The sequence below is a fragment of the Hordeum vulgare genome, chromosome 3H (genome assembly GCF_904849725.1).
Source record: "Hordeum vulgare subsp. vulgare chromosome 3H, MorexV3_pseudomolecules_assembly, whole genome shotgun sequence".
NCBI lineage: Eukaryota > Viridiplantae > Streptophyta > Magnoliopsida > Poales > Poaceae > Hordeum > Hordeum vulgare.
Window position 1 is genome coordinate 20,613,512 of NC_058520.1, and position 72,089 is coordinate 20,685,600.

The 72,089-nt window shown below is 42.7% G+C and overlaps 2 protein-coding genes and 1 non-coding gene across 3 annotated transcripts; 2 read left to right on the top strand and 1 right to left on the bottom strand.

Annotated features, from left to right (window-relative positions):
- Nucleotides 1-21,247: 21,247 nt before the first annotated feature.
- LOC123439314 lies at nt 21,248-21,922 on the bottom strand. The gene has a single exon (XM_045116048.1). The coding sequence runs from the start codon at nt 21,905-21,907 to the stop codon at nt 21,248-21,250; it is 660 nt and encodes a 219-aa protein (XP_044971983.1). The 5' UTR covers nt 21,908-21,922.
- A 27,362-nt stretch (nt 21,923-49,284) lies between these two features.
- LOC123445834 lies at nt 49,285-49,426 on the top strand. The gene has a single exon (XR_006631199.1). It is a non-coding gene; the product is annotated as a small nucleolar RNA Z247 (small nucleolar RNA).
- A 17,977-nt stretch (nt 49,427-67,403) lies between these two features.
- Nucleotides 67,404-69,388, top strand: LOC123439315 (indole-2-monooxygenase-like). The gene is made up of 3 exons (XM_045116049.1): nt 67,404-67,927; nt 68,083-68,514; nt 68,616-69,388. Exons 1-3 carry the CDS (start codon nt 67,445-67,447, stop codon nt 69,237-69,239), a joined length of 1,539 nt encoding a protein of 512 aa, XP_044971984.1. The 5' UTR covers nt 67,404-67,444; the 3' UTR covers nt 69,240-69,388.
- Nucleotides 69,389-72,089: the final 2,701 nt, after the last annotated feature.

Below are 72,089 nucleotides of genomic sequence, written 5' to 3' on the forward strand. Positions count from 1 at the left end.
GAAGGCAAAATGAAAATTTTTGACCCAAAAATGAAAGTATTTCACAAATGGACCGTGTTCGAATATTTTTCACCCATGTGACCCTTTTGTATGACGTCTTTGGCTTAAACGCCACACTACACTATATGGTGCGTGACATTACGTTATGTGGCGTCCAAGACCTAGTGTGGCACCTAAGCCATAGACGCCACACTGCATTGTCTGGCGCTTAAGGCAAAGGTGACATTGTTGGAAATATGCCCTAGAGGCAATAATAAAGTGGTTATTATTATATTTCCTTGTTCATGATAATTGTTTGTTGTTCATGCTATAATTGTATTAACCGGAAACAGTAATACATGTGTGAATATATAGACCACGCCAAGTCCCTAGTGAACCTCTAGTTCACTAGCTCGTTGATCAATAGATGGTCATGGTTTCCTGATCATGGACATTGGATATCATTGGTAACGGGATCACATTATTAGGAGAATGATGTGACGGACAAGACCCAATCCTAAGCATATCACTAGATCGTGTAGTTCGTTTGCTGACGCTTTTCTAATGTCAAGTATCTTTTCCTTAAACCATGAGATTGTGCAACTCCCGAATACGGTAGGAATACTTTGGGTGCATCAAACGTCACAACGTAAATAAGTGATTATAAAGGTGCACTACAGGTATCTCTGAAAGTGTGTGTTTGGTAGGCACGAACCGAGACTCGGATTTGTCACTCCGTATGACGGGTAGGTATGATACGTCTCCAACGTATCTATAATTTTTGATGGTTTCATGCTATTATCTTGTCAAACTTTGGATGTTTTGTATGCCTTTTATATATTTTTTGGGACTAACTTATTAACTCAGTACCAAGTGTCAGTTCCTGTTTTTTCCGTGTTTTTGACCCTTTTCAGAGGAGGATTCTAAACGGAGTCCAAACGGAACGAAACTTCCAAAAAGATTTCTTTCGAAACAGAAGACGATCGGGGAACTTGAGAACCAAGGCATGGGGCCACCAGGGACCCGACAAGCCCCCTAGCCGCGGCCGGGGGGACCCGCGCCTCCCAGGCTTGTGTGCTCCCTGGGCCTCCTCTGCCCTAGGTATTTCGCCTATATATTCCCAAAAATTCCACAAAAAATCAGGAGATCATTGAAATTACTTTTCCGCCGCCGCAAGCTTCTGTCTCTGCAAGATCCCATCTGTGGCACGTTCTGGTGCCCTGCCGGAGGGGGATTCGGATACAGAGGGCTTCTTCATCAATACCATGACCTCTCTGATGATGCGTGAGTAGTTCACCATAGACCTACGGGTCCATAGCTAGTAGCTAGATGGCTTCTTCTCTCTCTTAGATCTTTAATACAAAGTTCTCCATGATCTTCATGGAGATCTATCCGATGTAATCTTCTTTTGCGGTGTGTTTGTCGAGATCTGATGAATTGTGGATTTATGATCAGATTATCTATGAAACTTATTTGGGTTTCTTCTGATCTCTTATATGCATGATTTCATATCCTCGTAATTCTCTTCGAGTTGTTGGTTTTGTTTGGCCAGCTTGATCTATGATTCTTGCAATGGGAGAAGTGCTTGGTTTTGGGTTCATACCGTGCGGTGACCTCACCCAGTGACAGAAGGGGTAGCGAGGCACACATCGTGTTGTTGCCATCAAGGGTAAAAAGATGAGGTTTTCATCATTGGTTTGAGTTTATCCCTCTACATCATGTCATCTTGCTTAAGGCGTTACTCTGTTCGTCATGAACTCAATACACTATATGCATGCTGGATAGCGGTCGATGTGTGGAGTAATAGTAATAGATGCAGAAAGTATCGATCTACTTGTCTCGGACGTGATGCCTATATGTATGATCATTGCCTTAGATATCGTCATGATTTTGCGCGGTTCTATTAATTGCTCGACAGTAATTTGTTCACCCACCGTAATATTTGCTATTTTAAGAGAAGCCTCTAGTGAACACTATGGCCCCCGGGTCTAATTCACACCATATTTTCAGCCTTACTCTTTTACTTCGTTGCACTTTCCGCCTTTAGATCTCACTTTGCAATCAATCTTGAAGGGATTGACAACCCCTTTATAGCGTTGGGTGCAAGCTCTTTTGTGTTTGCGCAGGTACTCTGGACTTGACGAGATTCTCCTACTGGATTGATACCTTGGTTCTCAAACGGAGGGAAATACTTACTGCTCCTGTGCTGCATCACCCTTTCCTCTTCAAGGGAAAAACCAACGCAAGCAAGTCTCCGTCAACGTGTCAATTTCTGGCGCTGTTGTTTGAGGAGTAGCAAGGTATCTCTGGGCCCACTCAGTAATACATCATCCTATTGAGCTCAATGTGACTAAGGAGTTAGTCATGGGATCATGTGTTACGGAACGAGTAAAGAGACTTGCCGATAACGAGATTGAACAAGGCATAGGGATACCGACGATCAGATCTCGGGTAAGCTCATACCGGTATACAAAAGGAGTTGCATACGGGATTGATTGAATCCCCGACATCGTGGTTTATTCGATGAGATCATCGTGGAACATGTGGGAGCCAACATGGGTATGCAGATACCGCTGTTGGTGTGATCAGAGAGGTGTCTCGGTCATGTCTGCATGGTTCCCAAACCCGTATGGTCTACACACTTAAGGTTCGATGACGCTAGGGTTGTTATGGGAATAATATGTGGTTACCGAAGGTTGTTAGGAGTCCCGGATGAGATACCGGATGTCACGAGGAGTTCCGGAATGGTCCGGTGGTAAAGATTCATATATAAAAAGTGAAGATTTGATCACCGGAAATGTTTCGAGGATCATCGGTATTGTACCGGGACCACCGGAAGGGTTCCAGAGGTCCACCGGGAGGGGCCACCAGCCCCGAAGGACCACGTGGGCCAAATGTGGAAGGGAACCAGCCCCTAGATGGGCCGGTGCGTCACCCACCAAGGCCCAAGGCGCACAAGGAGGCAAGGGAGTCCAAACCCTAGGCGTGGGGGCTGCCTTGGGTGGCAAGCCACCCCCTAGGGCGCCGCCCCCACCTCCATCTAGGGCTGCCGCACCTCCTAGGGCTTCCCTAGGGGTGGCGCACCCCCACTCCCTCCCTCCTATATATACCCAAGGGTTGAGGGCTGCAACACACACCAATTTCTCCCTACCTTGGCGGAGCCCGGCTCTTCCTCCTCCTCCTCCTCCGTAGCGCTTGGCGAAGCCCTGCCGGAGTACCACGCAGCTCCACCGTCACCATGCCATCGTGCTGCTGGAGCTCTCCCTCAACTTCTCCTCTCTCCTTGCTGGATCAAGGTGAAGGAGATGTCACCGGGCTGCACGTGTGTTGAACGCGGAGACACCGTTGTTCGCTGCTTAGATCGGAATCTTCCGCAATCTGAATCTTTACCAGTACGACTCCATCAACTGCGTTTATAATAACGCTTCCTCTTAACGATCTTCAAAGGTATGCCCCTTGCTCGTTGCTAGCATCTCGTAGATGATCTTGGTGTGACATAGGAAATTTTTGAAATATTACTACGTTCCCAACAGCCACACAGTATGATGTGGCGCCTCACTGTCGGGCACCACACAAAAAGGTCAGCTGTGAATTTTTTTTAAACGCGGTCCAGTTTAGAAAATACTTTCGTCCATGGATCAAATTCATCAATTTTACCTAGGAAGAACATACAAAACCGATGGAGACTGAAATCTGACCAGACCCAAACAGATATGTTGGAGACCAACGCCTCCACACACGCTCTTGGCACGGCGATCACCAAAGCCGTACGTTTTCCCGTCGTGATATAAATAACTAACTATCCAAAACGATTCTTTTTTACATAGATGTATCCATATATGTTGTGTATTGTACAAGCCGCTGATCACCTTCTTTTTTTTTTATCACATTCTTTGTTATATATACCGTTTGATCTGCGAAAATCCATTTCCGAGCCAAGTCTCATATGCATCTCTCCAGAGTAAAAGAAAATAAAAAATAATACTTTTTTTTAAATCCAATTTTATTTGGATGATATATAATTTGATGCTTGAGGTCGCTCTAATTTTTGTAGAATTTGAACATCTGAACAGCCGTCGGCAAAAAAGACCAATTCGGGGTCTGTAAAAAAAAGGTTTACTGTACATGCACCATTTTGACCTGATTTGTCTTTTTTTCGAGAGCTGCTCGGATTTTGAAATGATACAAAAAATGTAACGGACCTCACGCATCAAATTATCTATCACCTAATTTTTTTTAAATTTTCTAAACCTTTTTTAGTATTTATTTTAATTTTTTTACTAAACGGGTGCATATGGGCCTTGGAGTTTGATTTGTCAAGATCCATTGGTAATCAATTAATACTACATATTTTTCATGCGCTGCGCATCCGAGAGCACCAACAGATTTCAGCCGAGCGACACACATTTTATACCTCACACAAGCTTACACAAAGAGGGCCTCATAAAGATACACTTTGCATCATCGTCATCACTTCTCCCCAAAAAGCATAATTGCCCTACCTAATCTCTGATCAAACGACTCCAACTTCACAAAATATGACATTGACCAAACCGTCCCCATAGAGGCCATGTGGAACACAAGAAGTGTCATGCCGCCCGCATCAAGTGCAACACAAATCCGACTCTAATGAAGGATTAGAAAGGAAAACTATGCAAGGTTGGCAGTGTGAAGGACCACCGAACAGACCACCTGCTGCCTGTCATCATCGCCATAGCCCCCCTCCACCGTAGCTCCGACTTCACCGCAACAAAATAACCCGAGGTAATCCCACAGACACGCCGACAAAGATTCGACTACCTCAACTATTGCCATGTTTCCGACTTTGCCCGCCTTCGCCATTGTTGCCACGGAAGCCTCGACGCGAACACGAACGCATTTCAGCACCACAACCACCACCAGCGAACCAACCCGAAGACGAAGAGGTCGTCACCGTCACCATGGCATCCAACGGGACCTCAACCGCACCTCGCAGAGACCACCACCGGCCAATCACCGACGGTAGCAACCAGATCCATGACGACCGAGAGCAGAGCCACCGGACGAAGCATGACCACCACTCCCTGTTGAGCACCATGGCGGCAATGAACCGAGTTGTGCTATCCGAGGCCGCGAACCACCATGGTTCCCCGTCACAGTCGTACAGCAGACGCGCTTCACGTGTGCTGTTGCGTCCGTCGGGGACCGGCCGTCAGAAATATGCCCTCGAGGCAATAATAAAATAGTTATTATTATATTTCCTATTTCAAGATAATCTTTTATTATCCATGCTAGAATTGTATTGAATGGAAACACAAATACATGTGTGGATACATAGACAAAACACTGTCCCTAGTATGCCTCTAGTTGACTAGCTCGTTGATCAAAGATGGTTATGGTTTCCTAGCCATAGACAAGTGTTGTTACTTGATAACGGGATCACATCATTAGAAGAATGATGCGATGGACAAGACCCAAACTATATATGTAACATGTGATCGTGTTATTTTATTGCTACTTTTTTGCATGTCAAGTATGTATTCCTATGATCATGAGATCATGTAACTCACTGACACCAGAGGAATGCCTTGTATGTATGAAACGTTGAAACGTAACTGGGTGACTGTAAAGGTGCTCTATAGGTATCTCCGAAGGTGACTGTTAATTTAGCATGGATCAAGACTGGGATTTGTCACTCCGTATGAGGGAGAGGTATCTCGGGGCCCACTCGGTAATACAACATCACAAACAAGCCTTGCAAGCAAAGTGACTAAAGGGTGACGTTTCGGTATAGTTGAATTATAGATGTTGGTAACCGAATGTTATTCGGAGTCCCAGATGAGATGCTGGACGTCCCTAGGGTTTTCAAAATGGTCCGGAGACGAAGATTGATATATAAGAATTATCCATTTGGCTTTCGGAAGGTTTTCGGGCATTACCAGGTAAAGTACCGGGAGTGATGAATGTGTTCCGGAGTTCCACTAGGAGGGGCCACCCACCTGAGAGAGAACCAAAGAGGCCCAAGGGTGGCGCACCAGCCCCTGGTGGGCCTGTAGCCAGCCCAAGTGGGCCTATTCGGAAGGAAAGATAGGTGGAGGGCCAAACCGAATTGAGGAAGGGGACTCCTCCAAACCGTATTGGAGGAGGACTCCTCCTCCTCTCTTGCGCCGGCCAAACCCTAGGGCCTTGTCCCTAGGGCGCCACCCCTCCCCTCCCTCCTATATACATAGTGGAGGTGAGAGAGGCTTTTTGTACCTCAAGCCAAGGCGCAACCCTCTCTCCATTCACCACTTCGTGACAACGTGATACATCTCGAACGTATCTATAATTTTTCATTGTTCTATGCTATTATATTATCTATTTTGGATGTTTTATATGCATTAATATGCTATTTTATATTATTTTTGGGACTAACCTATTAATATAGAGCCTAGTGCCAGTTTCTGTTTTTTCCTTGTTTTTGAGTATTGCAGATAAGGAATATTAAACGGAGTCCAAACAGAAGAAAATCCCCGGAATGACTTTTCTTGGACCAGAAGAAACCTGCTAGACTTGGAGAGGTGGGAACAAGAACTGCCGGAAGAAGACAAGCCAACAGGCCGCGCCCTAGGAGGGGCGCTGTGCCCCCTTGGCTTGTGGGCGCCGTGTAGCTCTCCTAACCCTAATCCTTGGCCTATAAATTCCCAAATATTCCTCATTACCAGAACGACAACAAATACTTTTACGCCGCCGGAAGCCTCTGTTTCTGTGAGGTCCAATCTTGCAGCCTTTTCCGGTAATCTGTCGGAGGGGGGATCGATCATGGAGGGCATCTACATCAAGTCCATTGCCCTTCGGATGATGCGTGAGTAGTTCACCACAGACCTACGGGTCCATAGCTAGTAGCTAGATGGCTTCTTCTCTCTCTTTGTTCCTCAATACCATGTTCTTCATGATCTTCATGAAGATCTATCCGATGTAATACTCTTTTGCGGTGTGTTTGTCGAGATCCGATGAATTGTGGGTTTATGCTCAGATTATCTATAAATATTATTTGAATCTCATAAGAATTCTTATATGCATGATTTCGTATCTTCGCAAGTCTCTTTGAATTATTGGTTTGGTTTGGCCAACTAGATTGGTAATTCTTACAATGGGAGAAGTGCTTAGTTTTGGGCTCAATTTTGCGGTGTCCTCACCCAGTGAAAAAGTAGGGGTAGCGAGGCACGTATTGCATTGTTGCCATCAAGGATAAGAAGATGGGGTTTTCATCATATTGCTTGAGTTTATCCCTCTACATCATGTCATCTTACCTAATGCGTTACTCTGTTCTTGATGAACTTAATACTCTAGATGCAGGAAGGAGTCAGTCGATGTGTGGAGTAATAGTAGTAGATGCAAAATCGTTTCGGTCTACTTGACATGGATGTGATGCCTATATGAATAATCATTGCCTTGTATATCTTCATAATTATTCGCTTTTCTACCAATTGCTCGACAGTAATTTGTTCACCCACCGTATTATTTTCCTTCATGAGAGAAGCCTCTAGTGAAACCTATGGCCCCCGGGTCTATTTTCCATATTATACTTTCAGATCTATACACCAAAAATACGAAAAATGCCTTGCTGCAATTTATTTACTTTTGTTTTACCTTTCGTTTCTGCAACCTTTCATTCTATCTCTATCAGATCTGATCCTTGCAAATAACCGTGAAGGGATTGACAACCCCTTTGTAGCGTTGGATGCAAGTGTTTGATTGTTTGTGTAGGTGCTAAGATTGGGTCCTTGCTTGTTCCTCCTACTCGATTGATACCTTGGTTCTCAACAAACTGAGGGAAACACTTATCTACTTTGCTGCATCACCCTTTCCTCTTCAAGGAAAAACCAACGCAAGCTCAAGAAGTAGCACACCCCATAGCTAGTTCGATACGGTACGACGAAGCTCTTCCGAACTAGCTCCACCACCATCACCGCCACGCCGTCGTTGTTGGGGAACGTCGCATGGGAAACAAAATTTTCCTACGCGCACGAAGACCTATCATGGTGATGTCCATCTACGAGAGGGGATGAGTGATCTACGTACCCTTGTAGATCGTACAGCAGAAGCGTTAGTGAACGCGGTTGATGTAGTGGAACGTCCTCACGTCCCTCGATCCGCCCCGCGAACAATCCCGCGATCAGTCCCACGATCTAGTACCGAACGGACGGCACCTCCGCGTTCAGCACACGTACAGCTCGACGATGATCTCGGCCTTCTTGATCCAGCAAGAGAGACGGAGAGGTAGAAGAGTTCTCCGGCAGCGTGACGGCGCTCCGGAGGTTGGTGATGATCTTGTCTCAGCAGGGCTCCGCCCGAGCTCCGCAGAAACGCGATCTAGAGGAAAAACTATGGAGGTATGTGGTCGGGCAGCCGTGAGAAAGTCGTCTCAAATCAGCCCTAAAACCTCGGTATATATAGGTGGGAGGGAGGGGAGGAGGCAGCCTCAAAACCTAAAGGTTTGGCCGAAATTGGAGGTGGAGGAGTCCTACTCCAATCCTACTTGGAGTAGGATTCCACCTTCCCACTTGGAAACTCTTTCCACCTTGTGTTTTTTCCTTCTCAAACCTTATGGGCCTTAGTGGGAACTTATTCCAGCCCACTAGGGGCTGGTTTATCTCTTCCCATAGCCCATGAGACCCCTTGGGGCGTGACACCCCTCCCGATGGTCCCCGACACCCCTCCCGGCACTCCCGGTACACTACCGATGAGCCCGAAACTTTTTCGGTAATGCACGAAAACCTTCCGGTAACCAAATGAGGTCATCCTATATATCAATCTTCGTTTCCGGACCATTCCGGAAACCCTCGTGACGTCCGTGATCTCATCCGGGACTCCGAACAACATTCGGTAACCAACCATATAACTCAAATACGCATAAAACAACGTCGAACCTTAAGTGTGCAGACCCTGCGGGTTCGAGAACTATGTAGACATGACCCGAGAGACTCCTCGGTCAATATCCAATAGCGGGACCTGGATGCCCATATTGGATCCTACATATTCTACGAAGATCTTATCGTTTGAACCTCAGTGCCAAGGATTCATATAATCCCGTATGTCATTCCCTTTGTCCTTCGGTATGTTACTTGCCCGAGATTCGATCGTTAGCATCCGCATACCTATTTCAATCTCGTTTACCGGCAAGTCTCTTTACTCGTTCCGTAATACAAGATCCCGCAACTTACATTAAGTTACATTGCTTGCAAGGCTTGTGTGTGATGTTGTATTACCGAGTGGGCCCCGAGATACCTCTCCGTCACACGGAGTGACAAATCCCAGTCTCGATCCATACTAACTCAACGAACACCTTCGGAGATACCTGTAGAGCATCTTTATAGTCACCCAGTTACGTTGCGACGTTTGATACACACAAAGCATTCCTCCGGTGTCCGTGAGTTATATGATCTCATGGTCATAGGAACAAATACTTGACACGCAGAAAACAGTAGCAACAAAATGACACGATCAACATGCTACGTCTATTAGTTTGGGTCTAGTCCATCACATGATTCTCCTAATGATGTGATCCCGTTATCAAGTGACAACACTTGCCTATGGCCAGGAAACCTTGACCATCTTTGATTAACGAGCTAGTCAACTAGAGGCTTACTAGGGACAGTGTTTTGTCTATGTATCCACACAAGTATTGTGTTTCCAATCAATACAATTATAGCATGGATAATAAACGATTATCATGAACTAAGAAATATAATAATAACTAATTTATTATTGCCTCTAGGGCATATTTCCAACAGTCTCCCACTTGCACTAGAGTCAATAATCTAGTTCACATCACCATGTGATTCCAACGAATCCAACACCCATATAGTTATGGGGTCTGATCATGTCTTGCTTGTGAGAGAGGTTTTAGTCAACGGTTCTGAAACTTTCAGATCCGTGCGTTCTTTACAAATCTTTATGTCATCTTATAGATGCTGCTACTACGTGCTATTCGGAAATGCTCCAAATATCCACTCTACTATATGAATCCATTTCACTACTCATAGTTATTCAGATTAGTGTCAAAGCTTGCATCGACGTTACCCTTTACGACGAACTCTTTAACCACCTCCATAATCGAGAAAAATTCCTTAGTCCATTTGTTACTAAGGATAAATTTTGACCGCTGCTAGTGATTCAAACATGGATCACTCTCTGTACCTCTCAACATACTTTGAGTCAAGGCACACTTCAGGTGCGGTACACAGCATGGCATACTTTAGATTCTACGGCTAAGGCATAGAAGACGACCTTCATCTATTCTCTTTATTCTGCCGTGGTCGGGTTTTGAGTCTTACTCAAATTCACACCTCACAACGCAACCAAGAACTCCTTCTTTGCTGATCTATTTTGAACTCCTTTCAAAAACTTGTCAAGGCATGCATCTTGTTGAAACTTCCATTAAGCGCTTTTCGATCTATCTCCATAGATCTTTGATGCTCAACGTTCAAGTAGCGTAATCCAGGTACTCCTTTGAAAACTTCTTTCAAAACAACCTTGTATGCTTTACAGAAATTCTACATTACTTCTGATCCACAATATGTCAACCACATATACCTATCAGAAATTCTATAGTGCTCCCACTCACTTCTTTGGAAATACAAGTTTCTCATAAACCTTGTACAAACCCAAAATCCTTGATCATCTCATCAAAGTGTATATTCCAACTCCGAGATGCTTGCACCAGTCCTTTGAAGGATCACTGGAGCTTGCATACTTGCTAGTATCTTTAGGATCGACAAAACCTTCTGGTTGTATCACATACAATGTTTGCTCAAGGAAACCGTCGAGGAAACAATGTTTTGACATCCTACGTGCAATATTTCATAAATAATGCATCAACAACTAACATAATTCTAACAGACCTTTAGCATCGCTACGAGTGAGAAAGTCTCATCATAGTCAACTGTTTGATCTTGTCGAAAACATCTTTGCGACAAGTCGAGCTTTTCTTAATAGTGACTTATCACCATCATCGTCTGTCTTCTTTTAAAGATCCATCTTTACTCAATAGTCCTATGACCATCAAGTAATTCTTCCAAAGTCTACACTTTGGTTTCATACATGGATCCTCTCTCGGATTTCATGGCTTCCAGCCATTTGTCGGAATCCGGGCCCACCATCGCTTTCTCCATAACTCGTAGGTTCACTGTTGCTCAACAACATGACCTCCAAGACAGGGTCACCGTACTACTCTGCAGCAGTACGCGACCTTGTCGACCTACGAGGTTTGTAGTAACTTGATTCGAAGCTCAATGATCATCATCATCAGCTTCCACTTCAATTGGTGTAGGCGCCACATGAACAACTTCCTGCGCCCTGCTACACACTGGTTGAAGTGATGGTTCAATAACCTCATCAAGTTCTACTACCCTCCCACTCAATTCTTTCGAGAGAAACCTTTCCTCGAGAAAGGATCCGTTTCTAGAAACAAACACTTTGCTTTCGGATCTGAGATAGGAGATGTACCCAACTGTTTTGGATATCCTATGAAGATGCATTTATCCGCTTTGGGTTCGAGCTTATCAGACTGAAACTTTTTCACATAAGTGTCGAAACCCCAAACTTTCAAGAAACGACAGTTTATATTTCTCTAAACCTCAGTCTATACTGTGTCATCTCAACGGAAATACGCGGTGCCCCATTTAAAGTGAATGTGGTTGTCTCTAATGCATAACCCATAAACGATAGTGGTAATTCGATAAGAGACATCCCAGCATGCACCATACTAAATAGTGCGTGGCTATGACGTTCAGACACATCATCACACTATGATGTTCCAGGTGGCATGAACTGCGAAACAACTTCCACATTGTCTTAACTGCGTACCAAAACTCGTAACTCAGATATTCATTTCTATGATCATACCGTAGACAGTTTATCCTCTTGTTACGACGAACTTCACTCTGAAACAGAATTGAACCTTTCAATATTTCACACTTGTGATTCATTAAGTAAATACTCTAGTATCTACTCAAATCGTCAGTGAAGTAAGAACATAATGATATCCACTGTGTGCCTCAGCACCCATTGGACTGCATACATCAAAATGTATCACTTCCAACAAGTTACTATCTTATTTCATCTCAATGAAAACAAGGCCTTGCTCACGTGGTATGATTTGCATGTCACTAGTGATTCGAAATCAGGTGAGTACAAAGACCCATCAGCATGGAGCCTCTTCATGCAATTTATACTAACATGACTCAAGCGGCAGTTCCACAAGTAAGTGGTACTATCATTATTAACTCGTATCTTTTGGCACCAATGTGTAACACTACAATCGAGATTCAATAAACCATTGAAGGTGATCATTCAAGCAAATAGAGTAACCATTATTCTCTTTGAATGAATAATCGTATTGCAATAAACACGATCCAATCATGTTCACGCTTAACGCAAACACAAAATAACAATTATTTAGGTTCAACACCAATCCCGATGGTAGAGGGAGCGTGCGACGTTTGATTATATCAACCTTGGAAACACTTCCAACACGTATCGTCACCTCGCCTTTAGCTAGTCTCCGTTTATGCCGTAGCTTTCATTTCGCGTTACTAATCACTTAGCAACCGAACCGGTATCCAATACCCTCGTGCTACTAGGAGTACTAGTAAAATACACATCAACATTATGTATATCAAATATACTTCTCTCGACTTTTGCCAGCCTTCTTATCCACCAAGTGTCTAGAGTTGCTCTGCCTCAGTGACTGTTTCCCTTATTACAGAAGCACTTAGTCTCGGGTTTTGGGTTTAATCTTGGGTCTCTTCATTAGTGCAGCAACTGCTTTGCCGTTTCACGAAGTATCCCTTCTAGCCCTTGCCTTTCTTGAAACTTAGTGGTTTTACTAACCATCAACTATTGATGCTCCTTCTTGATTTCTACTTTCGCAGTGTCAAACATCGCGAATCACTCAAAAGATCATAGTATCTATCCTTGATATGTTATAGTTCATCACAAAGCTCTCATAGCTTGGTGGCAGTGACTTTGGAGAACCATCACTATCTCATCTGGAAGATTAACTCCCACTTGATTCAAGCGATTGTAGTACTCAGACAATCTGAGCACATGCTCAACGATTGAGCTTTTCTCCTTTACTTTGTGGACAAAGAGTCTTGTTTGGAGGTCTCGTACCTCTTAACAAGGGCACAAGCATGAAATCACAATTTCATCTCTTCGGAACATCACTTATGTTCCGTGACGTTTTACAACGTTTTCGGCGCCTTGCTTCTAAGCCATCAAGTATCTTGCACTGAACTATCGTGTAGTCATCAGTAACGTGTATGTCGGATGTTCATAGCATCCACAGACGACGCTCGAGGTGCAGCACACCGAGTGGTGCATCAAGGACATAAGCCTTCTGTGTAGCAACGAGGACAATCCTCGGTTTTACAGACTCAGTCTGCAAAGTTTGCTACTATCAATTTTCAACTAAATTTTCTCTAGGAACATATAAAAACAGTAGAGCTATAGCGCAAGCTACATCGTAATTCGCAAAGACCATTAGACTATGTTCATGACAATTAGTTCAATTAATCATATTACTTAAGAACTCCCACTCAAAAAGTACATCTCTCTAGTCATTTGAGTGGTACATGATCCAAATTCGCTATCTCAAGTCCGATCATCACGTGAGTCGAGAATAGTTTCAGTGGTAAGCATCCCTATGCTAATCATATCAACTATACGATTCATGCTCGACCTTTCGGTCTCATGTGTTCCGAGGCCATGTCTGCACATGCTAGGCTCGTCAAGCTTAACCCGAGTGTTCCGCGTGTGCAACTGTTTTGCACCCGTTGTATGTGAACGTTGAGTCTATCACACCCGATCATCACGTGGTGTCTCGAAACGAAGAACTGTCGCAACGGTGCACAGTCGGGGAGAACACAATTTCGTCTTGAAATTTTAGTGAGAGATCACCTCATAATGCTACCGTCGTTCTAAGCAAAATAAGGTGCATAAAAGGATTAACATAACATGCAATTCATAAGTGACATGATATGGCCATCAACACGTGCTTCTTGATCTCCATCACCAAAGCACCGGCACGATCTTCTTGTCACCGGCGCCACACCATGATCATCCATCAACGTGTTGCCATCGGGGTTGTCGTGCTACTTATGCTATTACTACTAAAGCTACATCCTAGCAAAATAGTAAACGCATCTGCAAGCACATATGTTAGTATAAAGACAACCCTATGGCTCCTGCCGGTTGCCGTACCATCGACGTGCAAGTCGATATTTCTATTACAACATGATCATCTCATACATCCAATATATCACATCACATCATTGGCCATATCACATCACAATCATACCCTGCAAAAACAAGTTAGACGTCCTCTAATTTTGTTGTTGCATGTTTTACGTGGTGACCGAGGGTATCTAGTAGGATCGCATCTTACTTACGCAAACACCACAACGGAGATATATGAATTGCTATTTAACCTCATCCAAGGACCTCCTCGGTCAAATCCGATTCAACTAAAGTTGGAGAAACCGTCACTTGCCAGTCATCTTTGAGCAAAGGGGGTTACTCGTAACGATGAAACCAGTCTCTCGTAAGCGTACGAGTAATGTCGGTCCAAGCCGCTTCAATCCAACAATACTGCGGAATCAAGAAAAGACTAAGGAAGGCAGCAAAACGCACATCACCGCCCACAAAACCTTTTGTGTTCTACTCGAGAAGACATCTACGCATGAACCTAGCTCATGATGCCACTGTTGGGGAACGTCGCATGGGAAACAAAATTTTCCTACGCGCACGAAGACCTATCATGGTGATGTCCATCTACGAGAGGGGATGAGTGATCTACGTACCCTTGTAGATCGTACAGCAGAAGTGTTAGTGAACGCGGTTGATGTAGTGGAACGTCCTCACGTCCCTCGATCCGCCCCGCGAACAATCCCGCGATCAGTCCCACGATCTAGTACCGAACGGACGGCACCTCCGCGTTCAGCACACGTACAGCTCGACGATGATCTCGGCCTTCTTGATCCAGCAAGAGAGACGGAGAGGTAGAAGAGTTCTCCGGCAGCGTGACGGCGCTCCGGAGGTTGGTGATGATCTTGTCTCAGCAGGGCTCCGCCCGAGCTCCGCAGAAACGCGATCTAGAGGAAAAACTATGGAGGTATGTGGTCGGGCAGCCGTGAGAAAGTCGTCTCAAATCAGCCCTAAAACCTCCGTATATATAGGTGGGAGGGAGGGGAGGAGGCAGCCTCAAAACCTAAAGGTTTGGCCGAAATTGGAGGTGGAGGAGTCCTACTCCAATCCTACTTGGAGTAGGATTCCACCTTCCCACTTGGAAACTCTTTCCACCTTGTGTTTTTTCCTTCTCAAACCTTATGGGCCTTAGTGGGGACTTATTCCAGCCCACTAGGGGCTGGTTTATCTCTTCCCATAGCCCATGAGACCCCTTGGGGCGTGACACCCCTCCCGATGGTCCCCGGCACCCCTCCCGGCACTCCCGGTACACTACCGATGAGCCCGAAACTTTTTCGGTAATGCACGAAAACCTTCCGGTAACCAAATGAGGTCATCCTATATATCAATCTTCGTTTTCGGACCATTCCGGAAACCCTCGTGACGTCCGTGATCTCATCCGGGACTCCGAACAACATTCGGTAACCAACCATATAACTCAAATACGCATAAAACAACGTCGAACCTTAAGTGTGCAGACCCTGCGGGTTCGAGAACTATGTAGACATGACCCGAGAGACTCCTCGGTCAATATCCAATAGCGGGACCTGGATGCCCATATTGGATCCTACATATTCTACGAAGATCTTATCGTTTGAACCTCAGTGCCAAGGATTCATATAATCCCGTATGTCATTCCCTTTGTCCTTCGGTATGTTACTTGCCCGAGATTCGATCGTTAGCATCCGCATACCTATTTCAATCTCGTTTACCGGCAAGTCTCTTTACTCGTTCCGTAATACAAGATCCCGCAACTTACATTAAGTTACATTGCTTGCAAGGCTTGTGTGTGATGTTGTATTACCGAGTGGGCCCCGAGATACCTCTCCGTCACACGGAGTGACAAATCCCAGTCTCGATCCATACTAACTCAACGAACACCTTCGGAGATACCTGTAGAGCATCTTTATAGTCACCCAGTTACGTTGCGACGTTTGATACACACAAAGCATTCCTCCGGTGTCCGTGAGTTATATGATCTCATGGTCATAGGAACAAATACTTGACACGCAGAAAACAGTAGCAACAAAATGACACGATCAACATGCTACGTCTATTAGTTTGGGTCTAGTCCATCACATGATTCTCCTAATGATGTGATCCCGTTATCAAGTGACAATACTTGCCTATGGCCAGGAAACCTTGACCATCTTTGATTAACGAGCTAGTCAACTAGAGGCTTACTAGGGACAGTGTTTTGTCTATGTATCCACACAAGTATTGTGTTTCCAATCAATACAATTATAGCATGGATAATAAACGATTATCATGAACTAAGAAATATAATAATAACTAATTTATTATTGCCTCTAGGGCATATTTCCAACAGTCGTGCTGCCGGAGAATTCAGCTACCTCTTCGTCTCTCTTGCTGGATCAAGAAGGCGGAGATCGTCATCAAGCTGCAGTGTCCTGAACGTGGAGGTTCCATCCGTTCGGTGGCTAGATCGGGACGGAATTCATGGGACGGCTTGCGATTTGGTTTGCGAAGACATTCGACTACATGAACCGCGTTTCTTAACGCTTCCCGCTTATCGATCTACAAGGGTATGTGGATCCGATCTCCCCTCTCGTAGATGATCATCACCATGGATAGGTCTTGTGTGTGCGTAGGAAATTTTTTGTTTCACATGCAACGTTCCCCAACACCGGATCGACCACACCTGCACGACGAAGCCGCCCCTCCGCACCACCACGACCTTCGACCCGTACTAGCCGCGTTGCCTGGCCCCTCCATGCGCACACGCCACGCACTTTAGCAGAACCGCGACGGCTTCATCCCAGGCCTCCTCGTGACGCCATTGGAGACATCGTCGCGAGGCTAGCTCCGCACATCACACACACCCGCCGTGCCCCTCGAGTCCAAGTCGCCACCCCCCGCTTCGTTGACGCGCACTCAAGACGGACAAAGTTGTCTCTACCCGCACCATACCAGAAGCCCGATCTGGCCACCCGAGGCCGCACGCAGGCCGGCGCCGCCGCGCATCCCAGGGTCTCCACGTGGACTCGTGTGTCTCAGTGCCAGCGCAGGTCTCCGCTCCCCAGTGCCAGCCCGGAGCACCACCCCTCGAGCATGTATTCCCTCATCGTGGTGCACATGTATCCGACGACCTCCTTGATGTTGTTGTTGAATCCCAACGACCCAGCTGGCGCCTCGAGGTTCCTCTTTCCATCAACGCCAAAACCGAAGCAGAGGAGCACGGCCTCGCCACGGCTAGCACCGCGCGGGCTTTGCCCGACGACACCCTCCGGCGGAGGCAAGGGGAGTTGAAGGGAAGGTGAGGCCCCCGATGGCTGGATTTGGCGCCATGGTGCGGCCGTTGAGCCGCAAGGGAGCGAGTTTGAAAATTGAGTGCCAGTTCGCGATCTATGTATAGTCGAATGAGTGCATATTGGCGAGTGGACAAGCTGCATTCAAATCCAAATTGAAATCCATCTAGCGAGCTGATACTTGTGATCTGCGTTGGGTTTTTCGTGAAGAGGAACAAATCATGCAACGCAATATGGATAAGTATTTTCCTCAGTGAAAAGTGAAAACCAAAGTTATCGAACCAATAGGAGTAATACGCAAGCCCCGTATCCAGCGACTCCACACAAAGAATCAAACACGTGCACCCAACGTGGGCAAGAGGGTTGTCAATCCCCTTGGACTCCTTATTTGCAAGAAAATGAAGTATGTATATGATAGTTGATAGTTGTAAATTATAAAATAAATTAAATACAAATAATGGCAGTAAAGTATTGAAAGATTTTGTAAATATATATGTGGATAGACATGGGGGACTATAGTTTTTCCTAATGACATGTGTCATGTAGTAGGCATATGGAGGGTAAACAAATTATTGTTGAGAAATTGTTAGAAAATCACATTGTCCTGCGATATTTATTCACAATAATGATCTTGTATATATAAGCATCACGTCCATAAGAAAATAGGCCGACTCCTGGGTGCACCTATTATTATTACTCCATCCACCGATTGCTATCTAGCATGCATCTAGAGTATTATGTAAAACATAATAATGCTTCAAGAACAATGACATGATGTAGACTTAGAGAACTCAATTAATATGAATTACACCCATCGTTTTATCCTTAGTGGCAACAATACAAAGACGTGTCATGTCCCCTTCTGTCACTAGGATATAGAGTACCTCCAAATTGAACCCACTAAAACACACCCCTCTCATTGAAGAAATATCAATCTAGTTGGCCAAACTATATTAATAGATTGAAGAGATTATGCATCTATAATAATCATGGAAACAAGAATCATAAAAAAATTAAATAAGACTCAAATATTTTATCATGAATAATCTGAACATAAACCCATAATTCATCGGATCCCAACAAACGCACCGCACAAAAGAATTACATCGGATAGATTAAAGCGAAGATGTGATGATCATTGTATTGAAGATCAAGAGAGAGAGAGAAAGAGAGATATCCATCTAGGTACTAATCACAGACCCGTAGGTCTGTGATGAGCTACTCACACATCACCATGGGAGCAGTAAGGTTGATGTAGAGGCCCTCCTTGATCGATCCTCCCTCCGACAGGGCACCGGAATAGGGCTCCAAATGGCCACACGACGGAACAGAGACTTGCGGTATCATAAAAAGTGTTTCGGGATGCTCTCTAGGGTTTTGGGGATATATTTGAATTTATAGGTCAGAGAGGGACGTAGAGAGACACCCGAGGGGGAAACACACATCAGGGCGGGGCCACACCCCTCGACATGCCCTATTGTATTGTTGTTCCCTCGTGGGGCCTCCGATCTCCTCCAAAAACTTTCAGGTCTTCTTTTGATCCAGAAAAATCATAAAAAAGTATCGGGCCAATAGAACTTTGTTTGATATTCTAAACCTGAAAAACTAAAAACATGCAAAAACGACGACACACACTGGGCACTAGATTAATAGGTTATTTTTCAAAAATAGTATTAATTGATAAATAAACACCCAAAAAGTATTTTAGAATGATGATATTATGACATGGAAGAATAAAAAATTATGGATACGTTGGAGACGTATCACAAACGCACGTGTGCATGATGTTACAAATGGATAGAATTACGCAACGCAGAACAAACAACTCCTATAGAGAGGGTTTGCAACAAAAAAGAAGGCCGACGCTAGGCGCCGATCGACGGACCCAAATTTTGGACGGTCACTTCACGTGCATTGGATATGTTTGCTTCCACACGGTTTGATTTGGTCCACGCTTGGTTCTTTCTCCCTTCGCCCACCTCGTCCATCGACCATACCAACTAGCAGCAAACTCTATTTGCGTGTGTGAGGGCTTGACCGTTGATCCTTCAATGCGTCGGGTGATCACCGTCATCCTCCTCTATGGACGCCGTCACATACAATTGTCAGAAGGCTCGCGTGCGTCGCGTGGTCCCTGCATGAAGCACCATAACACCTCCCCCATCCCCGCCCATGCATCTCCCGCCACTGATCGAAGCCCTCGGCCATCGCCTGTTGTAGCGCTGCTATGAAGTGGTTGCAACTTCAATGTCTCGATCGCGCACAACTGGCAATAGGATGCAGCTTCACCCATGAGGGTTGCAGCCTTTGCCGTTGTAACCTTGCCCGTGGCTGGTCCCAACATTGCTTGGCATTGGTGGTGGCTCGACGGTTGGCTTCATGGTGCTCATCGGAGGAGAAGACCATGACCGAGAGAGGAGGACAAGATCGCTTGGACAGAACACATAAAGAATAATTGGACGAGTGGCTGAGAACGATTGGGGGAGAAGATAATGCACGGGGCGAGCGCTTGTCGGGTGCATAAAAAGTAAAAAAAGATGTGTGTAGTTCTTGCCTAGTTGTACGATCTGTTGTCGGGCCGATCGACCGTTTAGAAAGGTTTTCAGAAAAAGGAAGAAAGGGGAGAGATGTAGAGATGGGGAGTCCCTAGTCAGCGCCTTTAGCGCCGATTAGGAGAAGCGGCATTCACCATAGCACTAACTGGGCCGGCCCACGAAGGGGCACCACAAAAATGCGCGAAAAGAATAAAAAAAAACTATGCTGTCGCGGAGAATGGAACTCGCGACCTGTAGTACCTACTCCTTCTGTATCATAATATTTATTGTTGGAAAGAACTAGATCAGTCCTTTCCAACAACAAATACTCCCTCCGTCCGGAAATACTTGTCCTAAAAATGGATATAATGGATGTATCTATAATCAAAATAAGTCTAGATACATTCATCTATAGGACAAGTATTTCCGGACGGAGGTAGTATTATGATACAGAGGGAGTACATATCTTCACCTAACCACTACGACATTGTGTTGATTTAGCGCTAAATCTTTAAAATCTATCATAGCCGCTGATACATGATTTTTTTTAAAGAAACTTCATAGATTCCGGAATAATTTTATAAACATGCAAAACAAAACTTGCCCCTATTTTTGAAATTTTCAATGATTTAAAAAAATTTGATCAATTTAAAAAATAGTTCGCAAACTATTCAACATTGTTAATCAAAATTTTGAAAAAGTCCACCATTTTGCAAAAAGTTCACAAATTGATAAAAGTTCATCAATTTTGGAAAAATGTTCAAGTAATTTTAAAAAGAAGTTCATTCTATTTGAAAAGGTTCATTAAACTTTTAAAAAGTTCATCAAACATATAAAAGTTCATCCAATTTTCAAAAAGTTCATTGAAATTCAATAAAGTGCATGGATTTTAAAAAAAAGTTCAAATTTGAAAAACAAAGTTCACATGTTTGCGGACAACATATCGGGAAAGGAAAAGAGAAGGAAAAAAAAGGGAAAAAAGAACATATGAAAGAGATATAGGTTAATTAAAAGGGTAGCACGGTCTATCTATATTCACACAACAATAACGATTGCGAGCGAGCAAGCATTTGCCGGCGACTTGAATCCAAGACTCATAAACCCAGAACACACCATTGCATAGCTGTTACAGGTTTGACATGCATCATCTTAATCTTATTACTCCCTCCGTCCCAAAATAAGTGTCTCAACTTTGTACTAGCTCTAATACAAAATTGTATTAAACTTGAGACAGTTATTTTGGGACGGAGGGAGTATTTAGGAAGGGAAGAGCGGGTCAATGAATGGATTTGGTCCATTGGTCAGCCGCTGCACCCTATCGACGACGGCGTGCACTACGAGTGCCATCATGAAGAACTCGTTGTTCTCCTTTGGAAGCGCCACGCCCAGGTCGGCGGCCAAGCTGGTGCACTCGTGTACGACGCCCCTATACGCCGCCTCTAGCACGTCCGGAACGCCGCCGTATCGCCCCGCAGCGACCGACCGCGCCGCCCACCGGAGCCGCGGGACGGCGCCGACGTAGACCTGCAGGCACGACCGCATGACCTTCCTGGCCTTGGCGTCCTTGGCGTGGGCGAGCGCGGACTCGACGCTGGCCTTGGTTGCCGTGGCGTTGGCCACCGTCAGCTTGGTGGCGAGCACCGCGAGCTCCGGCAAGCCGCGCGCGGAGCGGCAGGAGGGGTCGATGCAGAGCGCGGACACGCAGAGATCCGGAGTGACGTACCAGCCGCCGAGGGCGAAGCAGAGGTCGTTCAGCGGGGAACTTGGCGCGACGCTCGAGCTTGACCCGCCGTGAACATCAGTGGCCGAGGAGAGGATGATGAAGAGAAGGAGAGCGCCGCCGAGCATCGAAGAGGATGTGCCCATGGCCATGGTGGTAGCGTATTGTCTCTCAGTCTCTCCCTTCCTGTGTCCCATTTGGCTCTTTTTATTAAGTTCAACCTCAACGGACGGTGTATCATACAATAAATAAAAGAAAATAAATCAATCAAATTGGATCGAATCATAATCGTTTGAGATATGTTCCATAAATCCATACCTACGAAGCGTATATCTCAAACTTTTATATATGCAATCACACTTCATAGGAAGCGGATCACGGAAGATCTCATGATTATACACCCTAGGTCTTGCAATATAATTTAATGCACATATACACTTGTTAAAAGGTGTAAGACTTGGCTTTCTAGCTGAGTGTTTTGTTTCATTTTCGATGCCCTAGTTACTTGTGTATCGGTGTTGTGTTTCATATTGAGTGTTCCTGATATGTTCGGCTTTGTTATGGGAATTTCCTTGATTTTCATTTTGGGATAAAACTCTTTCAGGAAGGCCCAACATTGTTATTATATTTGTCCAATATAATAACACTAATAATTAATTCGATGCATAGGGGATTAGCGTTACCCAAGGTACATTTTTAAACATAATAAGGGGGTCAGTGCTGGTGCTGGTCCAAACTAGAGCACCGTACGGGCTACCTGGGGCAACTCGGGACGTTAGTTACTCTACCCTTAGCTTCTATTGAGATCGTCTGCATGTGAGACGGTCTTGCTGGACTTATTTATCTTTGTCGAACGTCTTGTGCGGGGGATTCCGAGCAGATTACGGGGTTTTCATGGTTGAGGTTATTCCACGCAGCTTGTGATAGTTTGTGATGGACTAGTTGAAGCATCCCTGCAGGGTTAAATCTTTCTCAAAACCGTGCCCGCGGTTATGTGGCAATTTGAAAACTTTGTTTAACACCCAGTCATAGCAATATTGAAGTAAACTCAATTAAAATATGTAAACTGTGTGCGTAATCGTGACTATTTCTACTTGTGAGTTCTGCACCCGAGAGAGGACACTATGATGTTATGTTTGACTCGTATGTATTGGTGTTTGAAGATCATTTCTTAATCATTATTAGTTCACGACCATTTATGCGTAGATCACCACTCTTATTCTTGTACTCGTAAGTTAGTCACTCAAATAAATGCTTAGTTGTTTGGTGCAGCCTCATCACTTAACCTCATCCATTAAGCTTTGCTAGTCTTGATACCTTTGAAAATAAGATTGCCGAGTCCCTGTGTCTCACATATTACTACAACAACAGGTGCATGTACAGGTAAAGCAATATTTTGACATGGTCGCAATGATTGTTTTATTTGGAGTTTCTTCTCCTTCTTTTAATCGATCATAGGATGGGTTCCAGGCCGGTAGTCTGCGATAGCAAGGATGGACGTCGTTTTTTTATCGTTTGACTTTGTCCGTAGTTGGACCTGCTCTTCTGTGTGGTGACTAAATGTATGTTTGTATTGAGATGAAGATGATTAGCTTATGACGAGTGTAAGCTAATTTCATATACTCATCTCTTCTTTACATATACTTGTAACGACATCTATTCGTGTGAAACGATGAGATGCACTTCTATTACTGTCGAGGTCCTCGTGCCAATATAATGATAGGATCGCATCTTTGACGTTACACTAACGACGAGCAGTCGTGTGCATGCGCCTCAAGACATGTACACTAATGCTATTTTAAGAGTGCCAAGTAGGACACATGCTAATATGGAGGAGAGAAAATCTCAAGCCTTGTTTTCTCTTATTTAAGAGATGATCTCTTAACACAATATGTTTTTAGGAATACTTAGTTTTGAAGATATGACCAAAAAATTATTCAATCGTAGACATGATTATACAAAACTTAAAATAAAACTGTTTTATCAACTATTGTATCTGTGGAAAGGAGTCGGTCGTGGCTTGTTTGAGACCATTAAACACGTTGACGTTGACGTAGACGTAGACGTATGTATGTACTGCAGGCGGTCCTTCCGGTCGAGCAACCACCGACCATTGCCCAATGCAGTCTATCTATATTCACACAACAATAACCAAAGGGAGCAAGCAGCTGCCGACTAGTTGAATCTAAGACTCATAAACCTACAATACAGCATTTCGAAGTTACAGGTTGGACAGCGTTTTATTTATCTTATAAAAGAGGGGAAGAGCGGGTTAATAACTGAACTCGGTGACCGGTTCATTGTTTGGTCAGCCGATACTACGCTGCACCCAATCGACGACGGCCTCCGCGACGTAGGCCATCATGAAGAACTCGTCGTTCTCCTTGGGAAGCACCACCAGGCCGGCCAAGCTGGTGCACTCAGATGAGACCATCCTGGCCGCCTCCAGCGCCTCCGGAACGCCGCCATACCGCCCCGCAGCGACCAACTACGAAGCACCGATACGGCGACACTGATACGGCGATACGGGATACGGCAATTTCTAAAAACAGCAATTCGGCGATACGGCAAGCATATATAAATAATGATAAAATAACATGCAATAAAAATTAACATAATAAACGTATGAGATGATAACAAAATACCGATCCACTGGTTGCCTAATTACTTTCATACCTTATTGTTTCTCATTCTAAAATCTCGCTATCATCAATGAATAATACGACCAATCGGTCATAGATTGTCACAATACGATTTAGACTGTAATATCTATTAACATGACAATATAAAATTAATAAATCTTTTAAAATTAAAAACTTGAGATTGTCAAATGACAAACATATATAAAGAGCAACTTTGAATTGCACGAGTGGGCCAAATAATGAATTGCACAAGTAACATCCTTAACAAAGCACTTTTATCCAACTAGTACATTAGTACAGTCCACGTGCACTACCTATATGAACAGATCAACGATACATCAAGACATGGACAATACACAACGGCGATACTTTGAGAATACACGTATCACCATTTCTTTTAAATTGAAAATGACGATACTTCGGGGATACCCGTATCGAAGGCGTATCTGAAGTATCGGAGTATCGGTGAAGTACTGAACGGCGATACACAAATTTCTGAAGTATCGGTGCTTCGTAGGCGACCAACCGCGCCGCCCACTGCAGCCACGGAACATTTTAAAAACTGGAAATTCAAAAAGACCCACGTGTATGCATGCGGTATGGGCGTTAGCTGTTTTTCCCACACACACAGACGTATGAGCTGTTTTTCTTACACATCATACATGATGTTTGAGTAACGCCCCTTAACGCCCACACGTATGGGTGTTATCAGGACCTTAAATAAAAGAAAATAAATCCATCCGATTTGATCGAATCATTTGACATATGCTTCATAAATCCATACTTCGGAAGCGTATATCTCAAACTTCGATGAGGGTGCTTGGATACGTTTTAGTCCCATGACTAAAAGTAATGAGACTAAAACTTGTTAGCATCATTCATACTTGGATCCAAATACTAAAGAGACTAAAATCAAGTTAATGAACATTTATTATCCTTCAAATCCTCCAATCCAGAACTTGTCTGAGGAATTAAATGAGGAGAGAGAGGACTAATGCACATTTTAGTAGGGGTACCCCTGACTCAAAGATTTTAGCCTCAAGACTAGTTTTAGCCTCTCTTTAGTCAGGGTTGCTTGGAACTTTAGCCTCTTAAAGAGACTAGTTTTAGTCAGACTAGTTTTAGTCTCTTGGATCCAAGCACCCTCGATATATGCAACCATACTTCGGCTACTCATAGTGTGAAGTATCATATAATAGTATCATGCATATGATACTATGATATGATACAACCTTTATAATGCATAGCATCATAAAATAGTATCATAAATGATCTTATTTATTAACATGCATGACACGTAATAGCATTGTATTTAACATGATACGGTATATATCTACTTCCTCCGCCCCAGCGTATAAGACATTTTAGGTTGTGCATCGTGACTAAGAAAAAGAGGAAAACGAGGGAAATCAATGCTAATTTGCTAATTAATACCGGTGCATGCAATGAATTAACCACTACATGTCATGCTATTTAGTATCAAGTCATTAAAAACATACACACCCCACGTCTCTTATTGGTCGATTCCTTTATTCATGTCAAAAAGAAGAAATAATGTAAAAGTTAATGCACCGCGCCTAAGTGTTTTGAGATTATTTGATTTCCGTAAGATGACTTATACACCAGGACGGAGGGAGTCTGTTATTATAACCCTCTCTCTCTTCTTTAACTATTTATCATGTCAACATGTTTGTTAGTCATAAGTGCATGACACTAGTTAAGATACTTCCATTATGGTCAGTCTTCATAGGATACTAATAATCGCGAAAGATCATAGGATTATACGCCATATCATGAGTGGTTTTTTTATGTAATGGACACTTTTCTTTCACCTCGTCTGATTAACAATTGGTTTCATCTCTATGTATGTTTTTATCATGTTTTTCTCCTCACTAGTAGAAAACGGGGCTATAGCCCCGGTTGGTAAGGGTCTATTCCCAGTTCTTCAATGGAGACTATTAACTTGGGACTAAAGCCCTCCCTCCTTTAGTCCCGGTTTGCCACAAACCTGGACTAATACCATGCGTTGGGCGGCCAGGACATTGAGTCCCTGTTGGTAACACCAAGCGGGACTAAAGAAATGGCGCGAAAGTTAGGGGCGAAAGCGAGGCGGGAAAGAAATGACGGGAAAAAATTAAAGAAAAATTTTCTATTTTTTTTCTTCTGATTTTTGAATATTTGAATTATTTGAAAAATTAATCTCTAATCACCCCTACTCACTACTCCAGCTTGGATATCTCATTCAAATCGTCTAATTTCCCGATCAATCACCCACTAACCCATTTCACTCATTTCAAATCGTCTAACTTGATCACCCATCCTCTCACTACTCTAGCCCAAGCACGCTTAACTTTCGCGATCTATCTGCAATACTTTCAAAGTGTGCACTTGGTGTTTTCTTGACAATAGTAAGCTATCAATTCTATTAACACTTACGTATTGATGTCACCTGATTTAATTTTTTAAATTCAAAAAAATTATTAAAATAAACAACAATGATTAACAAACAACAATAATTAATTTAAAAACTACAAAAAACTTCAAAAAAGGCAACACTTTCAAAAAAACTTAAATAATTCTCAAAAAGCATAAAAAACAAAATAAGTAATAATAATATTGAATTTTAATGAAAATAAAATAAGTAATAATATTATTTTATTGATTGTTTACCATTTATTCATTTAATATGGCATAATTAATATATTTAAATTTATAAATCGAAATTCAACAAATAATATCCATTATTATCAGAAAAATGTGAGGAATACAAAGTGAATGCACAAAAAGTCTGGAGTTGAAATAAGTTTAAAAAAATGAAATACGTTTGTCATAGATGATTTTTCGTCTTAAACCCTCATATTTCGAAGGAGATGGTTCAGTTTGTACACAGACTGCATCTAGTTTTTTCCGTATCCCTCCCAAGTTTTTATCACATGCTATGTAAGTGAAAAGATGACAGCATGCCAAGTGTTAGCCTTTTCAGAGTTCATTTGTAGCGTTTTTCAATTTCAGGGTCATTTAGCTAAAAAAATCATTAAATGCATGAAAAGTAGCAAATCAAGTTAGAAAGGGTTGAAATTTGAAGATGTGGCTTAGAATGGTGCATAGTGAATGCACAAAAAGTCTCTACTTTAAATAAGTTAAAAAATGAAATGCCTATGTAATATATGATTTTTCGTCTTAATAAACCCTCATACTTCGAAGGAGATGATCCAGTTTGTACACGAACTGCATCCATTTTTTTCCGTAACCCTCCCAGTTTTTTTCACATGCTGTGTAAGTGAAATGATGATACCATGCCAAGTTTCAGCCTTTTCAGAGTTCATTTATAGCGTTTTTCAATTTCAGGGTCATTTAACTAAAAAAAATCATTAAATGCATGAAAAGTAGCAAATGAAGTTAGAAAGGGTTGAAATTTGAATATGTGGCTTAAAATGGTGCATAGTGAATGCACAAAAAGTCTCGAGTTGAAATAAGTTAAAAAAATAAAATGCCTTTGTAACAGATGAGTTTTCGTTTGAAACCCTCATACTTTGAAGGAGATGGTCGAGTTTGTACACGAACTGTATCCAGTTTTTGCCGTAACCCTCCCAACCTTTTTCCACATGCTATGTCAGTAAAATGATGACAACTTGCCAAATTTCAGCCTTTTCAGAGTTCATTTTTAGCACTTTTTAATTTCAGGGTCATTTAGCTCAAAAAAATCATTAAATGCATGAAAAATAGCAAAGAAGTTAGAAAGGGTTGAAATTTGAAGATGTGGCTTAGAATTGTGCATAATGAATGCACAAAAAGACTGGATTTGAAATAAGTTAAAAAATAAAATGCCTTTGTAACACATGAGTTTTCGTTTGAAACCCTCATACTTCGAAGGAGATGGTCCTGTTTGTACACGAAGTGCATCTAGTTTTTGTCGTAACCCTCCCAACTTTTTATCACATGCTATGTGAGTGAAATGATGATACCATGCCAAGTTTCAGCCTTTTCAGAGTTCATTTGTAGCGCTTTTCAGTTTCAGAGTCATTTAGCTAAAAAAATCATTAAATGTATAAAAGTAGCAAATGAAGTTAGAAAGGGTTGAAATTTGAAGAAGTGGCTTAGAATGGTGCATAGTGAATGCACAAAAAGTCTGTAGTTGAAATAAGTTAAAAAAAATAAAATGCATTTGTAACACATGAGTTTTTGTGTGAAACGTCCCTCGTACTTCGAAGGAGATGGTCTACTTTGTACACGATGTGCATCCAGTTTTTGTTGTAACCCTCTCAACTTTTTATCACATGCTATGTGAGTGAAATGATGATATACCATGCCAAGTTTCAGCCTTTTCAAAGTTCATTTGTAGCGTTTTTCAATTTCAGGGTCATTTAGTTTGTGCACGAAGTTAAGATGGTTACAAAAAATGAAGCGTGCTATATATGTGGTCGAAATGCATGATACCATAAAAAGTAGCAAATGAAGTGAGAAAGGGTTAAACCACTCAAATTTGAAAACTAATGGCACAAACAGAAACTAGACATAAATTGGTCCAAGTAGTACATAATAATAGCTAGCATATATATATATATATATATATATATACATAGCCATTTTCCTATATATATATATATACATACATATACATATATATATATATATAAGTGTTCGCCGTTGTGAACACTACTCGTCTGAATCAGAATATCCCCAAACTGGTGGTGGTGGTGGTGGTGCGAGCTGAAGATGGTCATAGTTCATGATTCGAATCTTGCGGTACAACTTGTATGCAACTATGCATCTTTTGCTGCATACTCAATGTTGATACCGTCAAGTGGGGTCGTCTCCCACTTTTTATGTTGATACGAGGGAAATTTGGTCTTCATATCAGTGTACTCCTCATCGATCAGGGCGACAACCATATGAGCCATCAAAGTCCTCGTATGTTCAAGCCTGAATTTGTCTTGGATATCAATGTGGCAGTCAGCTGGTATCTCAATATTGAAGTTGTGCCTCATCTTGAGCTTGTCGTTCCTTATATCAACACTAGCAAAACGTATGCCGCTGCGAAGGAAGTCCATGATTACTGGGCAATGCTTGTCACTACATCAATAGCAACAAATTAAAATGAAACAAATGCTACATACTGTTGCAACAAGGAAAATTGTTTCTCTGCAACTAAAGAGAAATTGATCTTTAAGATTCAAATGAAACATATTGTTATCCTATGCAATTTTCATATCGTATGAATTGATCAAGAAACCCTAAATCAACTATGACATATATGTGTTCTCCCACGGTTTTGCCAATATGCAACAAGGAAAATTGTTTCACTACAACTTAAGAGAAATTGATCTTTAAGATTCAAATGGAACATATTGCTATCCTATGCAATTTTTATATGCTATGAATTGATCAAGAAACCCTAAATTAACTATGACATATATATATATATATATGTTCTACCATGGATTTGCCAATATGCAATAAGGAAAATTGTTTCACTACAACTTAAGAGAAATTGATCTTTAGGATTCCAATGGAACATGTGGGGTAACTACCCCTGGGTGGTAGGATTTATTTTTCCTATATATATATATATATATATATATATATATATATATATATATATATATATATATATATATATATATATATATATGAGTGTGTGTTCTCCCATGGTTTTGCCAATATGCAACAAGGAAAATTGTTTCACTACAACTAAAGAGAAATTAATCTTTAGGTTCCAATGGAACATATTGCTATCCTATATAGTTTCTAGGGTGCATATTGCTATCCAATGGAACCTAGATCATTATATGCAATTGCTATCCAATGGAACATAGAAACTGCGTATTGCTATCCAATGGAACCTAGATCACTTATGCAATTTTCGTACCTTGGATCAAAGGAAGCCTCAAAACTTACCTCGCACATTGGAAGACTATGACATTTCTCTTGAAACATAGTTGGATGACGGCACAAACATGTTGGTTGGTTGTGTACTCCAGATCAAGCCCCATGAAATCCTCATTCTCCTCCGTCTCTTCTAGCCGTTCCTCGAAATAGGAAAGAAAACGCGTCACTATGCCGTTGTCGTCCGTGTAGACGACATTGAGTTCGGTCGTGCCATGTGCGAGCACCTTTCCGTAGCGAGTGGTTGGACCATCCATGGTGGGAGAATATAGGGGAAGAAGAGAGGGGAAGAAGACAGGAGAGAGAGAGAGGAGACGGAGCAGAGAATGGCGTAGACTCTCCTTCAGTTCGTATTTTTCATCGCTCGAAACGATGCGGGATGCGAACCGTTTGGACCTTTAGTCCCGGGTTGAGCCATCAACCGAGACTAAAGGGGCTCGCACCAGGAGATGAACGGTTGCCACCACCCCTTAAGTCCCGGTTTGAGACACCAACCGGGACTAAATGGTCTCGCATCAGGCGAACGGTTGCCACCAACCCTTCAGTTCCGGTTCGTGGCCCAAACTGGGATTAAAGACCCTTAACCAACCGGGACAAAAGCCTAGGTGATCGAACCGGGACTAATGAAAACATTAGTTCCGGGCCAAACCAAACCGGGACTAAAGGGGCAAAACGTAAGACTTGTTTTTTACTAGTGCATATACGCTCTCCTAGACGTGAATGCCTATGCAGGGCCGGCCCATAGGCCGGGCAAACAGGGCAACTGCCCCGGGCCCCGAGAGGATGAGGGTCCCCAAACATTAAACTATAATACTAACAACCATAATATTGCATATTAGGTTGAAATATCATAAAATATGTTGGAAAAACAAAGTTCTCAATTTGGATGAGCAAAGTCCACACTGCAAATAAATAGAATGTATAAGGTATAAATAGATCACTGATGATATTAAATTAAGTTAGACTCTTTGTAATAAACACCATTTTAGGTAGATTTATATGTGCAATTTTGTGCAGAAATTTTGATTTGAAAGACTGATATCTGCACTAGATAAATCCAAACACATCACATAAGTGCATACGAAATAATAAAATCAGTATATAGAAATTGAACTAACATTATTTTTATCTTTTCATAGGTGATTCTTATAAGTGATGCTACTTCAGAATCAACTATCTAGTACGCACATAGTGTCAGTTTATTAATTAACTTAATTTGCAAGATTCAGTTGGCAACTACTCAATTTATACTCTATAAATTTGTATAGATATACTTACCCAATAATACACTAGAAACCACTATTAACTTTTTTTAAACAATATGCTTTAGGAAGCTTTATCATGATATTTGACGATATTAAAATAAACATGGAGGCGCACACTCACACCCCCTATATATATAATTTATGCAAACCATCAAATTAATTTTGGTTAGGATAAATAATTTAAATCTAGTATAATTGTTTTGTTAATGTACGTTACAATCGTAGGACAAAAAAACAATAATTAATATTTAGCAATGTTGTTGGGTGACTAATTATGTCAACTAAGTGGAAAACATCATACTCGTTTAGGTTTTACTCTCATTAAACAATATGTTTAAAATAATATAAAAGTTTAGTATAAAATTCATTTATTTTTGACTTCGCCCCAGGGTCCAAAATTTGCTTGGACCGGCTCTGTGCCTGTGCTACTGTACGCTTCTGTATGTGTTCCGACTCGTGGCCGTCCTTTTACCTATGTTAATTAAGGCCCATTACTAATTAAAATAGTTGATCACAATGAGATGATAAACTACGTGAAATCTTTCGGCTCTTAAATAGAATTATTGGCAATTTAAAGTACTTCATCAAATATCAATGTAGCAAATATATCTTTGTTTCTAAAGAAGGAGTTTGTACGTCGTTGGTATCCAACCTTTAATGGAAAAATAATAATTAACGAGTACTGAATCAATTTGAAAATTAAGCAAATAATGAAATTATATCAAACTAATAGGTAGCCAATTAATTATGGTTGTAATTAATTAAGTATTTTTAAGTACTCCCTCTGTCACGGTTTAGAAGACGTGTTTGGAAAATCTCTCTAACCCAGGTATTTATCGATTGGCTATGAGATGGGTTGAAAAATAGCATCAACAATACTCATGCGGCTAATTAGCTGAGAAATTAACACGGCGCATACATACATGAGTAGTACTAATTAGGACGAGTAATTGTGTTGGCGTCTTAAACTTTGTCTATTGTGGAAACACACGTAAATTTAACCGTGTCTTTTAAACCGTAACATAGAGAGTATGGATTTTTCACGCCTAATCAATTATGAAATCGAATCATTAATGTAAAAACAAGAAAGAAACCAAGCTCCGAGTCAATTTAGACAAGTAATTAATTCAGTTAATAGGCATGCAATTAATTATGCATGATTAATTTTGTTTCAGTAAAGATTTTTCACATCAAATCAATTTTGAAATAAAGCCATTAATGCAATTAATTAAATATGTTTCAATAGGAATTTTTTCACGTCAAATCAATTATGAAATCATCTCATTAATGCAGTTAATCAATTAACCATGCACTTAATTACGATGCAGATAATTAGTACTACTCATTAATGGGGATTGTGGATTGTATGTAGTATGAAGTTTTTTCAACTGTGTGTCTACTATTAATGGGGATTGTGGATTGTATGTGGTCGTCAAACTCGCCTCCCCATGATCTACTCTGCGAAAAAACCCATCCCCTCCCATTCCTCACACGCACAAAAAAAACTACTTCCCTTTTCTCATGCGAAAACAAAAGAAAAATAGAAAAAATATCATCCTCCTCCCGATCTCCCTACCACCATGATCCATTGCGTGACGCACCGATGGGCTCTGAAATAATGACATGCCTTATGGTTGATTCGGTCATTGTCGTGCATCATCAGAGTAGTGACCAAGGAGCACGCCTCTGGGTCGATATCGTCGCTGCCATGCATCATCCTTATGGATCCAGTGTGGAAAGAGAGGGAGTGCTAGGACATGCGCATTGGACCATTGTCGTAGCTCTGGGGATGCGATCATCGGGAGGGAGGTCACGACCTTCTGGTGACGCATCATAGTGTAGGGATAGATTGCCATCGGGCCTGTGGTGTGCTTACATCCTCAGATCTCGTCGTCATGGCTGAAGCAGTGTTGGGAAGAGTAACACATGGTCGATCCAGAGCGATGTGAGTGGATCATCCAAGCAGGATCCCACCCCACTGCCTCTAATGTTTGAAATTAGTAGGTGAAAGAGGGACGATGAGGGGGGCGGCACTGGTGGGAGGATGAGATGCGGTGATGTAAGTCGGACCGTTGTTCGTGGAGTGGTAGTTGCAGGAAGAGTCCTCACCCAATCAATCTCCCTCATACCATCATTATACCATCCATCCATTATTTCTATCATGGGGCGAGTGCTGCAGCGGATGACCAGATGAGTATAGATTGATCAACCCAGCAGCCACCACCCTAAGATCAGAAAGAGAGCTGTGGAGAATCTACAGGCGCCGATGTGACACTCCTACTTGTAAACTACATTGGGTTTTTTCCTAAAGAGGATGAGAGATGCACCACAATAGAGATAAGTATTTCTCTCAGTGAGAACGAGGGTTATCGAATCAATAGGAGAATTACGCAAACTTTCGTCGTCACCATCTACACACAAAAGAGCAAACACTTGCACCCAACACGGTTAAGAGGGTTGTCAAGCCCCTTCAACTCCTTACTTGCAAGAATTAAATAGTGATATATAGATAATATAAATATGAAATAAAATAGCCAAAGATAAATTACAGCAATATTTTTAGGGTTTAGGGTTTTAGTAACATATTTTATGTAGACTCGGGGGTCATAGTTTTCGCTAGTGGCATCTCTCTCAAAGATAGAAAAATTAATATTAGGCAATTAACAGAATAAAGCATAGTTATGAAATATGTATTCATGACAACGATCATGTATATAGGCATGACGTACATAAGCAAGTAGTCTGAATCCAGCCTGTATATACTACTATTACTACACTAATAGACCGATATTCAGTATACATCTAGAGTATTAAATATAAAATAGAGTAATGCTTGAAGCAAGATGACATGATGTAGACTAGCACTAGTAGAGAAATGGCTAGTCACGACTCTTATTGGTGGCGTGCCGTATTCAATCGACCCCAGCACTTAGCGCTAGCGTTGGCCATTTTTGTACGACATAGCTAGTAACTTAGTGCTAGAGTTAAACGTACATGAAACACCACTTGTATGTGGTCTCCAATGTTATGTGCAGGCATAACTTTGCGTTGGCATAGCTGAATAATATCAAGCTGACAGTATTTTTTATATCTATGGTGTACGTCTCCTTATGTATAGTATGTTTTGTGGGTTCAGTTTTGTGAGTAAACTTTAGTGCCCACATAACACCCGCGTAGCGTACAATAACACGTCAACAATATACATATTAGTACTAACGTTGTGTTGTCTAGCCACACGAGTAATAAAATCGCATCACTATTCCCATGTGATAACCCTTGGGTATCCACCTAGTATATTCCCTTATTCTTCGTCTTGCTCTTGCTCTTCCTCCTCTCTCTCCCCTCTTCATCTTGAAAAACTCAATTATTTTATCATGATTCTTAATTAGGTAGTTAGGTCTAAATAACTAATGCATTAATTAAGTTTGCTAACATCCACACACCCACTCTCTAAGCTAGCTAACTAGCACTCACCTCTACCCACACTAGTGGGGACAGGGCCTATAGCCCCGGCCTGTAAGGGGCTTTAGTCCCGGTTCACCAACCGGGACTAAAGGTGCTCCACGTGGGCGCCTCGGAGCGCCCTCAGGGGCAGGCCCTTTAGTCTTGGGTCTTAACACGGACCAGGACTAAAGAGTTTCTGTAGATTTTGTTTATTTTAGGGTTTTAGGGTTTTAGGGTTTAGGTGTTCGGAAGATTAACGTGATGCCTCGTTTGGTGTTCGGGAATTAGTTTTCATATAATTCTAAATAGAAATAATTATGCATATATATATATAAGATTAACTTATCTTACAAGCGAGCATATATATACAATCATATGGAGATCTGAATTATCGGGACTAGAGCCCGTCTATTCGATTACATGGACCAACATCAGTAATGGCCCCTAGCTACACTAAATCGTCCTTTGTCATCTATAGCTTCCGTCCTCAGAAAGGTCGCAAGATCCTCTGCAACAGCAATCGTGCGTTGCTTTGGTAGGGACTTCTCCCTCATGGTCGTGTACTATATAAGAAGAGGAGATGAATATGAATATCAATCATGATAACAAAGAATGACGGGTAAAAATAGAGGTGTGAATGTTCTTTGCTTACGTCGTATCTGTGATCCTTGTGCTCAGAGGTAAACCTGTGAATGGTCTCGCAAACATAGTATCCGTATAGATGCGTCCCCCGTAGCTGCTGGTCCCACTTTACGAGAATAGAATATATATAATCAAAATAATAATCTAGCATCATAAATATATTGAAAATAGAAGTATATCATACTACTACTTACCTGAGACGCTCTAAAGGTCAGCTTCTCAGGCTCGATACCGGGAGTCACGCACTTGAACCGCTTCCAAACCCTGCCCGACAAGGAAAATGATTTGCTAAGTCTTTCATTAATTGATATATCAGAAAATCATAGAAAGAGACCGATAGAGCGCAAGAATGATTGAAATTACCCTTGGAGCATGTCCTGCAGGCTTTGGAATTGTTCCAAGGGTCTCGATAATGGGTCGAAGGCATCAACTCTTCCCTTATCAATTTGAATGTCCAACAGAATCCAATGGAAGCTGCACATGTATATATATATATGTGTGTGTGTGTGTGTGTGTGTGTCAGTAACTTATCAATTACACTTATAAGTGAATGGACACAACAGAGTAAAGACCCTCCCCTGAAGTTGTATGGAAACAGTATGTGGTCACAGAAATTTTGATCTGTTAGAAACCTTAGAAGGTTTTCCTCCGTCTCCTTGGGTTTATCAGTTAGCGTCACTATATGTATTTTATCTGGGTCAATAAACCCAATATTTAGGATGTTCCTACTTTTACATTCCAGAATCTTCATTCTGCATAATAGAGTACAAGTTATATGTAGACAATGAATTGAAATAACTAAACAAGTTATATGTAGACAACGAATTGAAAAACTTACACACAATAGCAACTCATAAGCGATTTGTCGAGGGCGTCGGCATTGTACATCTGGAAGAGTTCATCAAAGTCGATATGGATTTCTTCGGGGCGGCCGTAGTACTCCCGTGGGACACTCACCACGATCATCGTTCCCCCATTCTTTGATTCACTTAAGTACCATACTATTTGGCATATGTTATTTGCTTCTCGGTGTATTCCGGGCGGGGCTCGGGTTCCTTCTTTTTCATCTGCGCATCATGATGTTCCTTTGCTATCCTGGCGTTTTCCTCGGCGGTACGATCATAAGGTGTGATAGGAAGATTAGCATGAGGTACCTTTGGGAGGGGCGACAATTTGCGCTTTGGGGAGCTCCGTCGCTTAGAAATCATCGATGGAGCGTTCTTGTTGGCACGCTTCCGCTTAGTATTCGGAGCGGGCGGCGGCGGAGACGGACGACCCAAGTCCGGCGGCGGTGATCGAGATGGACTCATGTTGTGCTGGCCGTCGTCATGTGGAGGGCTTGGAGGTGATGGAGGTGTAGGTGACCTGCGACGACTCGGAGGCGGTGTTGTCCTTGCGGCCGAGCCTGGAAGCTTGATGTAGTTCTTGTCCCATAGGATGACTCCACCCAGTACTTCTCCGAGTGTCCTCTCATCTTCGGGTCCAGCTATGTCGAGCTCCATATCATGAAACCCCGCCATGATTTCATCCACCCCGACTTTAGCAAAGCCAGCTGGAATCTCACAGCCATGCCAGTGTGCATCAGGGCCATAAGGTAAAGCTTGTCCGACGGCCACCTTCATGGATATGTTCTTGAATTTCTGATGGAGTTCACATGATGTTGACTCCTTGATTCCATCCACGGGGTAGCCGGGACCGCCCTCTATCATTCTTCGTGCATCGACGGGCGGGGCCTCAGATTCAGCCACGCTGCTTTTCCGCTTAGATGGGGCGCCGGTAATATCGAGTGCAGGATCTTCCTGGCGCGCTACTCCTCTAAGCTCATCAATCTGCTTCTGTTGCTCGTTAATCCTGGCAAGAAATTGGTTGAACTTGTCATTCTCCTCATCCTGTTGTCGCTTCTTTGCTCTCGCTCGGCTTCTGTAAGTGTCTTGGTCTCTGGCAAACCCAAGCCACCACGGGTAAGAAGGACCGAAGCCTCGCGTTCGTCCTTCATGTTCATCATTGCCGACGACCAGTGTGAGCAAATCTTTCTCTCTATCTGCAGTGAGCTGTCTTTTCCCCTCCTTAATTTCTTTCACTATCTTTTTCCAATTCTCCCTGGGTATCCTAAGACCGTCACTGCAGATGAGGTCCCCTGTTTCTTCATCGTACGAACCACAATGCGCAAGGAACCAATTTCTTGCTCTCAATTCCCACTCATCACGGAGTGGTTCAGGTATGATGCCTTTAGCTAGCAGATCTTGCTCTTTCTTATCCCACTTTGGGATGGCAGTCTCATAGCCCCCTAGCCCCATCTTGTGGTGATATTTCTTCTTGTCGGCATTTTTCTTGTTCTTTTCTGATAATGCCTGGGCATCTTCTGACTCCTTGTACTCTTGAAATGCCTTCCAGTGATTCGCCTGCTTGGCTTGATACCCCTCGAATACTGGCACTTTCTTTGTCTTTAGATAGTTTTTCCATAGCTTCTTCTTCCAGCTAAGGAACACTTCGGCCATCTTCTTTAGAGTCCACTGCTTGACTTTGGCCCTCAGTTTTTTTGCGGCGTCTTCATTCTCACATTCTGGCAGGTTGAAATGTGACATAAGATCATTCCAAAGATTATCTTTGTACCTTTCGGCGACATAGTCACTATCGGCTGCCCCTTTGCGCTTGTTCCACTCCCGAACGCTGATCGGGACGTGATACCTAACGAGAACTCCGCATTGCTTCTTGAATGTGTCAGCAGCATTCTTAGGAAGCTTGGGTTCGCCCGTAGGCAATATCACCTCAAAGGTGTAATGCGTCCGTGCATCCAACTTTCTAGTCGGGCCTCGTTTCGTAGCTTTGCTCGATGTGGAGGCCTAAGAGGGAGAAACATTCGTCAAATGAATGTATATGTATACAATATAGAGCTATCTCCAATATTTTTCACATATTACAAGTGATTGTCGAACTTCATATGTATAGCTCGCCGGACTTTATTATTTCTCCACCGGCTTCTCCATCAGTGGAGCTATCACCTTCTCCGTCATTGGACCTATCTCCTGCCCCATCGGCTTCATCTTCGTGTCGGTCGACCTCCACTCCATATCCGGAGGGGTTTAGATATGATGACAGAGATTCAGCTGGTTCAACGTCGGGGCCGTCTTTGATTATATCTTCGAGAAGTTCTTCCTCTTCGAGGTTCCTGATATGTGGATCCATAGTTCTGCAAAAAACGGACAGTTGATTAACTAATAAACTAACAAACTATGAGGGGCTGGCTCCTCACCAACCTACGCCCCCCGGAAGGTAGCACCTCCCAATACCAGCCGGGCGGAGCCCAGTCCCGGACATGGCCCCTCTGATCAAGCAGGTGTCCTCCGCCGAGTCGACCACGAGGATGCGGGATAGGCATCGTAAAATGAACTAAAAAAATAAACTAGTTCTATTAATTTTCTTGCTAAAAATAAACTAATTGTATATATAGTAAAATAAACTATTAACACTTAAGCATATACAATAGCAAAATTAAGCAATAATCTAAGAAACACTAATTAAGCATCTATATACGTAGAAATGTCTTCTTCTTCTTCTTCTTCTTCTTCTTCTTCTTCTTCTTTCTTATTTTCTTCTCCGATTCTTCTTCAACTTCTCTTCTTCTACTTCTCTTCTTCTATTTTCCCTCTTTCGGCAGACCAAAAGGCGGGAAGCACGAGCCTTTAGTCCCGGGTCGGGGCTCGAGCCGGGACTAAAGACATCCTTTAGTCCCGGGTGGAGCCACGACCCGGGACTAAAGGCCCGTGCTCGGCAGGCGGCAGGCGAGGGGCTTTAGTCCCGGGTCGTGGCTTCACCTGGGACTAAAGCCCCTCCGCTGGCTGCACGATAAGTTTAGTCCCACCTCGCCCAGCGAGGGGCAGTGACACTAGTTTGTAAGCCCGTCGCAGCATCTCCATCGAGCTCCTCTCTAAAGCAGGCTTATGGGCCTAAACAGATTGTAAATTTAAAAATTGAAACTATATTTGAAATTATGGAGAAAATTAAACCTGAATTCAAAGTGAGGTCACTTTGAATTTAGGTTTAAGTTTCTCTTCAAATTCTCATATAGTTTCAATTTTTTTCTATTTTCAAAATTAATTATTTTGTTATTTTCAATAAAAAACTATGTTTATTAAAATTCTTTTTGCATATTTGAGAATTTGACAAAACTATGATAATGAAAAGTGTTTGAAATTGAATAAATAATTCAAAACTATTTTCTATTTTCAAAATTAATTATTTTGACTATCCAAACTATTAACTATTTTGTTATTTTCAATTAAAAACTATGTTTATTAAAATTCTTTTTGCATATTTGAGAATTTGACAAAACTATGATAATGAAAAGTGTTTGAAATTGAATAAATAATTCAAAACTATTTTCTATTTTCAAAATTAATTATTTTGGCTATCCAAACTATTAACTATTTTGTTATTTTCAATTAAAAACTATGTTTATTAAAATTCTTTTTGCATATTTGAGAATTTGACAAAACTATGATAATGAAAAGTGTTTGAAATTGAATAAATAATTCAAAACTATTTTCTATTTTCAAAATTAATTATCTTGGCTATCCAAACTATTAACTATTTTGTTCTTTTCAATTAAAAACTATGTTTATTAAAATTCTTTTTGCATATTTGCGAATATGACAAAACTATGATAATGAAAAGTGTTTGAAATTGAATAAATAATTCAAAACTATTTTCTATTTTCAAAATTAATTATTTTGACTATCCAAACTATTAACTATTTTGTTATTTTCAAATAAAAACTATGTTTATTAAAATTCTTTTTGCATATTTGCGAATATGACAAAACTATGATAATGAAAAGTGTTTGAAATTGAATAAATAATTCAAAAATATTTTATTTTTTCAAAATTAATTATTTTGACTATCCAAACTATTAACTATTTTGTTATTTTCAATAAAAAAACTATGTTTATTAAAATTCTTTTTGCATATTTGAGAATTTGACAAAACTATGATAATGAAAAGTGTTTGAAATTGAATAAATAATTCAAAACTATTTTATTTTTTCAAAATTAATAATTTTGACTGTCCAAACTATTAACTATTTTGTTATTTTCAATAAAAAACTATGTTTATTAAAATTCTTTTTGCATATTTGAGAATTTGACAAAACTATGACAATGGAAAGTGTTTGAAATTGAATAAATAATTCAAAACTATTTTCTATTTTCAAAATTAATTATTTTGAATATCCAAACTATTAACTATTTTGTTATTTTCAACAAAAAACTATGTTTATTAAAATTCTTTTTGCATATTTGAGAATTTGAGAAAACTATGATAATGAAAAGTGTTTGAAATCGAATTAATAATTGAAAACTATTTTCTATTTTCAAAATTAATTATTTTGACTATCCAAACTATTAACTATTTTGTTATTTTCAATTATAAACTATGTTTATTAAAATTCCTTTTGCATATTTGAGAATTTGACAAAACTATGATAATGAAAAGTGTTTGAAATTGAATAAATAATTCAAAACTATTTTTTATTTTCAAAATTAATTATTTTGACTAACCAAACTATTAACTATTTTGTTATTTTCAATTAAAAACTATGTTTATTAAAATTCTTTTTGCATATTTGAGAATTTGACAAAACTATGATAATGAGAAGTGTTTGAAATTGAATAAATAATTCAAATCTATTTTCTATTTTCAAAATTAATTATTTTGACTATCCAAACTATTATTTGGTATTTTTCGTGCATTTACTTATTATTATTTTTTGAGCTAGTTGACCCTAAAATTGAAAAGCACTACAAATGAACTTTGAAAATGTTGAAATTTGGCATGCTATCATCATTTCACCCACATAGAATGTGTTAAAAAGTTGAGAGGGCTACGACAAAAACTGGATTCACTTCGTGTACAAAACGGACAATCTCTCTCGAAGTATGAGGGTTTCGAACGAGAACTCATCTCTTACAAAGGGATTTTATTTTTTTGAACTTATTTGAAATCCATACTTTTTGTGTGTTCAAAATGCACCATTTAGAGGCACATCACAAAATTTCAATAATTTCTGACTTCATTTGGTATTCTTCGTGCATTTACTTATTTTTTTGAGCTAGTTGACCCTGTAATTGAAAAGCACTACAAATGAACTCTGAAAATGTTGAAAGTTGGCATGCTATCATCATTTCACCCACATAGCATGTGTTAAAAAGTTGAGAGGGCTACGACAAAAACTGGATGCACTTCGTGTACAAAACGGACAATCTCTCTCGAAGTATGAGGGTTTCAAACGAGAAATCATCTCTTACAAAGGGATTTCATTTTTTTGAACTTATTTGAACTCCATACTTTTTGTGTTTTCAAAATGCACCATTCAAAGGCACATCACAAAATTTCAACAATTTCTGACATCATTTGGTATTCTTCGTGCATTTACTTATTTTTTTGAGCTAGTTGACCCTGAAATTGAAAAGCACTACAAATGAACTCTGAAAATGTTGAAAGTTGGCATGCTATCCTAATTTCACCCACATAGCATGTGTTAAAAAGTTGAGAGGGCTACGACAAAAACTGGATGCACTTCGTGTACAAAACGGACGATCTCTCTCGAAGTATGAGGGTTTCGAACGAGAACTCATGTCTTACAAAGGGATTTCATTTTTTTGAACTTATTTGAACTCCATACTTTTTGCGTGTTCAAAATTCACCATTCAAAGGCACATCACAAAATTTCAACAATTTCTGACTTCATTTGGTATTTTTCGTTCATTTACTTATTTGTTTTTGAGCTAGTTAACCCAAAAATTGAAAAGCACTACAATTGATCTTTGAAAATGTTGAAATTTGGCATGCTATCATCATTTCACCCACATAGCATGTGTTAAAAAGTTGAGAGGGCTACGACAAAAACTGGATGCACTTCGTCTACAAAACGGACAATCTCTCTCGAAGTATGAGGGTTTCGAACGAGAAATCATCTCTTACAAAGGGATTTCATTTTTTTGAACTTATTTGAACTCCATACTTTTTTTGTGTTCAAAATGCACCGTTCACAGGCACATCACAAAATTTCAACAATTTCTGACATCATTTGGTATTCTTCATGCATTTACTTATTTTTTTGAGCTAGTTGACCCTGAAATTGAAAAGCACTACAAATGAACTCTGAAAATGTTGAAAGTTGGCATGCTATCCTCATTTCACCCACATAGCATGTGTTAAAAAGTTGAGAGGGCTACGACAAAAACTGGATGCACTTCGTGTACAAAACGGACAATCTCTCTCGAAGTATGAGGGTTTCGAACAAGAACTCATCTCTTACAAAGGGATTTCATTTTTTTGAACTTATTTGAACTCCATACTTTTTGTGTGTTCAAAATGCACCATTCAAAGGAACATCACAAAATTTCAACAATTTCTGACTTCATTTGGTATTTTTCGTGCATTTACTTTTTTTTTTTGAGCTAGTTGACCCTAAAATTGAAAAGCACTATAAATGAACTCTGAAAATGTTGAAAGTTGGCATGCTATCATCATTTCACCCACATAGCATGTGTTAAAAAGTTGAGAGGGCTACGACAAAAACTGGATGCACTTCGTCTACAAAACGGACAATCTCTCTCGAAGTATGAGGGTTTCGAACGAGAAATCATCTCTTACAAAGGGATTTCATTTTTTCTAAACTTATTTGAACTCCATACTTTTTGTGTGTTCAAAATGCACCATTCAAAGGCACATCACAAAATTTCAACAATTTCTGACTTCATTTGGTATTCTTCGTGCATTTACTTATTTTTTTTTGAGCTAGTTGACCCTCAAATTGAAAAACACTACAAATGAACTCTGAAAATGTTGAAAGTTGGCATGCTATCATCATTTCACCCACATAGCATGTGTTAAAAAGTTGAGAGGGCTACAACAAAAATTGGATGCACTTCGTGTACAAAACGGACAATCTCTCTCGAAGTATTAGCGTTTCGAACGAGAACTCATCTCTTACAAAGGGATTTCATTTTTTGAACTTATTTGAACTCCATACTTTTTGTGTGTTCAAAATGCACCATTCAAAGGCACATCACAAAATTTCAACAATTTCTGACTTCATTTGGTATTTTTCGTGCATTTACTTATTTTTTTTGAGCTAGTTGACCCTAAAATTGAAAAGCACTACAAATGAATTCTGAAAATGTTGAAAGTTGGCATTCTATCATCATTTCACCCACATAGCATGTGTTAAAATGTTGAGAGGGCTACGGCAAAAACTGGATGCACTTCGTGTACAAAACGGACAATGTCTCTCGAAGTATGAGGGTTTCGAACGAGAACTCATCTCTTACAAAGGGATTTCATTTTTTGAACTTATTTGAACTCCATACTTTTTGTGTGTTGAAAATGCACCATTCAAAGGCACATCACAAAATTTCAACAATTTCTGACTTAATTTTGTATATTTCGTGCATTTACTTATTTTTTTTGAGCTAGTTGACCCTAAAATTGAAAAGCACTACAAATGGACTCTGAAAATGTTGAAAGTTGGCATGCTATCATCATTTAACCCACATAGCATGTGTTAGAAAGTTGAGAGGGCTACGACAAAAACTGGATGCACTTCGTGTACAAAACGGACAATCTCTCTCGAAGTATCAGCGTTTCGAACGAGAATTCATCTCTTACAAAGGTTTATTAAAATTCTTTTTGCATATTTGAGAATTTGACAAAACTATGAAAATGAAAAGTGTTTGAAATTGAATAAATAATTCAAAACTAAAAGGTTTAGTACATTCCATACATGCATTACATAAAAGGTTTAATACATTATTACATTATTGTACCAATATTCCTATCTATTATTTCTGTTTTCTTCTGGGTCATAGCCATGGAGAATCTTCATCATTCTGTAGGATGCTTGGGTCAGTTTTCACTTTGAAGGGCGGAATTTCATGAAACTTATTATAATCTACTGACATGTTTGTCTTGTCATCTACTCCCACGATGTTTCTTTTCCCTGAAAGAACTATGTGGCGTTTTGGCTCATCGGACGATATCTTCTTTTGCTGATTTCTTTTTCTCGTTTTTGTAGACATGTCCTTCACATAGAAAACCTGAGCGACATCATTGGCTAGGACAAATGGTTCGTCCATGTACGCAAGATTGTTGAGATCCACTTTTGTCATGCCGTACTTTTGGTCTACAACTACCCCGCCTCCTGTCAGCTTCACCCATTTGCACCGAAACAAAGGGATCTTAAAAGTAGGTCCATAGTCAAGTTCCCATATCTCCTCTATGTACCCGTAATATGTTTCCAAACAGTGCCCATTCTCGTCTGTTGCATCAAAGCGGACACCACTATTTTGGTTGGTGCTCTTTTTATCTTGGGCAACCGTGTAAAATGTATTCCCATTTATCTCATACCCTTAGAAAGTACATATAGTCGAAGATGGTGGCCTGGCCAAACAGTACAGCTGATCTCCAACGGTGTCGTCATTCATGAGATGTGTCTGCAACCAACTGCCGAAAGTCTTCTCGTGTTCCCTTTTAATCCAAGAGTCAGCCTTCCCCGGGTTTTCGGAGCGTAGAATATTCTTGTGTCTCACGATATACGGAGCCACCACGGTGGAATTATGTAGAACTGTGTAGTGTGCTTGAGAGAAAGAATGCCCGTCCATACATACTTTTGCTTTCCTTCCTAGTGTGCCTTTTCCTGTCAGCCTACCCTCATACCAAGATTCAGGAACACCAATCGGCTTAAGGTCAGGAAGAAAGTCCACACAAAACTCAATGACCTCCTCTGTTCCATAGCCCTTGGAGATGCTTCCTTCTGGCCTAGCACGGTTATGAACATATTTCTTTAGGACTCCCATGAACCTCTCGAAGGGGAACATATTGTGTAGAAACATAGGACCGAGAATTCTAATCTCTTCGACTAGGTGAACTAGGAGGTGTGTCATTATATTGAAGAAGGATGGCGGGAACAACAACTCAAAGCTGACCAGACATTGGACCACATCAATCTGTAACCCTGATAGACTTTCTCGATCGATTACCTCCTGAGAAATTGCATTGAGGAATACACATACCTTCACAATTGCCAGGCGAACATTTTCCGGTAGAATTCCCCTCAATGCAACCGGAAGCAATTGCGTCATAAGCACGTGGCAGTCATGAGACTTTAGGTTTTGGAATTTTTTGTCTTTCATATTTACGATTCCCTTTATATTCGACGAGAAGCCAGTCGGGACCTTGATACTAAAAAGGACTTCAAAGAAGATTTCCTTCTCTTCCTTAGTAAGAGCGTAGCTGGCACGCCCTTGAAACTGCCCTGGATGCATGCCATCTCTTCCTTTATGACGTTCCTGGTCCTCCCGTGCTTCCGGTGTATCTTTTGACTTCCCATACAAGCCTAGGAAGCCTAGAATATTCACGCAGAGATTCTTCATCAGGTGCATCACGTCGATTGCCGAGCGGACCTCATGGACTTCCTAGTAGGGTAGCTCCCAAAATATAGATTTGTTATTCCACATGGCTACGCGCTTATCAGGGCCGTTAGGAACAGGTTGGCTGCCAAGACACTTTCCGAAGATTACTTTTAAATCTTTGACCATATCAAATACTTCAGCACCAGTACGGATGACAGGCTTCCCCTGGGGTTCTGCCTTGCCATGAAATGCTTGCCTTTTTTCTATAAGGGATGCTTGGGTGGAAGAAAACGACGATTGTACGGGTACACATTCTTCTTACATTTGTCCAGATATATACTTTCTGTCTGATCCAAACAGTGCGTGCATGCATTGTATTCCTTGTTTGACTGTCCTGAAATGTTACTAAGAGCAGGCCAATCATTAATGGTTACGAAAAGCAACGCTCGAAGGTCAAATTCCTCTTGTTTGTGCTCGTCCCACACACGTACACTTGGTTCGGCCCACAGCTGTAAAAGTTCATCAACTAATGGCCTTAGGTACACATCAATATTGTTGCCGGGTTGCTTTGGACCTTGGATAAGTACTGGCATCATAATGAACTTCCGCTTCATGCACAACCAAGGAGGAAGGTTGTAGATACATAGAGTAACGGGCCAGGTGCTGTGACTGCAACTCTGCTCCCCAAAAGGATTCATGCCATCTGTACTCAGACCTAACCATAAGTTCCTTGCGTCAGCTGCAAATCTCGGGAACTCTCTCTCGATTTTTCTCCACTGCCAACCATCAGCGGTGTGCCTCAACTTATCGTCTTTCATACAATCTTCCATGTGCCATCGCAACAACTTCGTTTGATCTTTATTTCTGAACAGACGTTTCAACCGTGGTATTATAGGAGCATACCACATCACCTTGGCATGAACCCTCTTCCTGGGTGGCTCGCCCTCAATATCACCAGGGTCATCTTTTCTGATCTTATACCGCAATGCAGTGCATACCGGGCATTTATCCATATTCTCATACTTCTCACCGCGGTAGAGGATGCACTCATTAGGGCATGCATGTATCTTCTGCACGTCTAATCCTAGAGGGAAGACAAGCTTCTTTGCTTCGTACGTGCTGGCGGGCAATTCGTTCTTTCTTGGAAGCATCTTCTTCATCAGTACCAGCAACTTTTCGAATGACGAGTCAGTCACACCGGTCTCTGCCTTCCACTTCAGCAATTCCAGTGTGCTACCCAGCTTCTTCTGGCCATCTTCACAAGTTGGGTACAACAATTTGTTGTGGTCCTGTAACATCTGCTCGAACTGCAACCTCTCCTTTTCTGTGTTGCAACCTCGTCGTGCATCAGAAATGACCCGGCCAAGATCATCAGCGGGCTCATCTGGTTCCTGTTCTTCATCCTGATCTTCTTCTTCATTGTCTTCCGTTGCGGTATCAGCATACTCAGGGAACATAGATCGGTAATTGTCATCATCGTTCTCTTCTTCTTCATCGTCGTCTTCCATCATAACCCCTCTTTCTCCGTGCTTGGTCCAAACATTATAGCTCGACATAAAACCAGACCGAAGCAGGTGGCTCTGAATGACTCTTGAGGAAGTGTAATCCTTCTCATTCCGACATTCAACACATGGACAAAACATATAGCCACCACCATGCTTGTTCGCATCGGCTGCATCTCGAAAAGAATGCACGCCTTCTCTGTAAGCGGCTGTGCGTCGATCACCGTACATCCATGGATGGCTCATCTGTGTTATACGACAGTATATCAAATACAATCACGATCCTAAAAATTAGTACCGCACGGTCTAAACGAGGAAATATAGTTTCTAACCTTTTAGAATAAGTAGAAATAAAGAGGAAGAGGTTTAAGCGTGGCTCGGGCATCTCATATCGTAGTTGTGTTCGGTGAACTAAAGTGGCATCGCTCTAACACACATTTCAACAAACACCTCTAGTGCATAAAAAAAGTGGAGAGCTAGCACACACCCACAATCCTCCATCCAAGAAAAATGCAAGGAAGAGGGGAGAGGGGGGCTGTGCTATATATAGGCAGAGGACTTTAGTCCCGGTTTGAGACACAAACCAGGACTAGAGGTGGCGCACATGCGGGCTGCCCACCGCGTAGACCTTTAGTCCCGGTTTGGGACACGAACCGGGACTAAAGGGCTCCTTACGGGCCGGGACTAAAGCCTCGAGGGAGGCATTGAGAATTGGGGCGACGTGGCCGGGCCTTTAGTCCCGGCCCAGAGGCAGGCCGGGACTAATGGGTCCCGGCCAAAGGCCCGTTTTCCACTAGTGTAGTTAAGGTTTTCCCAACGAATAAACCTTGAATACAACTTGTGCATTCATCATTTTTAAAGAAAGGCAAATACCCCAGCTTCATAAAATGAATCAATCATCCATAGTAAGGTTCCAAACGAACACCACAAACACTGAGAGCTCCTACACGCAAGCCAATCGTAAGTCAGCCTCCACCCCTCTTCATACATGTAAAAGAACAATATTCATATCTATTAGTAAGATGTAATAGTGGTACACAGATAAACATACATAACAAAGAAAAACGTAGATCGCAAAGATTATACAAACAAACCAGCAACCATGAGCGTTAGATTAATCTGGACAGATCTACTTCATATCGACACCTTCCGAATCCAAGCTGATCCACCAAAGACCCAAACAGACCCGTAGGAGACACACCTCCACGGCCCCTTCACCGGCTCTAAACGCACCGCCAAAATGGGGATAAGGAGGGGAGGACATTATTATGAATCTAGGATGGCATCATCCCGATGAAGATACCGAGCGACCTGGCAATATATGTCAATGGCCGAAGCATCGACGAATCTATAACTCTAACTACTGAGGAGAACCCTAAAACCTACTACTACCACAAGATCTGTAGCTTCCCGACCCCTCCCAACATCCGTGAGTATGTGGAAGCGCAGGGAGGCTGACGATGGGACAGGAGGAGGTGGACAAGGGTAGTCTGCTGGTGGCCAGGGTTCTTTTTTTTCCGGGGCGATATCAGCTACGATCCCTATCTCCCTCCCCATGCATGCATGAATTGTTAGAATAAGTTGTATAGGGATAGGAAAGTGTTTAAATTGTAAACCTTCTCTATCGCTTCTTCTGTATACATTATCTCTCTCTCTCTATCTCAACCGAGAGTTTGTATTTGTGATCAATCTGGAGCTTACCAATATGCAAAAAGGTACGATGACTATGGCCGAGTATCTTGGAAAAATTTAAAGTCTTACAAATGAAGTATCATGTACTGGAGCCGCGCTATCTGATGCGGAGATTACCTCCAAAATCCTTGTTAGTTTGGACCTGGAATACAATCCACTCGTATCGGCGTTCACTGCTCGGTTGAAGCCTGTCACGGTTCAGGAGCTCTACAGCCAGCTCCTGAGCTTTGACGCCCGCCTCTCCCTCCTCCACGGCACCAACATCCGTTAATCATCTGCTAAGTCTGCCTCCCGTGCACGCGGCCGTGGGTGTGGCCGCGACGGTAGCCGCAGTCGCTGCTCTCCCTCAGGTGATGGCGGACGCTCTGGTGGTGACGGTTATGGCGGTGGTGGCGGTCTCAATACCAACAACAACCGTCGCCCCTCATCTTCTCGAGGACGCCCACCCTGTCAACTCTGCAAGAAAGGAGGCCATGAGGCGATGGATTATATCATCGCTATGATGAGGACCATGTCCCCGATGCATGGCATGCTGCAGCTGCTATGCATGAGCAATGCAGTGATGGTGTTTGGTACGTGGACTGAGGCGCAACTGATCATGTCACCAACGAACTTGAGTAGCTTGCTCTCCGAGAGAACTATCTTGGCAATGACCTGGTTCATATCGCGACTGATGGAGGTATAAACCCTCGTTGATTTTTTATAACAATGTCTTCTCTTAATTCTCCCAAGTTTAAACGCGATCTTGTTCTTAAAGATGTCCTTCATGTTCCACAAGCTGATAAAAATCTTGCCTCCATTTCTCATTTACCTACCAATAAGAATGTCTTCTTTGAAACTCACCCTCGTTATAATTTTATAAAAGACCGGGCAACGAGGGAACTTCTCCATCACGGTAGGTGCATTGGAGGGCTTTACCCCATATCATCCGGAGCATTTAGTCACAAGCGTCGTCAGGTCTACTCCGTAATCAAGCCTTACTTGGCACGGTGGCTTCAAAGATTAGGACATCCTTCATCATCTATAGTCAAGCAAGTAATCAATAAAGACAAGCTTCCATTGTCTCATAGTGCTGTTAGCGAGTCTGTTTGTGAAGCTTGTCAATATGCCAAGAGTCATCAACTCCCCTGTCCTAAATCTCATATTGTGTCTCATGCTCCTTTAGAGCTTATTTTCAGTGATGTATGGGGTCATGCCCGAGATTCTTTTGGACGCATGAAATATTATGTTGGCTTCATCGATGAATATAGCAAGTTCACTTGGATTTACTTGCTCAAATAGAAATCTGAAGTTTTTTCTGTCTTCCAAGAGTTTCAGAAACTTGTCGAAAGATACTTTGACAAGAAAAAATTACCAATTCAAAGTGTCTGGGGAGGTGAATATGAGAAGCTTAACTCCTTCTTTTGAAACATTGGCATCACACATCATGTCTCCTATCCGCACGCACACCAGCAAAATGGGTCTGCTGAGTGTAAACATCGACACACCATTGAAGTTGGTATTTCTCTTTTAGCTCATGCATCCATGCCTCCCAAATATTGGGATGAATCATTTATCACTGCAACATATCTTATCAATCGTCTACCAAGTAAAGTAATTGGCTATTCGACTCCTCTAGAGCGTCTGTATCATCAAAAACCTGACTACGCAGCTCTTAAAATCTTTCGGTGTGTCTCCTACCCCAATCTACGTCCTTACAATCGTCATACACTTGAGTTTCATTCCACTCAGTGCATGTTTGTTGGCTATAGCAACTTCCACAGAGGCTATAAATGTCTAGAGATTACCATATGACGTATCTATATTTCTCAAGATGTTGTTTTTGATGAAATTTATTCCCTTTTGCCAAGCTTCATCCCAATGCAGGAGCCCTTCTTCATGATGAAATAGCTAGCACTTCTTTCTGACCATGACCCCCTTGCTGATCACTAGGAAGAATTAACAGAACTTGATCATGTGACAAATTCCAAAGAAACAAGTGATCTTGTTACTCCCTGTGCAGCTGCAGGACGTCATTTCATGTGTGCCGAAACATATGACACTAATGCCTCCATACAATCTCTGGCAAATCTGACTGGCAATGCTCCTTCTGAGATATATAGCCTGCACACTCTGCCACTTCTTCACCGAAATCCTCGAAGGATTTCTCCTCTGCGTGCGGCCTCGCTGGTGACAGTTGTGCTCAAGCAGAGCACATCAGTCCAGGTGGGGTTGGGGGTGCACCTCTGGTGGTTTTGCAGGATGCACCAGAGGCCGGCCAGATCAAGAGTCGGCCACTGATTAACCTGTATCAACTGTACCAGATATTTCGGAAGGGTATTGTCACGCCCAAGATGCGACCCTATCCTCAATTTGGCACGAAGGCCTCATCAGGGATAGAAGCGCATCTCGTCGTGTCGCAAGAATGGATATCGATACGAGTACATGTACTGAAAAAGAAGAGATACATATAGAGTTGTCTTACACTCGCCACAAGCTACATCAGAGTCACATTAGTACATTACATATTCATCAAGAGTAAGAGCAGGGTCCGACTACGGACGAAAACAAACGACAAAAGAAGAACGACGTCCATCCTTGCTATCCCAGGCTGCCGGCCTGGAACCCATCCTAGATCGATGAAGAAGAAGAAGAAGAAGCAACTCCAAATGAACGCGCTCGCGTCAAGTAGCCTTTATCCGTACCTACAACTGGTGTTGTAGTAATCTGTGAGCCACAGGGGACTCAGCAATCTCATTTCCAAAGGTATCAGGACTAGCAAAGCTTAATGGGTGAGGTATGGTTAAGTGGTGAGGTTGCAGCAGCGACTAAGCATATATTTGGTGGCTAACTTACGAGTACAAGAATAAAGAGGGGGAAGATCTACGCATAGAGGACGTGAACTACAGATGATCAAATGAATGATCGTGAACATCTACCTACGTCAGACATAACCCCACCGTGTCCTCGATCGGAGTAAGAACTCACTAAAGAGACAGTCATGGTTACGCACACAGTTGGCATATTTGAATTAAGTTAACTTCAAGTTATCTAGAACCAGTGTTAAACAAAGTTTCCACGTTGCCACATAACCGCGAGCACGGCTTTCCAAAAGATTTAACCCTGCAGGGGTGCTCCAACTAGTCCATCACAAATTACCACAAGCCGCATAGAAATCCTCAATCACGAAGCTTGCGATCTCGTCGGATTCCATAGTGGAAAACCTCAACTCTGAGTTTACCCAAAGCATCACCGGAATCCTGATGCACAAGATATCTCGTCAAAAGTAAAACTAATCCAGCAAGGCCGCCCGACGTGTCGACGATCCCGGTAGGAGTCGCGTACCTCGTTCTCAGGACACGGCGGATGACCAAGACGTCGGGATCGCTAAACCTCCGGGTGACCAGAGGGGCGCCGGACATCGCTCAGGTGGGACCAACACTCATGAGGAGCACTGGCCCGGGGGTTGATTAAATTATCCTCGGGGTCCAGAAAGTCCCTATGCAATTTTATTAGGTGTTTAGGCAAATGTAGTACCAAAGTTGGGCCTTGCCAGACCAGCTTTAATCTAAAACGAATTATCAAGGGGGTCCCCATAACAACCCCGATCGTGTTAGGAGCCCTCATTTATGGAACATAACACCGGTAGCCGAAACTAAGGGGGCAAAGGTGGAACAAAACACCAGGCTAGAAAGGCCGAGCCTTCCACCTTTTACCAAGTATATAGGTGCATTAAATTAAATAGCATTAAATATGGTGATATAACAAGGAACCCATGTTTTCACATGGAAGCAACTGCACCTGCAACTAACAACGCTAACAATAGGGTTAAGCAAGCAGTAACATAGCCAATCAGTGGTTTGCTAGGTTGAACAGGTTGAAGGTTTCATGGCATTGTTGAGAGGCTGATATTTAACAAGTGGTAGGCAACTAGACATAATCGATAGCATCGAAATAACTAGCATGGCAATGATAGTAATGGTATCTGGGTAAATGATCATCTTGCCTGAGATCCCGCTTGGAAGAAGAATGCCTCCGTGAAGCAGACGAACCGACGTAGTCGAACGGGTCCTCACATCCGACACGCTTGCGGAACTCTATCGAGACGGAGGAAACCGGAAACAGAAATCAACACACGGAATTCACCACACGATGCACAACACAAATGATGCATGAGCTACTGAATACATGCAAGTCACGGCATGACAATTCACACAATCAAACACTACACATTAAGTGAAGTTCAATATGCAACAAGTTGCATATTGACGAAACTCCACATATGATTTATTTAGTTCACTCCCGGTTATTTACACGGCAATATTAATGTTGTCCAACATGCAAGAGGTGAAGAGGAAATGAAACTACCTATCTAGACATTTTAAATGAGGTCGGAAATGACATATAGCATCTCCGAGACGAGCTCACATGTCAATTTACAATTCTGTCCAGATCTGAACTAATGCATTTAATTAGTTGTTAAACAGAAAAATGAATAGGTTCACGTGATTCTACGCATCATTTCAAGCAATCTACACATAAAGAATATCTCCAACGGAGCTACGGTTCAAAAGATACAAGCATCGCAAGATATGATGGCATGAATGCAAAATGTGTGCAACGACGGCTACGAGCACTTCATCACATGCAACCAGCAAGAGAAAATGAAACTTCACGAGATCTAAGCAAGTTTCATGTAGGACACGATCAAATCGGAGCTACGGTTCAACATCTACGAGCAAAACAAGAAATGACTACAATCTGCCAAAATCAGCCACATAGCATTTTCAACGCCTCACAACTTCGGCTACCCAACTCCGATAAGCTCAAGCAAGGCATAGCATGGAAGAGGGCAAGAAGCACTACTACAAACAACTAACATCAACTAGCATGGCAGCAAGGAGCACTAGGAAAAGAAGACACAAAATGGCATCTCACGCACTATTTCAGACTTAGTGAAAATAACACCTCATCAAAGTGCAGTTTTCAGCCTGAAGTTATATTGACAGCAGCAAAATCCTAAGCTACAGGTCTCCAAATGGCATGAAACTTCACAGCATGCTAGAGAAACACAAGGGGTACAACTAACTCCATTGGACCAACCCCAAAAGAGCTACAGAGCACAAGATGCAAGCAAGACAAGACAACAACAAAATATAACAGATTCCAGACTTAGAAATATTTCAGCTCCTCCAAATCAGCACTATTTCTAGCAACTTGAGGGCAATCAAAACACACCTAAACATGCATTTCTATTGCAACCAAAAATACCAGGGGCTAAACAAGACATCCAAGATCAACTCTCTAGTTGACAACTCCGTCAAAGGACGCATGGAATAAATCCTACGAATTAATCAGAAGGGCAACATAGCAAAATCTCTCGCGAACTAACTTGCTCTAATGCTAAAACGAATTGCTCTAATGGGATTTTTCTACCCCGGAAACATATAAAATATGTGGGGTTTGCAACACAAAACAAAGCCACACAAAAATGCGGGAAAATAACCTACATACGGGAAAATAAGCTACCGGCAATCTCTACACATAAAAATACGAGTGACCGCTCTAAAATACATGGAATAATGGTCCCTAAAACATGGACATTTTATCAAAGGCACACGGGCAACCCGGTCTTGCACGAAAAATAAATACGGGTCGAAACCTATTATGACAGCACGCTTATCTAGGCAAACAGCACGCTAAACGACGTCAAACAATTATGCATGTTTCAAATTCGTATTCTACGCGCGAAACTACCACAAAACCATATAAAATACGTCTTGATCCGATCTACGGTTTAAAAGTTACGGGGTTTAAATAATTAGCTAAAACCTGAAATTATCTAAACCGAAAATAATTCCTATAATAGCTACCGGGCCGAAACTGAGGCGTAGAATAACTAAGAGGCGCCTATGCGTAAAATAAAGGGGCTAGGGGGCTGGTCACCTTAGTGGGCCTGGCCCATGTCGCGGGGAGGAGGCCGAGGTGCGCCTGACCGAGGAGCTGGGCCACGTGGGAGGCCGGCCTGGCGCGGGCTTCGGGAGGAGGCAGGCCTGCGCTGGCCTGGGCCGAAAGGGCGCGGGATCTGGGCCGGCCTGGGGCTGCTCGGGGACTGCCAGCTGGGCGCTGCGCGAGGCCGGCCCAGGCGAGGCGTGGAGGAGCTCGGTCAACGGGCCCCGATCTGGATCCCCGATCCAGATCGCGAGGAGGAAGCAGGCGCCACCGAGGGCGGGCGGCCGGCGACGGCTTCATGGGGAGGCGGCCACCACGGGGAAGGTGCGGCGGAGCTCGGGGATGGGGGTTCCTCGGTCGGGTCTAGCCGGACCCGACCGGAACTGGGCGGCTAGCGGCGAACGGGGCCAGAGACGGAGGAGGCGGTGAGCTCCTGGTGGCGGGCATGGCTCTGCTCCGGCAAGCTGCTCATGCCCCGGGCAGGGAGAGGCCGGGGTCGAGTAGTGGGGTTCCGGCTGGGCGTCGCGGCTAGAGGCGCGGGGCGCAGGCAGGAGACGACGCGAGCAGGGCCCCGGCGGCGGCCGGCCAGATGGGCCCGAGAGGGCCCGATCCGGGCTGGGCGGGCTGGCGGCTGCACAGTGGAGGGGGGAGGAGAGAGAGGGTGGAAGGCGGCCTGGGTTTCGGGCGCAGAAAACGAGGCAGGATTAGGGGGAGGCTGTCCGAAAATTAGAAGGGGTCTTTATATAGGCAAACGGGGGGGGCTCGGTTAACCGGAATCGCGTTCCGGATCCAACCGCGGGGTCGGATTCGGGCGATTCCAAACGCGAGTATGGGTACGCGGCCGTGTAGAGGGGATAACCGAAGACGAGAGGTAGAACGGGCGGCGCGGCAACGAGTTTTAAAACACCGGCAAATGTCCGACTGTAGACCGAATACGGTGCCGCTACGGTCGACCGTTCGGGTACCAGACGGTCTCCGATCGCGACGAAATTCGACAGGCGGCCTCGCTATAACTAATCACGACCGCACGTCAAATATCAACCCGATCAGAGAAAGTTTTAAACGCACTTTAAAAACAGGATTTAAACGTTGCCGCGGGCGCGTGCAAGTGCGGTCGGACTCCGAACGGACAACGACGTGAACCGGCAACTAACAACGGATGCAAGTTTTTGAAAACTGGCGGCACGGAGATGCCGATGCAATGCTGATGATGCGCATGATGCGATGATGATGCGACCAATATAAATAGACACACGACGAAAACGAAAAGAGAGGGGAATCTTCTGGAACGTTGGCATCGGGCTGTCACAGGTATGCTCCAGAAGGATCACCTGTGTTGACTCCTGTTCTCCCACGACGACATACCAGATCTCAGTCAGGTGTGGTCAAGGAGAAGAAATATACTGATGGTACAATAAGGTATGGTGAAAACAATCATGCTTTTCTTATTACCACTTGTGAACCAAACAATTTGCATGATGCTCTTGCAAATAAGAATTAGAAAGCCATGGATAGTGAGTATAATGCACTTATGAAAAACAAGACCTGGCATTTAGTACCACCTAAACATGGAAACAATGTTATTGATTGTAAATGGGTGTACAAAATTAAAAGGAAGTCTGATGGAAGTATAGATAGATACAAGGCTAGGTTGGTTGCAAAAGGGTTTAAACAGAGATTTGGAATTGACTATGAAGATACTTTCAGTCCTCTTGTTAAGTCAGCCACGATTCGTCTTGTGTTGTCTATTGCTATTTCCAGGGGGTGGAGTCTACGACAGCTAGATGTTCAAAACACGTTTCTTCATGGTGTTCTTGAGGAAGAAGTGTTCATGCAGCAACCACCTGGTTATGAGGACCACATCACACCACACTATATCTGTAAGTTGGACAAAGCATTGTATGGTTTGAAACAAGCCCCAAGAGCTTGGTATTCTAGATTGAGTATGCAGCTACAACAACTTGGGTTTACCCCGTCTAAGGCCGACACCTCATTATTCTTTTGCACTAGAGGAAATGTTACTATTTTTGTGCTAGTTTATGTTAATGATATAATTGTTGCTAGTTCATGTCCAGATGCCACTACTTTCTAGTTAAAGGAACATAAGCTGGAGTTTGCTCTGAAAGACTTGGGTGATCTTCACTATTTTGTTGGTATAGAGGTAAAGCAAATCAAGGATGGCATACTTCTCACTCAGGAGAAATAAACTACTGATATTCTCAAAAGAGTAGGATTGAAAAATTGCAAACCAGTAAGTACCCCAATCTCAACTTCAGAAAAACTTACACTTGAATGTGGTGAAGTTCTTGGACCAGAGGATGCAACAAATTATAGAAGTGTTGTTGGAGCTTTGCAGTATGTAACACTCACACGGGCTGACATCTCTTATTCAGTCAATAAGGTATGTCAATACTTACATGCACCTAGAACTGCTCATTGGACTGCAGTTAAAAGAATCTTGAGGTATCTTCAGTCCACACAGGGACTTGGGCTTCAAATTGTCAAATCCCCTTCTCTGCTGGTCACTGCATACTCTGATGCCGACTGGGCACGTTGTGCTGATGATAGGAGGTCTACAAGTGGTTTTGTTGTGTTTCTGGGAATAAACCTTGTGTCCTGGAGTGCAAGGAAACATGCTACGGTTTCAAGATCAAGCACTGAGGCTGAGTATAAAGCTTTGGCTAATGCCACAGCTGAAGTAATGTGGATACACACACTTTTATATGAGCTTGGGATTAATACACCAAAAGCTGCAAGACTCTGGTGTGATAATATAGGTGCAACCTATCTCTCAGCCAACCCTGTTTTCCATGAATGCACAAAGCATATTGAAGTTAATTTCCACTTTGTGAGAAAAAGAGTAGCTAGGAAACTGCTCGATATTCGGTTCATACCTACAGGAGATCAACTCGCAGATGGATTCGCAAAACCTCTCACCATGAGAAGGTTGAATGAGTTTATTTTTTTTTACGGGAAGGCCATCATGGCTAGCTTTATTAAAACCCAAATGATACTTAGATCATCAGCTAAAAATTTATATAGGAAAACCGGTGGAGCCTCCACTGAGCTAGCTCATGCGCAACCATATTAGACTTTCTAATACAATGTTCTACCATAACCTTCCCGAATTCTCTCAACATCACTCGACAATCTTGCAAAATAGAAGCCGCCACCATCGAGAGTCCTTAATTATTATGTAGCGCCTGCAACACTATGAGGTTGTCCATACGTACTAAAAGATTGTTGCATCCAGTGCTCTGTGCTAGTTTTAGTCCCTAGAACAGCGTTGTTGCTTCTGCTGAAACCACATCTAGGACGTGGTCAAGTCTCGCCGTAGCTGCCCTGATGAAGCCTCCTCTATTATCGTGAATCACAACACCACAAGCTCCTGTGAAGTCGTCTTCTAAGTAGAACGCGTCGACATTCAGTATTTGTTGTCCCGTCATGCCAGAAGACCATCTGTTTATACGTGGAACTTGGGTCATATCCCATCTTGCTCTAACACAATTGAAGGTTAAAGCATATATTGTTGGAGCAGTCCGAACTGGACACTGAACTTGTTCACCCCAAACCAATTGCCTGCATTGCCACCATATGTACCAACATGCTGTCGCTAATAACTCTCGCTGTTCAACCGGGTCCATATACATGCGCTGAAAGGCTTGATCACGTAGCATAAATTCAACCAATGTTGAACCAACACGATCCACTAGCGCGGCATCCGCCACTTCCTTTGCTATTCCAAGAGCTTCCCAAATTTGCATTACTCGGGGGGCATTTAAAAAGGGCATGCATTATGTCTTCTGCTCCCGAAGAACATATTGGACACAAAGAGTTACTGCCAATATGGCGGTTTGCAAGGACACAAAGACATGGTATAGCATTGTGCAAACACCTCCATAGGAGAATTTTGATCTTTCCTGGTAGCTTGAGGTTCCATAATCTTTTCCACACCGGATGTGATGAAGATCCACCTGACTGTAGAGCACCCGGGGTTGCCGCATAACACACTTCCCACTGTTTATAATATGCAGACCGTACCATAAAAAACGTCATTCTTCGTGAGGTGCCACGCGATGTAGTCTTCTGTCTCCTGATGATGGATTGGGATTTGAAGAATGCGGTCGACATCAATAGGCCAGAAACTTCTCACGGATAAGCAGTTCATCCCATTCCCCCGAGACTGGGTCTATTAATTCATGAACTCTAGTAAGCACTTGATTCGCTCGAACTGCCACTATTTTCCTTGAAGAGCTATTCGGTATCCAGCAATCATCTCAAATATTTATTTTTACTCCATTTCCAACTCTCCATATACTACCCTTCTTGAAAGTTTGAATTCCCACCCATATACTTTGCCATACGAAAGATGAGCCCCTTTTCAACTCACAATTTAGAATATCACCCGTGGGATAGCACCTTGATCTCAAAACCTTTGCACTTGCTTTGCGAGCATAGCCAAGTTGAAACTGTGGATGTCACGGAAGCCCATCCCTCCCTATCTTTGGGCACACACATTTTTCACCACGCAAACCAGTGCATCCGGCGTTGGTTCTCATCATCACCACCACCAATACTGCGACATTGCATCAGTGATTCCCTTACAATTTTTTTTGGGAATTTAAACAAACACATCACATAAGTTGGGATTGATTGGGCCACCGCCTTCAACAAAGCTTCTTTCCCCCCGTAAGATAGTGTCCTCTCTTTCCATCCATTCACCATGACCTGGATCCTCTCTATAAGATGTTTAAACAGTCTACTAAGTCTACCCCTATCATAGAAGTGAGTCCCAAATATTTATCTGAGAGAGATTCCGTCATTATATTAAGGATTTGGCACACGTGTGCTTTCACCTCCACATCAGTGTTGGGGCTGAAAATTATTGAACACTTGGCTTCACTTACTAGCTGGCCCGAGGCAGCCGAATAGTCATCTAGTATGTTCCTCAAGGCGTTTGCATTTGCAACATCTGCTCTCATCGGAATAAGTGAATCGTCAGCAAATAACAAGTGAGAAATTTTTGGGGAGTCTCGACACACCTGAACACCAATGAGATTCCCAACTGCTTCCTCATGGACAATAAGAGATGACAAGCCCTCGGCACATAGTACAAACAGATAAGGTGACAGTGGGTCCCCCTGCCTCAACCCTCTCGTGGGACGAAACGGTAGAGTTTCATTTGAATTAAATCTTACTTTATATTCCACCAAAGTCACACATGCCATTATCATCTCTATCCATCTCTCATCAAAACCCAATTTACCGAGCATAGCTTGCAGAAAAGTCCATTCAACACGATCATAGGCCTTGTGCATATCAAGTTTTACCGCACACGTCCCATATTTACCTTTCTTCCTCTTCTTCATTGTATGCAAGCACTCATAGGCTACAATGACATTATCAGTAATAATACGTCCAGGAACGAAGGCACTCTGTGTCTCGCTGATAATATCAGGCAATAAAATTTTCAGTCTTGCTGCCAACATCTTGGACATGAACTTGTAAACAACGTTGCATAGACTGATAGGCCTAAACTGAGTTACCTTCTCTGGATTATCAACTTTTGGGATGAGAACTATGGTGGTGGAGTTCCACCCTTCAGGGATAACTCGTTTGTTAATTGCTTCAAGTACCTCCCTCACCAAATCATCTCCCAGGATTGGCCAAAACTTTTTATAAAACACTGCATGCAGCCCGTCTGGGCCCAGTGCCTTTAGATCGCCAATGCTGAAAAGAGCCTTCCTGACTTCTTCCTCTGTGTAAGGAGGAGGAATGCTACATCTACGAAAGGCTACATATGGTTTACGGGCTGATTCTGACTTGGCAAAGTTTGATTGGAATAAAGGGGAGGCTGGGCCCCAACCCCTTGAAAATCAGGGGGAGGGGAGAGAGGAGGATTAGAGGCAGGTTACGTAGCTCTTCGTAGCTGCCGGTACGTGTAGGATTTTTGGTGTAAGGAGTTAACAAAGACTCATTCATATAATTAGTAACACAGTGTTTTACTTTATTCAGAACGTTTACATCAGGAACTGCTACCTCTGAAGTAAAAAGATTCAAAAAATATTCAGCTATAAGATTACGCATAGATTCACTATCTTCATGCCAGACACCATTATCATCCAGCAGCTTGCTGATGTAGTTTGTCTTCTTCCTGGCTGTTGCGAAGTTGGTAAAAAACTGTGTATTTCGATCGCCAAATTTGAGCCAATTCGCTCGGCTTGTCTGAACCCAATAGATTTCTTCCTTTTCTAGATTTTCCTCTATCTGAATCAACAGTATGCGTTGCCGATCCGCCGCCTCATCAGTAAGGGGGCCCAATCGCAGTGCCTCCAACTCCGCCTTTAGTTCCTTCAGGCGCCGTTGAGGAGCCATCAAGATCTCTCGATCCCAGACATGCATCTCATGGTGTACTGCAGCAGTACGAGCCGCGATCGACGCCGTCGGATCAGTTCTCGCCCATGCGTCCGAGACCAATTGGACCACATCATCCTCTTGCAGCCACCGGGCTTCGAATTGTTTTATTCTCTGTCCCTGATCATCACTTGGTAGTGCACCTTCTGTGTCCATGAAAATTGGTCTGTGATCAGATTTTGTATGACCTGCATTCGTGACGTTGCATGAGGGAATATTCGGTGAAACTGGCCAGTACATACTGCCCTATCCAGTCGCTCTCGAATCCGCCTCCTTCTCCAAGTGAACATGTCTCCCATGAAGCTCATGTCCTCCAGTTCGCAGTCAACTAATGCATCCCTGAAATTTTGCATCATATTTGTTGGACGTGGAGCACCTCCCTCCTTCTCATGTGAGTATAAAATCTCATTAAAATCACCTATCACAACCCATGGGAGATTTGTCTTCTGGTAGGGGTGGGCACTGTCAAACCGAAAACCAAAAAACCAAACGGAACCGGTTTAACCGATTTGCATGTTTATTCGGTGTATGGTTTTTCGGTTCGGTGGCTATTTCTATTACTATTCGGTGTTTCGGTGCAGCATCGGTTTGCTTCGGCCAGAAACCGTAATCACCGAATAAACCATATTATTTGTACAGTTAGGCATCGCGCGACGGGCGTGCCGTCGGGCGTACACGGTTCTGCGTATGTGATTAGGTGTTGTCAGCTCTGCAGCCCATTTGTCGGCCCAACACCTCTGTTGATTTACCTAATGTATACGGTATGGTATACCGCGTTCACATGCCCGTACCTAGCCATCTCCCATCCCTCCATCCTTTCATCAGGCGGCGCCGTCTTTTTCCAACCCTAGGTGCGGGATCAACTCTCGGCGAGCTGGCTCCGGCGAGTCGGCGCTTGACAGTCAGCACGCATGGTAAGCCATCCGCGCACAAGACTATGCTGACTTCTTCAAGTTCTAATCTTCCAAACCTGAATACAAGTAGTAGCTGGTACACTAGTACGTAACCTAACTCCATCCTAGTGATTAGTTTGATCTACTAGCAATATTCTAGTATTAATTTATGGCTAGCCCTACAAGCTCATGTACGTAGATGTGAGTACGTACCGACTAGACACGACGGCTGGAAAATCAATCAAACTGTGTGTGTGCTAGCTTCTTTAGTCTAGCTTTGCACCTGTACGTGTATAGCTCTCTGGATGAATCGAACATATATAACACGTATCAAATTCCCTGGTACAAAATGAAAGTTGATCTTATCTTTTACTATGTACACTTGACTAAACTGAACACTGACTGATCTTATTCTTGTCCAATTTGTAGATGTCAGAACCAAATAAAGACATTGCTAATCAAGAATCTCAGAGCATAGTGGTGGTGATCGAGGGGAAGGAGAATGCTGAGAAGAATGGGCAGCAGCCGGATGCATCCGAGAATGCTAAGAAGGAAGTGGTGATGCCCAAGAAAAGGAAAGAGATGGAACCAAGATCAGAGGTCTGGGATAGTTTCACCAAGATCATAGAGGGAGATGTTTTGAAGAGGGGCAAGTGCAACTACTGCAAACGTGAGCTTAAATGTGAATCAAAAATCAATGGTACATCTGCCCTAAACTCTCATTTAAAAATATGCAAGATGAATCCTAATAGGAACAGAGATGATAAGCAGCCTACTTTACAAGCTACCCGAAATGAAGGGGATGGTAGCAAGTCCACACTTACTGCTTGGAGGTTTGATCCTGAAATGCTTAGGAAGGCTTTTGCTGAAATGATTATTACAGATGAGCTCCCTTTTGCATTTTCTGAGAAAGAAGGGTTTAGAAAGTTTATGTCCAAGGCATGCATGCCCACGTTTTAATGTGCCATCTAGGAGAACAACTACTAGAGAAGTTGTTAGCATGTTCAATGTGCAGAAACAGAAGCTGAAAAAAATCTTTAAGGAAACATGTGAGAGAGTATGCCTCACCACTGAGACATGGACTTCTGCTCAGAAACAGAACTATATGTGTGTTACAACACATTTCATTGATGGTGACTGGAAGCTACACGAGAAGATCATTGGGTTTTTCTTAGTAAAGGGCCATAGGGGGGAAGACATTGGGAAGGACTTGGAGAGATGCTTGGTAGATTGGGGGCTTGGTAAAGTTTTCACAATAACTGTTGACAATGCTTCTGCTAATGATGGTGCTATAAATTATATGAGGAGGATTACGAATAATGCCAAAACTAGTATTGCTGAAGGGAAGTATCTTCACATGAGATGTGCTGCACATATTATAAACTTGGTGGTTACTGATGGACTAAAGGAAATTGACTTTTCAGTGGCACGTGTGCGAGCTGCTGTAAAGTTTGTGAAGAACTCCCCTGCTAGAATTACAAGGTTTAAGAAATGTGTGGAACTAGAGAAGGTTAAAAGTAAAGCTTTCCTATCATTGGATGTACCTACTAGATGGAACTCAACATACCTTATGTTGAGAGCTGCAGCAAAGTATGAGCAGGTTTTCTATAGGTATGCTGATGATGACCCATACTATGCACTTGATTTAAATGGTGAGAAAGGTCCTAGAGTTCCAGAAGCCGCAGATTGGGATAATGCAAGAAAGATGACAGAATTTTTGGAACACTTCTACAAGCTTACTGTTCGTATTTCCGCATCACTACACTGTACAGCTCACATATATTTTCATGGGATAGCTGATGTTATCATCTTGTTGCGGCAATGGTGTGAAAGCGAAGATTCTTTGCGTAGGGACATGGCTAAAAGGATGATAGCTAAGTACAATAAATATTGGGGGATCATAAAAGCTTCAACATCCTTATTTTTATTGCGGTTTCTCTTGATCCAAGGTACAAGTTGTCAAGTTACATAAAGATTGCTATTCTGGAGATGTTTGGTGAGACCCAAGGGCAAGTAGTTTGGACTGAAATAAGGAAGACACTTCGTGAGTTATTTGAAGAATATGGAAAGAAATATGCTCCGAGTGATGAGGTGCAGCCCTCCAACGTAGCACAAGAACGTGAAGTCCATGGCACAAGTTTGATGAGGTCCTTGATTGCTCAAAAGATGAGGACGAGCACTTGCGGAATTACTGCTAGTAAATCTGAACTTGAGAAGTACCTTTCCGAGGAGAATGAACAAGATGGCAGCAAGTTTGACATTCTTTTGTGGTGGAAGGTCAATTCTTCTAGATTCCAAGTATATTGTCACACTTGGCCCGTGATGTTTTAGCAATTCCTATATCTTCGGTTGCATCGGAGTCGGCCTTCAGCACCGGTGGTCGTATTTTAGATCAATTCAGGAGCTCCGGCCCTAACTCCATTCATGGTTCAAGCACTTGTGTGCACACAAGATTGGTTGAGGCAGTCTATTTCTCTAAATGACGAGGAGGACACTGCAGAATTAACTAAGCTAGAGGAAGGTAAGTCGATAATTTACTTGAGTTATTTTTCTTTAATTTCTCCCATGTCACTCGTTAATTAAATAATTTTTATTTATATTTTCAGCATTACTTGAAGAAATTAATATTTCTAACGACAGCTCCAATAAGGTTAATTCGACCATCGTCAATGATTCTACTTCCTAAATATGGTGCGGTTCCTTACTAACTTTACTACCTACTAGTTACAGCTTATCAGGTTGAAAAATATACATCTTTTTCATGTAGTTGCAACTGAGGTATGCTGAAAAATTTATTGTACAAAATCCTCAGATGTTTGTTTCTGGCAAGCTTGTCGTATGGAGCCATGGAAGTAGTACTGCAGATCCGAGAGGTTGAAGCCTTGTTCGTGTGATGAAGTCTATTTATTCACGTTTCTATCACCAGTCATCTATTTCACAGCCTTTCATTTGATTTCCCTCCACTTGTGTGTGAGAAAATAAGAATTATGCTATTTTCTTTTGCTGCTACATAAGCGAGACTATTTTTTATACGTTCCTACGTGAGACTTTGTTCACTATTTGTTATACGTCCCGGCTTTGATAGGTTCATGTATTTCGGTTTTCCGGTTAACCGAATAAACCGAACCGATATATTTTGGTTAATATGGTTCGGTTGCTAATTTCTGTATGATTATTTCGGTGGCCATTTCAACAAAACTGAAATTATAAAACACCGAATAAACCGAACCGTATTAACCACATTGACCGAACGCCCCAACACTCTCATGTACCTCAACTAGGTCCATCTTCAATTTCTTTCTCAACTTTTCTGCCCTAGCTGTGTTCAGATGCGTCTCAGACAAGAAGATCACATCCGGCCCCACTGTTTCTGGACTTCCAGAAGCGCTCTCTCTGCCGCGGTACTGGCCATGTCGCGACAGTTCCAACATATTATTTTCATTGCTTCCAGCGATCACCCTCAAGGGGAGTCGGCATCCGGCAATCACCCTTTGAGCGCCGCCAAACAAAGGAGCAATCTCAACGAAACCTATCCCTCGCTGCCGACAAGCCGGGAAGGGAGAGAAAAAAACCTGCCGCCGCCAAAGCCGACGGAGGGAGAGAAAACCTGCCGCCGCCGAAGCTGACGAAGGGAGAGAAAATCTGCCGCCACCCGAAGCTGACGGCGGGTGAGAAAACCTGCTGCCGCCTAAGCTGACGGAGGGAGAGAAAACCTAGGTCATTATTCTAGTATACTCCGTGTTGGCTAGGCAGGTTGAATGAGTTTAAGTACAATCTCAACCTTGAAAAATTTTCTTAGAGGTTTCGATTGAGGGGGAATGTGAGAATAAGTTGTATATGGATAGAAAAGTGTTTAAACTGTAATCTTTCTCTATCCCTTCTTCTTTCTACCTTATCTCTCTCTCTATCTCAACCGAGACTTTATATTTGTGATCTATCTCTTTCTTGTAAGCCAAGGCAATTGTCCAATATATATCAATGCACCCCGAGACAAAGGGTTCATCGCTTTTCACAAGGGAATCGTTTCCACCCGCGCGCCGGCCGAACCAATGCGCCGGTCGCCCCCTGGCGCGCGCTGGCCTTGCAACATTTTTCCCAGCCGCGCGCTTCTCCGGTCAATGGATGCAATATTTTTCGTCTAAAAATGTTGCAACCTGCGTTATTTTTTACTTATATTTTTGTCTTAGTAAAAAAGCTGCATATAAGTTTGGTTGCAACTCTAGTTCGTCGGATTTTTTGTTACAATCGATGTTTTTACTTGTTGCTACAACCGTGTTAATTTTTGCTACAATCGGCATCATGTTTTGCTACAACTGTTCACTAAAAAGTTGCATACACGTCACGTAAATTTTTGTTACAACCGGCGTTTGAGTTTTGCTACCACGTACCATCAGCTTCGTTTTTTTGCTACGATCACGTAGATATTTTTTTTGCTACAATTTTTGTTTTTTGTTGCAACCGTTGAAAAATTTGCTGCATGACATCGAAATTTTGCTGCATAGGGAGAAAAATGTTGCATGCGGATCCAACGGTGCAGACGGCGCGGGGTTAGTGGATCTTGCGGCCCGCGCGGGGTCGGCCAAAAATCTGGGCCGGCGCGCCGGCGCAGATCACCCCCTTTCCACAACGTTTCACATGCATATGATTATGACGTGACTAGCATTGTGGAGGTGGTGCCGTGGATGTTCAAAACTTCTAGAGACGTGGTGTGGTTGGACGTCTACCTCTCCCGCGTGATTGAATTCCTCGACCAGCTGTGGGACGAAGAAGACCGTCCAACGGTAGCAATGAGGAGAGGGACTACTTGCTGGACGGTTGAGCACGATGAGCTCATCACCCATCTGTAAGACTGTACTTGACTTCCACACACAAGGACCATCCAATATTGCTTCAAGTTCAGTGCACCACACATGATGCACATGTTTTTGCTGCCTTGTACGGTTGTACCCCGGTCTGGCTGCTTATAAAGCAACCGAGCTTGTGATGCTAACCTGATAGAGCAACTTAGCTGGGCATGGCGAACCTCGTGGAGAAGCTCATGCTAGAGATGCCTCCGCGGGCATGGTTCCTGCTCCTGCTCCCCCTCCTCCTCTTGTCTCTGCACCACTGGTTCACCAGAAAGACAGGGCAGCGCCTCGCGCCTTCTCCGCCGGCGCTGCCCATCATCGGCCACCTGCACCTCGTCGGCTCCCTCCCGCACGTCTCCCTCCGCGACCTCGCCAGGAAACACGGCCCCGACTTGATGCTCCTCCGCCTGGGTGCCGTGCCGACCCTCGTCGTGTCATCGCCACGTGCGGCTGAGGCGGTGCTGCGCACGCATGACCACGTCCTGGCGTCGCGGCCACGCTCTATTGTCCCCCATATCATCATGTACGGCTCGTCTAACATCGGCTTCGCGCCGTACGGCAGGCACTGGCGGCAGGCGAGGAAGCTCGTCACCACGCACATGCTGAGCGTTAAGAAGGTGCAGTCTTTCCGCAGCGCCGCCATGGAGGAGGTACTGATTTCTAATGATCGTGCAATTTTCGCTATGTTCCATCTCTGTCGCAAAAAATAAAAAAAAGTGACTTCAACATTGTCCTCTGATAATTAACAGTTACACCTATGACTGTTGGCTTCTCATAATTTAAGATGAATGCTGTAATCTCATAGGTGAGGGTCGCGATGGCGAAGATCAATGAGGCAGCCATAGCCGGTGCTACAGTCGACATGAGCGAGCTGCTCAACGCATTCTCAAATGGCATGGCATGCCGTATCGTATCAGGCAAGTTCTTCCTGCAAAATGGACGAAGCAAGTTGTTCCGGGAACTCATCGAGGACTCCTCGCGGCTTCTCGGCGGCTTCAACTTGGAGGAGTACTTTCCATCATTGGGTAGGGTAGGAGTGCTTAAGAGGGCGGTTTGTGCCAAGGCCGAAAGAGTGAGGGACAGATGGGCCGATCTATTGGACAAGGTGATCGACGATCGTGTGAGCAAGCTCAAGTCAGCGGTGGATCACAATAAGGATGGCGACTTCGTAGATATTCTCCTGTCTGTTCAGCAGGAGTATGATCTCACAAGAGAGCACATGAAAGCTCTCCTCACAGTAAGTACATAAAACCTATCAAATTATATACCTTGATTTCAGGTACCCCTTGATTTCTATATATGTCTTTCATTATTCCCTAACTAATTGTTTATTCACAGGATGTATTTTTCGGTGCAACAGACACGTCATCCAATGTCCTTGAGTTTACCTTGGCTGAGCTCATGAGGAGGCCACAGTTCATGCGGAAGCTACAAGACGAAGTGAGGAGTATTGTACCCCGAGGACAAGAAATTGTAAGCGAAACCGACATGAACAACATGGTGTACCTAAGAGCAGTAATAAAAGAGTCTCTCAGGATGTATCCTGTTGCGCCTCTCCTTGCTCCGCACCTTGCCATGGCTGATTGTACTATCGATGGACACATTGTTCCTGCTGGGACACGTGTCGTCGTCAATGCATGGGCCATTGGGAGGGACCCGATGTCCTGGGAGGATGCGGAAGAGTTCATACCTGAAAGATTTACAGATGAAGGCAACGCTAGGAATGTCAACTTCAAGGGGAATGATTTTCAGTTCTTGCCGTTCGGGGCAGGACGAAGGATGTGCCCTGGTATAAACCTCGGAATCGCCAATGTGGAGATTATGTTGGCAAATCTCGTGAATCATTTCGACTGGGAACTGCCAATTAGAATTGAGAGAAAAGATATTGATATGACAGAGGTGTTCGGATTAACCATCCGTAGGAAGGAGAAACTATTGTTGATTCCAAAATCACGCTTGTAAAATCAAGCTAAGTTAAATACTTTGTGCTATCAATATAACGGTTTTATTGGGAAGAAGGTGTTATCCAGGATAATGGTACCAACAAATAATGGCCAATTATTCCTTGTGTAGCTATAAATATTGTTGTTTAGAAGGTTGAGAATCGTCAATGCACATGTTTGGCCACTAATTTTATCATTACATACATATGAAATAAAAGAGAAAAAACAAAACGTCAAAGTACTTGTAAAATAAACTAGCATGGTTGCCTGCACAAATGCACGACGCAACATGTTAGTCGTCTGTTATCATATAGTACAATATAGCATCCAATGGGACAACACGAAATGAAAACTCACATGCTTAATAGACTGTAAAAATCATATGCGTAAGTTGGGCCACAAGAACTCTAACCATACCAATACCAAGGACAATGAATCTCTAAACTAGTAAACGGCTCTGGAAAAACAATTCAGCACATATATCGTACATGCATCTACGATGACACATATTTTCAGAGTTAAAGTTGATTCACAGCTCGGGAAACAAGTCTAATTACAATTATACAAGTGAGTAGAACATTCATCTACGATGACACACATTTCCAGATCTAATTTTGATCTGTAGGACGCTATGGAACAAGTCTAATTTTTTGCCGCTGACGGCCATCAATACCTCCATCCTCCACTGTCGTTTGCCTCCTTCTGCTCGCTCTATATAAACGCCCCCCCCCCCCTTCCCCCAGCGCCTGACTCCCACACTAGCTCCTCGCCGCCTCTTTCGCCCCTCTCTCTGACACCCACGTCGCCTCTTTCGCCCCTCTCTCGCTCGTCTCCCTCCGTCTCCGGCGATTGCACACCCCAACCTGACGCTCGAGGAGGCGGAGGAGCTTGCCCACTTCGGCATCCCCGCCGCGCCGAAGGTGCGGATGTCGTCGGGATATATCAAATGAACTACTAGTGAAGGAACTGTTAATGCTTTTATCAAGGCAGGACCAAAATCCTGTTTTCTACTAGTGAACGAACTAACGCGCATGAGTTAATTACCTTGGATATAGTTTCTCTCCTCCTAATACTTGTGGCTAGATTAGGTCACGGCGGCTGTAATTCCAACCATTCTGATAAATGAATAAACAAGATTTGAAGTGTATAAAAGAAGAAACAACCGACAGTGAATATACAGTCGACGGTAGAAAAACCACTCTCACTAGTGGGGACAGGGCCTATAGCCCCGGCCTGTAAGGGGCTTTAGTCCCGGTTCACCAACCGGGACTAAAGGGGCGGGACTAAAGGCCTAACCTTTTCGTCCCGGCCCTCTTACACGCCGGGACTAAAGGTGCTCCACGTGGGCGCCTCGTAGCGCCCCAGGGGCAGGCCCTTTAGTCCTGGTTCGTTACACGGTCCGGGACTAAAGATTTTCAGATTTTGCTGGCTTTTGGGTTTTTTTTTGAATGAAATTATTTTTGGGTTTTAGGGTTTTAGGGTTTAGGTGTTCAGGAGATTAACGTGATGCCTCGTTTTGTGTTCGGGAATTAGTTTTCATATAATTTAAAATAGAAATAATTATGCATATATATATATATATATATATATATATAAGATTAACTTATCTTACAAGCGATCATATATATACAATTATATGGAGATCTGAATTATCGGGACTAGAGCCCGTCTATTCGATTACATGGACGAACATCAGTAATGGCCCTTAGCTACACTAAATCGTCATTTGTCTTCTATAGCTTCCGTCCTCAGAAATCCCGCAAGCTCCTCTGCAACACCAATCGCGCGTTGCTCTGGTAGGACCTTCGTCCTCATGACCGTGTGCTATATAAGAAGAGGAGATGAATATGAATATCAATCATGATAACAAAGAATAACGGGTAAAAATAGAGGTGTGAATGTTCATTGCTTACGTCGAATCTTTGCTCCTTGAACTCAGAGGTAAACGTGCGAATGGTCTCGCAAACATAGTATCCGCATAGATGCGTTTCCCGTGGCTGCGCGTCGCACTTTACGAGAATGGAATATATATAATCAAAATAATAATCTAGCATCATAAATGTATTGAAAATTAATAGAAGTATATCATACTACTACTTACCTGAGCCGCTCTAAAGGTCAGCTTCTCAGGAAAGTTACTGGGAGTCACGCACTTGAACCGATTCCAAACCCTGCCCGACAAGGATAATGATTTGCTAAGTTTTTCATTAATTGATATATCAGAAAATCATCGAAAGAGACCGATAGAGCGCAAGAATGATTAAAATTACCCTTGGAGCATGTCATGTAGGCTTTAGAACTGTTCCAAGGGTCTCGATAATGGGTCGAAGGCATCAACTCTTCCCTTATCAATTTGAATGTCCAACAGAATCCAATGGAAGCTGCACATGTATATATATATATGTGTGTGTGTGTGAGCAACTTATCAATTACACTTATAAGTGAATGGACACAACAGAGTAAAGACCCTCACCTGAAGTTGTATGGAAACAGTATGTGGTCACAGAAATTTTGATCTCTTAGAAACCTTAGAAGGTTTTCCTCCGTCTCCTTGGGATAATTAGTTAGCGTCGCTATATGTATTTTATCTGGATCAATAAACCCAATATTTATGATGCTCTTACTTTTACACTCCAGAATCTTCATTCTGCATAATAGAGTACAAGTTATATATAGACAATGAATTGAAATAACTAAACAAGTTATATGTAGACAACGAATTGAAAAACTTACAGACAATAGCAACTCATAAGCGATTTGTCGAGGGCATCGCCATTGTACATCTGGAAGTGTTCATCAAAGTCGATATGGATTTCCTCGGAGCGGCCGTAGTACTCCTGTGGGACACTCAGCACGATCATCGTTCTCC

Excerpts from the sequence above, each read along its gene's own strand:
- LOC123439314 (XM_045116048.1), bottom strand. The coding sequence starts at position 21,907 with ATGGGACACAGGAAGGGAGAGACTGAGAGACAATACGCTACCACCATG.
- LOC123439315 (XM_045116049.1), top strand. The coding sequence starts at position 67,445 with ATGGCGAACCTCGTGGAGAAGCTCATGCTAGAGATGCCTCCGCGGGCA. Across the intron at positions 67,928-68,082 it reads GCAGCGCCGCCATGGAGGAG|GTGAGGGTCGCGATGGCGAA; the intron begins GTACTGATTTCT and ends GTAATCTCATAG. Across the intron at positions 68,515-68,615 it reads ACATGAAAGCTCTCCTCACA|GATGTATTTTTCGGTGCAAC; the intron begins GTAAGTACATAA and ends GTTTATTCACAG.